Source organism: Nerophis lumbriciformis, linkage group LG20 (genome assembly GCF_033978685.3).
Source record: "Nerophis lumbriciformis linkage group LG20, RoL_Nlum_v2.1, whole genome shotgun sequence".
Lineage (NCBI taxonomy): Eukaryota > Metazoa > Chordata > Actinopteri > Syngnathiformes > Syngnathidae > Nerophis > Nerophis lumbriciformis.
Window position 1 is genome coordinate 1,341,070 of NC_084567.2, and position 72,089 is coordinate 1,413,158.

At 41.8% G+C, this 72,089-nt stretch overlaps 5 protein-coding genes across 8 annotated transcripts in view; 2 read left to right on the forward strand and 3 right to left on the reverse strand.

Moving 5' to 3' along the window:
• The window catches only part of cfap77 (cilia and flagella associated protein 77), a 16,357-nt gene extending 12,520 nt beyond the window's left edge, over positions 1-3,837 (forward strand). Inside the window, exons 7-8 of the mRNA XM_061980024.2 lie at positions 227-319; positions 3,749-3,837. Coding sequence (XP_061836008.2) covers positions 227-319; positions 3,749-3,781 — 126 coding nt within the window. The 3' untranslated portion in view covers positions 3,782-3,837. The remainder of the gene's footprint in view (positions 1-226; positions 320-3,748) is intronic.
• An 8,455-nt stretch (positions 3,838-12,292) lies between these two features.
• Positions 12,293-12,973, forward strand: barhl1a (BarH-like homeobox 1a). The gene is made up of 3 exons (XM_072915499.1): positions 12,293-12,428; positions 12,489-12,672; positions 12,753-12,973. Exons 1-3 carry the CDS (start codon positions 12,293-12,295, stop codon positions 12,856-12,858), a joined length of 426 nt encoding a protein of 141 aa, XP_072771600.1. The 3' UTR covers positions 12,859-12,973.
• Positions 12,974-15,986: 3,013 nt separating this feature from the next.
• Positions 15,987-50,740, reverse strand: ddx31 (DEAD (Asp-Glu-Ala-Asp) box polypeptide 31). The gene is made up of 21 exons (XM_061980033.2): positions 50,659-50,740; positions 38,468-38,533; positions 32,785-32,907; positions 32,646-32,728; positions 32,508-32,583; positions 32,398-32,441; positions 32,269-32,339; positions 32,094-32,203; positions 28,208-28,249; positions 28,078-28,142; positions 27,882-28,001; positions 23,330-23,436; positions 22,777-22,997; positions 22,551-22,694; positions 22,427-22,486; positions 22,311-22,361; positions 22,076-22,215; positions 17,868-17,952; positions 16,763-16,874; positions 16,493-16,697; positions 15,987-16,396 (listed from the first exon to the last, which is right to left on the reverse strand). The coding sequence occupies exons 2-21, from the start codon at positions 38,531-38,533 to the stop codon at positions 16,291-16,293; spliced, it is 2,031 nt and encodes a 676-aa protein (XP_061836017.2). The 5' UTR covers positions 50,659-50,740; the 3' UTR covers positions 15,987-16,290.
• A 5,473-nt stretch (positions 50,741-56,213) lies between these two features.
• Positions 56,214-65,763, reverse strand: ak8 (adenylate kinase 8). 4 transcript variants are annotated; one of them, XM_072915471.1, is made up of 15 exons: positions 65,689-65,763; positions 62,909-62,996; positions 62,756-62,840; positions 62,612-62,661; positions 62,424-62,534; positions 62,188-62,256; positions 60,449-60,530; positions 60,303-60,374; positions 60,038-60,238; positions 59,402-59,524; positions 57,398-57,487; positions 57,055-57,196; positions 56,909-56,989; positions 56,716-56,845; positions 56,214-56,629 (listed from the first exon to the last, which is right to left on the reverse strand). In XM_072915471.1, the coding sequence occupies exons 2-15, from the start codon at positions 62,981-62,983 to the stop codon at positions 56,540-56,542; spliced, it is 1,401 nt and encodes a 466-aa protein (XP_072771572.1). In that variant the 5' UTR covers positions 62,984-62,996; positions 65,689-65,763; the 3' UTR covers positions 56,214-56,539. The 4 variants fall into 4 exon arrangements, with proteins under 4 accessions (XP_072771572.1, XP_072771573.1, XP_072771571.1 ...); XM_072915472.1 differs by lacking the exon at positions 65,689-65,763 and adding an exon at positions 63,331-63,353 and having other exon boundaries at positions 56,214-56,387; XM_072915470.1 differs by lacking the exon at positions 65,689-65,763 and adding an exon at positions 63,331-63,353.
• Positions 65,764-68,129: 2,366 nt separating this feature from the next.
• The window catches only part of tsc1a (TSC complex subunit 1a), a 37,845-nt gene continuing 33,885 nt past the window's right edge, over positions 68,130-72,089 (reverse strand). The window contains exons 18-22 of the mRNA XM_061980035.2: positions 72,043-72,089; positions 71,855-71,977; positions 68,878-69,065; positions 68,709-68,816; positions 68,130-68,619 (exon numbers count right to left, since the gene is read on the reverse strand). The exon at positions 72,043-72,089 is cut by the window's right edge and continues 64 nt beyond it. Coding sequence (XP_061836019.2) covers positions 68,172-68,619; positions 68,709-68,816; positions 68,878-69,065; positions 71,855-71,977; positions 72,043-72,089 — 914 coding nt within the window. The 3' untranslated portion in view covers positions 68,130-68,171. The remainder of the gene's footprint in view (positions 68,620-68,708; positions 68,817-68,877; positions 69,066-71,854; positions 71,978-72,042) is intronic.

A 72,089-nucleotide genomic window follows, 5' to 3' on the forward strand; every position in this document is an offset into this window, starting at 1 on the left:
TGTAAGTATCTAGTCAACGACGGCTGCGGTTTCTACTTCTGGAGACACTGCCCTTTAGTGTTTTGGAAGAGAATTACAAGTCTGGGACCACCCACCACGGAAGAACTAGAAATCAAAGCAGACGCCGTCAGAAAGGAGTTACGTAACACGAGAGTATATGAACACACACACACACGTACTGAAGACACAGATAGTTCCTCATGTGCGCCTTTGCGTGTGTTTGTAGGTGCAATGTGGTTCCTTTGAAGACTCGAGGACTACTTCAGTACGAAGGAGCACACGTCTTCCTCATAGCAACAAACAAAGTGTCTACACTCAGGTAACACACACAAATTACGATAGCTTTGCCTTCTATCACTGCTCTGTGCTCCAGCTTCTCTCACTCATAAACAAAATCCATAGATACTAGAACTCGCCGACTCCCCCAAGGGTACAATCCACTCTTTCCCGGCTGAGAACCACAGCCTCAGCAAATTCTTCCTCCACCCGTGTTTTCGCTTCAAAAACCCGCCAAAACCTGACACTGCTTTGCCTGCTGAGATCCAGCAGCTTCTTCAGCCTGATGGCTTCCCTAACCTCTGGTGTCCTCCATTGGGCTTGGGATCCGATGCCATGCAGAAAAAGCTTTGCTGGAGGTGTGAGTTGAAGACTCAACAGACGGGAGACTCTGCCAAACGTTCCCGGCACACCCTCGATATATGTTTGGGTCTGCCAGGCTTGTCCGCCATCTAAACCAACTCATTACCAGATGCTGATCAGCCGACAGCTCAGTCCCTTGCTTTCCGCTTTAGTCCAAAACATTCAGACGCAGGTTTGATGATGAGACTACAAAGTCGATGATAGACCTGCTGCCTAAGGGGAACTTATGGACATCGTTATGTAAGAACATGGTATTTGTTATGTACACACAGAAGTCCAATACCATAACAATGCACAGGTTTGGATTGGGTAGGATGTTCCTACCAATCATGACCCTGAGAAACCAATGAGGGTGAACCACTTTGTGGCAGAGAAACATTGCGCAGGAAGAAAGTATACTCGGCTCAGCACTTTGCAGCACCAAAGATTTCAAATCTCAATGCACAGGTTTGGATTGGGTAGGATGTTCCTCCCAATCATGACCCTGAGAAACCAATGAGGGTGAACCACTTTGTGGCAGAGAAACATTACGCAGGAAGAAAGTATACTCGGCTCAGCACTTTGCAGCACCAAAGATTTCAAATCTCAATGCACACAGGGAAACAAAGCTTTCGAGTCCTACTGGAAGATGTGGAACTGTCGGACTAGGATCCCCCTCAAGACAGCCTCCAGAACTCCACAACTCCACATGCATGTCAGTGATGCTCTACAACTGCAGCAGCTGGGCTGTCCCACAAGTTCAACTTGACAAGTTAGATGCCTGTCACCTGAACCATCACCGTACTATTACTGGTCACAAGTGGCCCAACAGTCTCATCTCCAATGGTGCGCACAACCGTCAGTGCAATGAAGAACCACTATCCTTAAAAGTCCAGAGTCCAGATGGAACATGTTTGGTCACGTTTTCCAGATGGACACTAAAAGCCCTGCCCCAAAATCCCTGGAGTTTGCTATCAAGCTCAAGGTACCAAGCTCTCCTGGGAAGACACTGCTCAACCTCCTCGAGTAACTGAGAGCAGATTTGAGAAGCCGACAACAAGGTCAACTGAAGACACAAAGCCATCTGACTTCCTTGAGAGTGGCAGCACAAAACCAAGCAACCTGGGAACTTCTGGAGGACTAATTGCCTCCCCAGGATTCACTGAGGAGACAGAACCAATGTGACGATGATTCTCCTCTGGTTCACACTCGTTACCAACATGTCCGTTGAAGTCTCTCAGTAGAACTAGAAAGTCTCCATTGGGGATCCTCTCCTGCACACCTTGACAGACTCTAAGGTGACTGGGTAGTCTGCATTTGCATGGGTGACAGTAAAGACTCAACCCAGACGCTTAGGAAAAAACCCTCTTGTTCACCAGGGATGACCCCAACACACCTAGCTGGGGGGCTTTGAATAAGCCCACCTCAGCTAGCCCCCTCTCCCTTAGAGCAAATTCAGGATAGAACAAGGTGCAGCCCCTCTCAAGGAGTTTGGCTCCAGAACCTGAACTTGAGGTGAGTCTGACTTTATCTCCTTTCCCACCGGGGAGGTGACATTCCATGACCCAATAACCGGATTTGGCTACTGAAGACCAGGCCACCCAACACACAATGCACCGGACCTTTATGTTCATGTGAAGGTCCGACCTCCTGTTGCTTACCCTTTTGTCTCCAGTGTTAGACCCTGGTAGACAAAGTGTAGTCTCCGTCACACCCACCACAGGAATACATCAACTACACACATATCTCTTAAAAGTCTTCTTCAACAAACAAGAAAAATATCCATCCATCCATCCATCTTCTTCCGCTTATCCGAGGTCGGGTCGCGGGGGCAGCAGCCTAAGCAGGGAAGCCCAGACTTCCCTCTCCCCAGCCACTTCGTCCAGCTCTTCCTGTGGGACCCTGAGGCGTTCCCAGGCCAGCCGGGAGACATAGTCTTCCCAACGTGTCCTGGGTCTTCCCCGCGGCCTCCTACCGGTCGGACGTGCCCTAAACACCTCCCTAGGGAGGCGTTTGGGTGGCATCCTGACCAGATGCCCGAACCACCTCATCTGGCTCCTCTCGATGTGGAGGAGCAGCGGCTTTACTTAGAGCTCCTCCCGGATGGCAGAGCTTCTCACCCTATCTCTAAGGGAGAGCCCTGCCACCCGGCGGAGGAAACTCATTTCGGCCGCTTCTACCCGTGATCTTGTCCTTTCGGTCATAACCCAAAGCTCATGACCATAGGTGAGGATGGGAACGTAGATCGACCGGTAAATTGAGAGCTTTGCCTTCCGGCTTAGCTCCTTCTTCACCACAACGGATCGATACAGCGTCCGCATTACTGAAGACGCCGCACCGATCTGCCTGTCGATCTCACGATCCACTCTTCCCTCACTCGTGAACAAGACTCCCAGGTACTTGAACTCCTCCACTTCGGGCAAGATCTCCTCCCCAACCCGGAGATGGCACTCCACCCTTTTCCGGGCGAGAACCATGGACTCGGACTTGGAGGTGCTGATTCTCATCCCAGTCGCTTCACACTCAGCTGCGAACCGATCCAGTGAGAGCTGAAGATCCTGGCCAGATGAAGCCATCAGGACCACATCATCTGCAAAAAACAGAGACCTAATCCTGCAGCCACCAAACCAGATCCCCTCAACGCCTTGACTGCGCCTAGAAATTCTGTCCATAAAAGTTATGAACAGAATGGGTGACAAAGGGCAGCCTTGGCAGAGTCCAACCCTCACTGGAAACGTGTCCGACTTACTGCCGGCAATGCGGACCAAGCTCTGGCACTGATCATACAGGGAGCGGACTGCCACAATCAGACAGTCCGATACCCCATACTCTCTGAGCACTCCCCACAGGACTTCCCGAGGGACACGGTCGAATGCCTTCTCCAAGTCCACAAAACACATGTAGACTGGTTGGGCAAACTCCCATGCACCCTCAAGGACCCTGCCCAGAGTATAGAGCTGGTCCACAGTTCCACGACCAGGACGAAAACCACACTGTTCCTCCTGAATCCGAGGTTGGACTATCCGGCGTAGCCTCCTCTCCAGTACACCTGAATAGACCTTACCGGGAAGGCTGAATGAAAATATTGTTTATTCCATTCAACCTTTACTGATCGTGTGTTTTTGTTTAGGTGTCTCCTGGGCTGGACACGTTCAGGAGGTAGAACAGGTGTGTTCAAGTCAACAGGTGAAGACATCCAATAAAAGTCCATTTCAGTCACGGTGTCTACTTCATTGTATTGAACTCTAAGGGGTCCACAAATCTAGTTTAAGCAGTACATGAATGACGCGTGTTCTCCGTTTACTCTTAAGGTTTATACTAATCCAAACACCAGGGGGCCGGCAGCCCATTTTCAGATTCACCGTCTTTATTTACAGACCCCAGGAAGAATAGTCTCCACTGCGGTGTAGACTAATGGGGATCCTTAATAAACTAAACTAAACGACAATGGGGTTGTTTAAATCAAGTAAGATTCCAGTGTCACCTCACGGCTCCTCTCAAAATGTTTATTCTGCTTCTTTCCAAGAGCGGGTGTACTGACCTCAAGAAGAAGGTCTGGCCTTTGAGCTCGCATTTGAATCAGGTTTCCATGGCAACAAGTCCTGTGCTGGCCTATCTTAAAGAGATTCCGTGGGGTTGCCACTCGCAAATACCTCGCTACCTAAAGTCATGGACTGTATTGTGTGGGGTTGCCACTCATAAATACCTTGCCATCTCATGTCATGGACTGTATTGTGTGGGGTTGCCACTCGCAAATACCTCAATAACCTAATGTCATTGACTGTACTGATGGGCGTTGCCGCTCGCAAATACCACGCTACCTATATTGTGTGGGATTGCCTCTCACAAATACCTCACTACCTCATGTCATGGACTGTACTGTCTGGGGTTGTTGCTCGTTAATACTTCGCCACCTATTGTCATACAGGTAAAAGCCAGTAAATTAGAATATTTTGAAAAACTTGATTTATTTCAGTAATTGCATTCAAAAGGTGTAACTTGTACATTATATTTATTCATTGCACACAGACTGATGCATTCAAATGTTTATTTCATTTAATTTTGATGATTTGAAGTGGCAACAAATGAAAATCCAAAACTCCGTGTGTCACAAAATTAGAATATTACTTAAGGCTAATACAAAAAAGGGATTTTTAGAAATGTTGGCCAACTGAAAAGTATGAAAATGAAAAATATGAGCATGTACAATACTCAATACTTGGTTGGAGCTCCTTTTGCCTCAATTACTGCGTTAATGCGGCGTGGCATGGAGTCGATGAGTTTCTGCCACTGCTCAGGTGTTATGAGAGCCCAGGTTGCTCTGATAGTGGCCTTCAACTCTTCTGCGTTTTGGGTCTGGCATTCTGCATCTTCCTTTCCACAATATCCCACAGATTTTCTATGGGGCTAAGGTCAGGGGAGTTGGCGGGCCAATTTAGAACAGAAATACCATGGTCCGTAAACCAGGCACGGGTAGATTTTGCGCTGTGTGCAGGCGCCAAGTCCTGTTGGAACTTGAAATCTCCATCTCCATAGAGCAGGTCAGCAGCAGGAAGCATGAAGTGCTCTAAAACTTGCTGGTAGACGGCTGCGTTGACCCTGGATCTCAGGAAACAGAGTGGACCGACACCAGCAGATGACATGGCACCCCAAACCATCACCCAACCATGCAAATTTTGCATTTCCTTTGGAAATCGAGGTCCCAGAGTCTAGAGGAAGACAGGAGAGGCACAGGATCCACGTTGCCTGAAGTCTAGTGTAAAGTTTCCACCATCAGTGATGGTTTGAGGTGCCATGTCATCTGCTGGTGTCGGTCCACTCTGTTTCCTGAGATCCAGGGTCAACGCAGCCGTCTACCAGCAAGTTTTAGAGCACTTCATGCTTCCTGCTGCTGACCTGCTCTATGGAGATGGAGATTTCAAGTTCCAACAGGACTTGGCGCCTGCACACAGCGCAAAATCTACCCGTGCCTGGTTTACGGACCATGGTATTTCTGTTCTAAATTGGCCCGCCAACTCCCCTGACCTTAGCCCCATAGAAAATCTGTGGGGTATTGTGAAAAGGAAGATGCAGAATGCCAGACCCAAAAACGCAGAAGAGTTGAAGGCCACTATCAGAGCAACCTGGGCTCTCATAACACCTGAGCAGTGCCAGAAACTCATCGACTCCATGCCACGCCGCATTAACGCAGTAATTGAGGCAAAAGGAGCTCCAAGCAAGTATTGAGTATTGTACATGCTCATATTTTTCATTTTCATACTTTTCAGTTGGCCAACATTTCTAAAAATCCCTTTTTTGTATTAGCCTTAAGTAATATTCTAATTTTGTGACACACGGAATTTTGGATTTTCATTTGTTGCCACTTCAAATCATCCAAATTAAATGAAATAAACATTTGAATGCATCAGTCTGTGTGCAATGAATAAATATAATGTACAAGTTACACCTTTTGAATGCAATTACTGAAATAAATCAAGTTTTTCAAAATATTCTAATTTACTGGCTTTTACCTGTATAATGTATTGTGTGGGGTTGCCACTCGCAAATACCTCAATAACCTACTGTCATTAACTGTATTGATGGGTGTTGCCTCTCACAAATACCTCACTACCTCATGTCATGGACTGTACTGTGTGGGGTTGTTGCTCGCTAATACTTCGCCATCTAATGTCATGGACTGTATTGTGTGGGGTTGCCGCTCGCAAATACCTCGCTGCCCTGACGTTGTGAGGTGCTGAGTCTCATCCCAGAAGCTTCACACTCAGCTGCAAGTGACCCATCAGGGCCACATCATCCCAGACCGGACGCCTTCAATGTGTTGACTGCGCCCACAAAGTCCGTGCATAATAATAACGAACAAACATGCGGACCAAGCTCCTGTTCCACATGTACAAAGACCCAAACACGCTTAGAAGTGCCATCAGTCCAAAATTGCTGCAAAATAGTAAATGTTTGTTTAAAAATAAGAAAAGAAGGTGTAGTTTTTAATGTTGATCATCATTCGTGTGATGTGTCTCAGTGTGTTAGCATGAAGGAAAATGCCTGCAGGCTAGCATTCTCTGCTGTCAATCACACACACACACTTCCTTTAAAGCGTCCTTAGACACGTCACTCAAACTGTGTGCTTCTGATTGGTTTGGTGTCGGATCAGTTCTGTCAAAGTCCAAGTTCCAGTCGTTCGTGGCCTGAAGGAGAACATGGTGGTGCAAAGGGGAGACGAGAAAATGATTTAAAATATTACTAACAATATTTCTAACATTTTTATCAATGTTAATACAATTAACATCATTTGTTTTCTTACACTTTTACAATATTATTACTAAAATGAACATAAGTATAACATTATAAAAATGATTAACATTACTGTTAACATTACATGTTATTACAAACATTTCACTTTATTATTGCTAAAATGATTATTACTGACATTATTTCCGATACCATTAATATTATCACTAATACTAATTCAATTAATATTAATATTGCTGACATAATTAACATTACGTCAAGCATTAACATCATTATACCATTAATTATTATAACCACATCATTACATTTTATTACTAACATTAATACAATTTGTCACGACTTGATCTTGGGAGTTTGCTTTTCCGGGATGCAACGGAAAGTTGGCACGGGCGAGACGGGAATGAAGGTACATGATTTATTGAAACACTAGAACTACAAAAAAAAGATCAAACCAAAGCGCGCACAGTGGCGGAAACTATGAACAATTAAACAAAACATAAACTGTGGCTTGATAAACAAAAACTTACTTGGCATGGAACCGGCATGAAAAAAGAGCAGCAAGGATCATAAGGGTGTGCAGAAGCATATATGGGGTGAGGTCGTCAGGCCGAACAACAGAAAATGAATGAACTTAAATGATTAGTGAAAGCAGGTGCGTGACTCAAAACGTGAAACAGGTGCGTGACGTGACAGGTGAAAACTAATGGTTGCTATGGTGACCAGACAAGGGAGTGAAAAGACAAACTAAACAAAACATGACTTAAAACAAAACATGATAATACAGACATGACACAATTAACATTACATTTCATTGCAAACGTCAACAATATTGCTAAAATTATTACTACCATTGTCTAACATTTTATCTTATAACATTTATTACTAACATTTTTACACTTAACATTGCTAAATTACTCAAATTAAAACATTACTGAAAGGATTAACATTACCATTAACATCAATATTACTAACGTTAATACAATTAAAGCTAAAATTATTTTTGCTGACATTATTTTTACAAACAATAATTCAGCAAATAATATTGCTAAAATAATGATTAACATGATTTGTAATATTATCATTATAAATATGATTATTAATATTACCACTAACATAACTATTATATTTTATTACAAACATTAATACTTTTAAAATGATTTTTGCTCAATCAAAAAAATTATGGATATTATCATAATAATTGACATTGTTAATTTTAGAGATATCCGATATTCCGATATTGTCCAACTCTTAATTACCGATTCCGATATCAAGCGATACCGATATATACAGTGGTGGAATGAACACATTATTATGCCTAATTTTGTTGTGATGCCCCGCTGGATGCATTAAACAATGTGACAAGGTTTTCCAAAAATAAATCAACTCAAGTTATGGAAAAAAATGCCAACATGGCACTGCCATATTTATTATTGAAGTCACAAAGTGCATTCTTTTTTTTAACATGCCTCAAAACAATAACAATGCAATACTTTTTCATAACATTGTCACTACTGCCTAGTTTCTCTTGTTATATTATTATTTTAGGGGGGGGGGTGTATATTGTAGCGTCCCGGAAGAGTTAGCACTGCAGGGGATTCTGGGTATTTGTTCTGTTGTGTTTATGTTGTGTTACGGTGCGGATGTTCTCCCGAAATGTGTTTGTCATTCTTGTTTGGTGTGGGTTCACAGTGTGGCGCATATTTGTAACAGTGTTAAAAGTTGTTTATACGGCCACCCTCAGTGTGACCTGTATGGCTGTTGACCAAGTATGTCTTGCATCAATTTGTGATGTGAACAGCCGGTAGATATTATGTGACTGGGATGTCATGCACGTAAAGGAAATGTCTTAAAGGCTTATTGGCACTCTGTCGTCCGTGTACAAGGCGGCGTTTAAAAACGTCATACATTTTACTTTTAAATAGTTACTAACATTGTATAACATTTTAACTAAACATTATAACATTGTTCAAATGATTATTACCATTATTATTATGTTTTATTTCTAAAATACAACAAAAATTACTGCTAAAATGATTACTAATGTCACGTTCAAACACTGAGGACATCTATTAAACAAGACAAAAGGCAAGGAATCAAACAGAGACAGAATTCAATTTGGACTCAATATTGAGGAGAGACATGGCCACTGCACTCTCTGTACAGTCCTGCACCACGCTCTGACGAAGAAGGTTTTCGTCTCCTCATTTATTCAGATGTTCAATGTTCACGCACCAACACATGTCACAGCAGGAATGGGAAGTATGTAAAACAGTCATTGTTTTCGGTCGCTTTGAAGACCAAGAAGAGGATTTCTCGGGCTTGGGCTCTTCCTGGATCCAGCTGGGGCAGGTGTTGGAGGACAATGGATAACCCCTCCCGTCTCCTGACCACAGCAACTTCAAGAGGGCAGCGGGTCGTAAATAGCGTTGACCTCGGTTACCAAATAGTTGGAAGAGAGTTTGTGAAATACTTCAGAGAGAGTTCGTTTAACACTTCAAAGAGAGTTCCTCTGGAAGTTGAGCAGATCCTGCCATCTGTCCGTGTTGAAATCACAGTGGCGTTTCACGAGCCTTCTTCCTCTTGTTAGGCCTCGAAAGACAGCCTTCATCTTCTCATCAGGAACATAATGTAATATAATGTTTCTTTTGTGATAACTTACAAACAATTATTCCAACAACTAACATTAAGAATATCAACATAATCATAACGTTAAAATAATAACGTTTAATATTGCTAAAATGATTATTACAGACTCACCATATTTTACCCACCTATCAGGACCTGCGAAAATTGTCTTTTAATAAAAAAAACTGAACCGCAAAAATCAAAATTGCGCTCTAGCGCCCCCTAGGGAAAAAAAAAACTAGACTGCCTGTAACTCCCACTATGTAGGTCTGACTCAGACCTAACTTTCATAATGGTACATTCTCGGGCTAAAATCAACAGGAAGTTGGCAATTCCCCCTTCAAGACAAAAAAGTACTAAAAACAGTCACTTTTGCCTCTTTGAGCTGTAATTTGACCCCCTTAACACGCTTCAAAACTCACCAAACTGAACACACACATCAGGACTGGCTAAAACTGTGATCTAATGAAAAAACCTAACCCCAAATCTAAAAATTGTGCTCTACAGCAATTCTTTAATAAAACGCACAAAAAACTGCTCCTCGGATGAAAAATCTGACAAAACTGCCTGTAACTCCCACTGGGAGATGAAACAAAAACCTCTATGTAGGTCTTTTTTGGGTAAAAACCGGTCACCTTCCTTCAAAAACGAACTCCTCTGAGCGCGTTTGTCGTTTCGCCTTCAAACTAACACAGGAGAGAGATTGAACCCTTGTGATTACAATGACAGAAGCGCTTTTTTTCTAACTGCTCCGGTTTTGATTTTATGACCCTTCAAAGACCCGCTGCGCTGATGTTTTTTTAAGATGGCTGCTTAAAAGCAGGAAGCACCAGCGTGGCCACACAATGCAGACAAGGTAGGTACACTAGACAAAAGTCTTGGGACACTTCAGACTAAAAGTAGACAAAAGTATTGGGACACTTAGGACTAGCACCTGCCAAATACGCGGGCCCGAACAACGCTGCTTGCAGCTTTAATTAAAATCATTATTGCTAAAATTGTTAACATTGTGCCTAACATTGCTATCATCATAACATTAAAATGATGTAATATTACCATCCACATCATTATTACAATTTATTACAAACATTAATACAAGTACCTTAAATTTTGCCAAAATTATCAATATTATAATGATTAAACTATTATAAGGCTGAAACGACGCGTCGCATATTTACGTCACTCTACTTTACTGTCATGGCGGAGCGCAAAGCAGACGATGCGAGCGAGGGGAAAAAAGCACGCCAAAAGTCGTCAAAAGTGTGGGAGTATTTCAATAAACGGCCTAATAATGTTGTTGTATGCACACTGTGTCGAGCGGAAATGGCCTATCATAGCAGCACAACGGCTATGAACGAATATTTGAAAAGAAAACCCCCGACAGCGTTCTTGCCATCACCATCAACAAGTCAATCGTCCGCGTGCGTATACGTTGTCATCATTACACAAAAACATGAATGTGTCATTTGTATCTGCGTTGTAAATTCATAAACTAAAGCACCATTTCGCTCTGAGAGGTGCGTTTGGCGTGCCTGTTCAGTGTTTACAAAGACGCGCTCCTCTTTAACGCTGTGGAGAGGCGGCGGCGGCGGCGGCGGCGGCGGCGAGCGAGCGGCGAGGCGGGGCGCGCCGGGAGCGACGCCGCAATCGTGCCCAGATGCGCGATCCGCGCAGTTGGAAGAGAAAAGACTTTGTGTAAAATTAAAAGATTGTAAACCTGGCAAAGCCGTCTGGCGTTCAGTCTGTCGGTCCTGAAAGAACCCCACGGCACAAGACGTGTCACAAACGCTAACGTTAATTAGTTGTGCAAATACCTTTTACAACATTAACAGTTACATATACTATGTACAAACCAACAATTAACTTTCACTTTAATCATACTATCATTGTTGTGTTATTAAGCAAAATAAGCAATACTTTTACTTTTGTTGAAATGTTTACACTGTACACTTTTTTGTATTGGATGTTTAGCTTTATTTTTGCACATTTTAGCAAACAAGCAATACTTTTACTTTTGTTGAAATGTTTACACTTGTTACAGAATATTTCCGTTTTGCACTTTTTTGTATTGGATGTTTATCTTTATTTTTGCACATTTTAAAGCAAAATAAGCAATACTTTTACTTTTGAAATGCTTATACTATTCCAGAATATTAAGATTTGCACTGGATGTTTACTTTTATATTTGCACATTGAAAAGCAAATAAGCTACTTTTAATTTTGTTAAATGTTAAAAGTTTTAAATGTTTACATTGTTACAGAATATTTTGTCATGTTGTTGTCAATGTTGACTGAGTGGCCATACCTTTTTTTTTTTTTTGTAAATAAAAGCCATGCCTTTTGAAAAAACTGGCCTACATTTATTTTTTCCTCTTCATTTTAAATTTAAAAAAAAATCGGTAAAAGGAAAAATAATCTATAGATTAATCGAAAAAATAATCTATAGATTAACCGATTAATCGAAAAAAATAATCTATAGATTAATCGATAGAAAAATAATCGTTAGCTGCAGCCCTAAACTATTAACGTTAGTATTATAACAGAGAAAGAGAGAGAGGAAGAGAGAGCGAGAGGGAGAGAGAGAGAGAGAGAAAGAGAGAGAGAGAGAAGTTAGTGTTGATTGGCAACATTCTATTCCTCACTTTGACTTGGCTCCTGCAGCGGATGGATCACTAATCATTGATGATCAATAATCATTGATGATCACTAATCATTGATGATCAATAATCATTGATGATCACTAATCATTGATGATCAATAATCATTGTGAGGTGTCAGGGGTGAAAGGTGGTTGATGGACATGGAGACCCCAGCAGGACTTTTGGTGCATGCTGGTTCCCGCGTGAAGGCACCTGTCCGCAGCTTCCTTATCCGGGACATCCTGGCGGAGGAAGGAGCACAGGTGGAGCGTGAGCCCCCACAGCCAGAGCCAGCAGGTGAGTCCAAGAGGTCAAGTTGACAGAAAGTTTAGAAGGTGACAAGTGTCAATCATGCAGAAAGGGGCGGGGCCTGCCTGAAGAAAGCCCGCAAGGCTCGCACAGCGTTCAGCCAGCAGCAGCTGGCGTGTCTGGAGAGAAGCTTCCGGAAGCACAAGTACATCAGCGTGCATCAGCGGGCGGCGCTGGCGGCCACGCTGCAGCTCAGCCACGCGCAGGTGAAGACCTGGTACCAGAACCGCAGGTGTGACACCGGGACTGGGGGAGGGGGGAGGGGAAGGAGGACTTGGTCTGACGCTCCAATTGTCAAACTTGCTCCCACAGAACCAAGTGGAAACGCCAGGCCGCGCTCGCTTTGGACCTGCCGGCGCCCACGCCCTACCTGTACACGCCCATTTACCTGTGCAACATCCCGCTCATCGTCCAATGAAAAGACAGCACAATGTTTACTTTTTATTCCTATAATGTTGTTTGCACGTCTCTTTCATTTCAATGTCACATGACTGTAGCTCCTCCTCCTTTCATTTCAATGTCACATGACTGTAGCTCCTCCTCCTTTCATTTCAATGTCACATGACATAGCTCCTCCTCCTTTCATTTCAATGTCACATGACTGTAGCTCCTCCTCCTTTCATTTCAATGTCACATGACTGTAGCTCCTCCTCCTTTCATTTCAATGTCACATGACTGTAGCTCCTCCTCCTTTCATTTCAATGTCACATGACTGTAGCTCCTCCTCCTTTCATTTCAACGTCACATGACTGTAGCTCCTCCTCCTTTCATTTCAATGTCACATGACTGTAGCTCCTCCTCCTGCCATTTCAATGTCACATGACTGTAGCTCCTCCTCCTTTCATTTCAATGTCACATGACTGTAGCTCCTCCTTTCATTTCAATGTCACATGACTGTAGCTCCTCCTTTCATTTCAATGTCACATGACTGTAGCTCCTCCTCCTTTCATTTCAATGTCACATGACTGTAGCTCCTCCTCCTTTCATTTCAATGTCACATGACTGTAGCTCCTCCTCCTTTCATTTCAATGTCACATGACTGTAGCTCCTCCTCCTTTCATTTCAATGTCACATGACTGTAGCTCCTCCTCCTTTCATTTCAATGTCACATGACTGTAGCTCCTCCTCCTTTCATTTCAATGTCACATGACTGTAGCTCCTCCTCCTTTCATTTCAATGTCACATGACTGTAGCTCCTCCTCCTTTCATTTCAATGTCACATGACTGTAGCTCCTCCTCCTTTCATTTCAATGTCACATGACTGTAGCTCCTCCTCCTTTCATTTCAATGTCACATGACTGTAGCTCCTCCTCCTTTCATTTCAATGTCACATGACTGTAGCTCCTCCTCCTTCCATGTCAATGTCACATGACTGTAGCTCCTCCTTTCATTTCAATGTCACATGACTGTAGCTCCTCCTCCTTTCATTTCAATGTCACATGACTGTAGCTCCTCCTCCTTTCATTTCAATGTCACATGACTGTAGCTCCTCCTCCTTTCATTTCAATGTCACATGACTGTAGCTCCTCCTCCTTTCATTTCAACGTCACATGACTGTAGCTCCTCCTCCTTTCATTTCAATGTCACATGACTGTAGCTCCTCCTCCTTTCATTTCAATGTCACATGACTGTAGCTCCTCCTCCTTTCATTTCAATGTCACATGACTGTAGCCCCTCCTCTTTTCATTTCAATGTCACATGACTGTAGCTCCTCCTCTTTTCATTTCAATGTCACATGACTGAAGACTACAGTGACTGTAGCTCCTCCTCCTTTCATTTCAATGTCACATGACTGTAGCTCCTCCTTTCATTTCAATGTCACATGACTGTAGCTCCTCCTCTTTTCATTTCAATGTCACATGACTGTAGCTCCTCCTTTCATTTCAATGTCACATGACTGTAGCTCCTCCTCCTTTCATTTCAATGTCACATGACTGTAGCCCCTCCTCCTTTTATTTCAATGTCACATGACTGTAGCCCCTCCTCTTTTCATTTCAATGTCACATGACTGTAGCTCCTCCTCCTTTCATTTCAATGTCACATGACCCCAAAACAGACAAGTGGTAGAAAATGGATGGATGGATGACTGAAGAATACACAGGTGGTGACTGTAGCTCCTCCTCCTCCTTTAATTTCAATGTCACATGACTGAAGAATACAATGATTGTAGCTCCTCCTCATTTAATTTCAATGTCACATGACTAAAGAATACACAGGTGGTGACTGTAGCTCCTCCTCCTTCGTCTTCTTTAATTTGAATGTCACCTGACTGAAGAATACACAGGTGGTGACTGTAGCTCCTCCTCATTTAATTTCAATGTCACATGACTAAAGAATACACAGGTGGTGACTGTAGCTCCTCCTCCTCCTTTAATTTCAATGTCACATGACTGAAGAATACAATGATTGTAGCTCCTCCTCATTTAATTTCAATGTCACATGACTAAAGAATACACAGATGGTGACTGTAGCTCCTCCTCCGTCTTCTTTAATTTGAATGTCACCTGACTGAAGAATACACAGGTGGTGACTGTAGCTCCTCCTCCTCTAATTTCAATGTCACATGACTGAAGAATACACAGGTGGTGACTGTAGCTCCTCCTCTGTCTTCTTTAATTTGAATGTCACCTGACTGAAGAATACACAGATGGTGACTGTAGCTCCTCCTCCTCTAATTTCAATGTCACATGACTAAAGAATACACAGGTGGTGACTGTAGCTCCTCCTCCGTCTTCTTTAATTTGAATGTCACCTGACTGAAGAATACGCAGGTGGTGACTGTAGCTCCTCCTCCTTTCATTTCAATATCACGACTGTAGCTCCTCCTCCTTTCATTTCAATGTCACATGACTGTAGCTCCTCCTTTCATTTCAATGTCACATGACTGTAGCTCCTCCTCCTTTCATATCAATGTCACATGACTGTAGCTCCTCCTCCTTTCATTTCAATGTCACATGACTGTAGCTCCTCCTCCTTTAATTTCAATGTCACATGACTGTAGCTCCTCCTCTTTTCATTTCAATCTGACATGACTGAAGACTACAGTGACTGTAGCTCCTCCTCCTTTCATTTCAATGTCACATGACCCCAAAACAGACAAGCGGTAGAAAATGAATGGATGGATGACTGAAGAATACACAGGTGGTGACTGTAGCTCCTCCTCCTCCTTTAATTTCAATATCACATGACTGAAGAATACGGTGATTGTAGCTCCTCCTGCTTTAATTTGAATGTCACATGACTAAAGAATACACAGGTGGTGACTGTAGCTCCTCCTCCTTTCATTTCAACGTCACATGACTGTAGCTCCTACTCCTTTCATTTCAACGTCACATGACTGTAGCTCCTCCTCTTTTCATTTCAATGTCACATGACTGAAGACTACAGTGACTGTAGCTCCTCCTCCTTTCATTTCAATGTCACATGACCCCAAAACAGACAAGTGGTAGAAAATGGATGGATGGATGACTGAAGAATACACAGGTGGTGACTGTAGCTCCTCCTCCTCCTTTAATTTCAATGTCACATGACTGAAGAATACAATGATTGTAGCTCCTCCTCATTTAATTTCAATGTCACATGACTAAAGAATACACAGATGGTGACTGTAGCTCCTCCTCCGTCTTCTTTAATTTGAATGTCACCTGACTGAAGAATACACAGGTGGTGACTGTAGCTCCTCCTCCTCTAATTTCAATGTCACATGACTGAAGAATACACAGGTGGTGACTGTAGCTCCTCCTCTGTCTTCTTTAATTTGAATGTCACCTGACTGAAGAATACGCAGGTGGTGACTGTAGCTCCTCCTCCTCTAATTTCAATGTCACATGACTGAAGAATAGGCAGGTGGTCACTGTAGCTCCTCCTCCTCCTTCTTCGTCTTCTTCTTGGGCGCGTCCAAGCCGCTGGAGAACTCTGCGCGAAGCAAGGCAAGGTTCTTGTGACCTGAAAAGAACCTGAACACAAACACGTGGCAAAGATGTCATAAAGGGGCGGAGTTAACCCATCCAATTCTATGCGAGGTGGGAGGGGCAGGGAAGGTCTGCACTCACTTCTTCGGCACGCCGGTCTTTTTGACGCCTCGCCTGGCGTTCGCCTTCCCCTCCTTCCTGGGCCGGCCGGCGGCGCTGAGGCCACGTGGAGCGTCTCGCAGGCCGAAGCTCTTGGCGGCGTGTCCCAGGTGGAGGGCGCGGATGTGGAAGACGTGCTTGAGGTGGGCGGGGTAGCTGGTGTACGCCCTCAGGTAGGACTGCAGCGCTGGCGACGTCACAGCACGTGGGTCACATGGCCCGCCTGGCGTAGAGCCGGAGCGCACTCCTTACCTTTCTTGGCGTTCTGCAGAGACGTGGCGTTGGCGTGGACGAAGTTCTCGAAGTGCGTCTGCAGGACCGTCGCTCGCTCACGCATGTCCTGGTCGCGAGCTTTGGTGGAGGTCTGAAGGACATCCAATCAAAGCTGTCAATCCTAAGCCCCGCCCCCAAAGAACCTCTGACCTCTAAAAGCAGCGACCCTCAACCACTGTGCCGTGACAAATGACCCAATTTCACTGAATTGATGCAAAATAATCCTTAATCGTATTTTCCAAACTACAGAGCGCATCGGTATATAAGCCACACCCACTACATTTTTCAAGAAAATAATAGTTTTCCATATATTAACCACACCGGACTATAAGCCGCAGTACAAAATATTTAGTAAATGTTTATTGACATACCTTAGTTGTGTTTGTAATTCGGCAGTAAAACGGCTGATCAAACAAAACAGAAGTGGACACACTAGCTGCGCAAGCTAGCTCTCCAATCAGCTAAACAGACTCAATCCCTTCCATGTGAAGTTTTGGTGAATTTACGAAACTGAAACAATACTAAATAAATGCAATTGTAAGTTAATAATACTAACACGGACACATGTTAGCTAATGCTAACGACGCTAGCTGCATTACATTATGACACTCCTACAGTCATCACACATGGAGCAGTTTAGTAAGTAGGAATTGTTTTAGTTATATTGTAAAACTTACAACCGTGGCTTGGAGTGATGAATGAAGAATCCAAACAAGTAGAAACGCTATGGATGGCGAAAGGACGTAAGGGCACTTGTACTTGCGGTTGAAGAGCAAATTTGTCCAAAAAACGGCGCCCTGCCGCCATAGCACAAACAATAACACACCTTCTAAGTGTCTTTGCTTATTTAAATTTGACCAATTTTCCTTATGGCCGTCAGCGAAGGACAATCCATGAATTAGGCCGCAGGGCTCAAAGCGTAGCGGCTTATAGTCCGGAATTTACGGTAGTTGCATCATCAAGGTGTGAACAATTCCATAATTTGCCCACTAGATGGCAGAAGATGTGTCCTTTTAAGTCCTGACATTAGAAAGGCTCAAAGACGTACTTTGGATGAATAAAAAAATAGGAGAAGGGGCCCTACCTTGCTGTGGTACTTGCCCCGCCCCTTGTAGGTGTTGTCCCTCATGAGGCTGGACAGGATGTCCAACAGCTGCATCTCTGCCAGGCTGGAAGACACCAGGAGATGGATGGAAGACACCAGGAGAGGGATGGAAGACACCAGGAGATGGATGGAAGACACCAGGAGATGGATGGAAGACACCAGGAGATGGATGGAAGACACCAGGAGATGGATGGAAGACACCAGGAGAGGGATGGGACGACCAGGTTAAGCTAGTAGGGGCGAGGCTAAGCTAGTAGGGGCCAAGTGCTGCCTTCCATTTGTACTAGGAAGTCGGGAGTTCAGGCCCCCACCACCCGAGGTCAGCGAGTCGTCACTTTTAAAAGTGGCTGCTTGGAGTGTAAACAATAATGTTACTTCCTGTCGGACGTATAGTTTGTTATGTTTAAACAATTGAATCGATACCAGGACTCAACAGTGCCAATTTTCACTACTTTTGTGTTCATTGTTTGATCAAATCTGATTTTTTATGTAACAATTAAAAATGATAACTGTGCTGTCCTGTTACATCTTTTCTTGAATCATTTCAGTCCATTTGCAATGCAGTCGCACTTCCAAGACAGTAGATGGCAGTACTCTATAGGCTATCTATGTTCCTAAGGTTTGGACCCCGGGGCCCAACTTATCCACTAACAGAGGGCCCATTCAAATATAAACACTGAATTAGTAATCTTACTCCTGATTTGAATCATATTCAATAATTATACCTTAACTACTAAGAGAATATAAAGCATGTGTTCATCACAATGATTATTATCAAGACTAAATGTACTGCAAATTCTAACAAAATGAATAAAATGTGTTTCTTAAACTGTAAACATACATTTTTAGTGAAAATGAAAACACAAATTCACCACTTTAGTCATCATTTTTGCGCTTAAGAAACTTCCCAATGACTTGTTGCAGACTTCTTCTGTTAGTTTGGTGTTGTCATTACTGCCACAAGTGGTGTAAAAGTGTATTACACCTGAGTACTTGTGTGATGTTGTCATTACTGCCACAAGTGGTGTAAAAGTGTATTACACCTGAGTACTTGTGTGATGTTGTCATTACTGCCACAAGTGGTGTAAAAGTGTATTACACCTGAGTACTTGTGTGATGATGTCATTACTGCCACAAGTGGTGTAAAAGTGTATTACACCTGAGTACTTGTGTGATGTTGTCATTACTGCCACAAGTGGTGTAAAAGTGTATTACACCTGAGTACTTGTGTGATGATGTCATTACTGCCACAAGTGGTGTAAAAGTGTATTACACCTGAGTACTTGTGTGATGTTGTCATTACTGCCACAAGTGGTGTAAAAGTGTATTACACCTGAGTACTTGTGTGATGTTGTCATTACTGCCACAAGTGGTGTAAAAGTGTATTACACCTGAGTACTTGTGTGATGTTGTCATTACTGCCACAAGTGGTGTAAAAGTGTATTACACCTGAGTACTTGTGTGATGTTGTCATTACTGCCACAAGTGGTGTAAAAGTGTATTACACCTGAGTACTTGTGTGATGTTGTCATTACTGCCACAAGTGGTGTAAAAGTGTACTACACCTGAGTACTTGTGTGACGTTGTCATTACTGCCACAAGTGGTGTAAAAGTGTACTACACCTGAGTACTTGTGTGATGTTATCATTACTGCCACAAGTGGTGTAAAAGTGTATTACACCTGAGTACTTGTGTGATGTTGTCATTACTGCCACAAGTGGTGTAAAAGTGTATTACACCTGAGTACTTGTGTGATGTTATCATTACTGCCACAAGTGGTGTAAAAGTGTATTACACCTGAGTACTTGTGTGATGATGTCATTACTGCCACAAGTGGTGTGAAAGTGTATTACACCTGAGTACTTGATGGCATGTAGGGCTGAAACGACATCATCGGTTACGTAAATACGTCGAGGACGTTTTTGTTTGTCGACGCGTCGCATATTTACGTCACACTACCGTCATGGCGGAGCGCAAAGCAGACGATGCGAGCGGTGCGAGCAAGGGGAAAAAAACACGCCAAAAGTCGTCAAAAGTGTGGGAGTATTTCAATAAACGGCCTAAGAAGAAACGCTACTTTTACTCCGCTACTTTTATCTACATTCAGCTCGCTACTAATTTTTATCGATCTGTTAATGCACGCTTTGTTTGTTTTGGTCTGTCAGACAGACCTTCAAAGTGCCTGCCTTACTGGTGACGTTTCACTTCGTTCCACCAATCAGATGCAGTCACTGGTGACGTTGGACCAATCAAACAGAGCCAGGCGGTCACATGACCTGACTTAAACAAGTTGAAACAAGTTATTGGGGTGTTACCATTTAGTGGTCAATTGTACGGAATATGTACTGTACTGTGCAATCTACTAATAAAAGTTCCAATCAATCAATCAATCAAAAGTGTGAAGGAAAAAAGACCGTATTTCAACCGTACTTCCCGTCAAAAGCCTAAAGACTGACTGCACAGTTCCTGTCTTCACAATAAAAGTGCCGCTCCATCGCGCCTGCGCTTTCAAAATAAGAGTCTCCGAAAGCCAGCGCAAACAAGCTAGCAAGCTACGGAGTTTGCCGCCAATGTATTTCTTGTAAAGTGTATAAAAACGAATATGGAAGCTGGACAAATAAGATGCCAAAAAACAACCACTTTCATGTGGTATTAGACAGAAAGGAGGAACTTTTTTTCTCCTCCATTTGAAAACGTGGACGTTATCATCACTACTGTCTGATTACAATCAATGCAAGTCATCAGAATCAGGTAATACACCAACTTATATTCTTGTCTTCATGAAAGAAAGGAATCTATATGTGTTAAACATGCATGTATAATTATTAAAACACCTTTAACATGTAAACAAAAACGGCAAAATAAATAAATATAAATTATATACTGTATATATCAATGTATGTATATATATATATATATATATATATATATATATATATATATATATATATGTGTATGTTACTCATCAGTTACTCAGTACTTGAGTAGTTTTTTCACAATATACTTTTTACTTTTACTCAAGTAAATATTTGGGTGACTACTCCTTACTTTTACTTGAGTAATAAATCTCTAAAGTAACAGTACTCTTACTTGAGTACAATTTCTGGCTACTCTACCCACCTCGGCTAATAATGTTGTTGTATGCACAACGGCTATAAACGAACATTTGAAAAGAAAACACCCGACAGCGTTCTTGCCATCACCATCAACTAGTCAATCGTCCGCGTGAGTATACGTTGTCATCATTACACAAAAACATGAATGTGTCATTTGTATCTGCGTTGTAAATTCATAAACTAAAGCACCGTTTCGCTCTGAGAGGAGAGTTTGGCGTGCCTGTTCAGTGTTTACAAAGACGCGCTCCTCTTTAACGCTAACGTTAATTAGTTGTGCAAATACCTTTTACAACATTAACAGTTACATATACTATGTACAAACCAACAATTAACTTTCACTTTAATCATACTATCATTGTTGTGTTATTAAGCAAAATAAGCAAAAGTTTTACTTTTGTTGAAATGTTTACACTGTTGTTACAGAATATTTAGTTTTGCACTTTTTTGTATTGGATGTTTATCTTTATTTTTGCACATTTTAGCAAATAAGCAATACTTTTACTTTTGTTGAAATGTTTACACTGTTACAGAATATTTCCGTTTTGCACTTTTTTGAATTGGATGTTTATCTTTATTTTTGCACATTTTAAAGCAAAATAAGCAATACTTTTACTTTAGAAATGCTTATACTATTGCAGAATATTAAGATTTGCACTGGATGTTTACTTTTATATTTGCACATTAAAAAGCAAATAAGCTACTTTTAATTTTGTTAAATGTTAAAAGTTTTAAATGTTTACATTGTTACAGAATATTTTGTCATGTTGTTGTCAATGTTGACTGAGTGGCCATACTTTTTTTTTTGTAAATAAAAGCCATGCCTTTTGAAAAAACTGGCCTACATTTATTTTTTCATCTTCATTTTAAATAAAAAAAATAATCGGTAAAAGGAAAAATAATCTATAGATTAATCGAAAAAAATAATCCATAGATTAACCGATTAATCGAAAAAAATAATCTATAGATTAATCGATAGAAAAATAATCGTTAGCTGCAGCCTTAATGGCATGACAGCGTGCTGGCGTTTCTAATCTGCGCGGAACCAGGAAGTAGAAGCACCCCTGCACACACCTGATGTTGTGATTGGCCAGCTCCGAGATGAAGGCGGACTCTGCCGGAGTGAGGAGGAGGAGGCTGCTTCCTCCCGCTCCGATTCGAGCCGTGCGGCCGACCCGGTGGACGTACTCTACCGCGGTGCTGGGCGGGGTGTACTGCACACAAGAACCCTGGTTTGGACCACGCCACAACATCCTGAAGACTGTGTGTGTGTGTGTGTGTGTGTGTGTGTGTGTGTGTGTGGGCGCACCTGAAGGATCCAGGTGACCTGAGGGAGGTCCAGACCTCGAGCGGCGACGTCCTGCAAAGCGACAGAAGCGTTGAAGGTGGGCGGCGCCCCCGGTGGTCAACATGTGAACTACTGACCGTGCACAGCAGAACCCCGCGTGCATCAGAGGAGAACTTCCGCCAGACTTCGGAGCGCTCCTGGTGGACACAACAAGCGCACGTCAGCTCAGCCGTGCAGTGCGCCCGCCGCACGCCGCCTCACCTCCTGCTGCATGTTGCCGTGGAGACGCAGGAAGCTCGGCGGGGGTTTCCGATTGGCCGCCAGCACGCCGACAAGGATCGAGTGCAGGAAGTCCACCTCCTCGCAGCTGGACACGAACACCATCACCTTGTGGTCCTCCGAGAGCTGGAGCCGCAACAGGCGCACGCGTTAGAACCCGTCGGGACTCCGCCCACAAGCCGAAGACACGCCCCCCCAAACAGCTGACCTGGCATTTGTCCAGGACGAAGGCGGCCAGACACACCAGGCGGACTTTGCTCGGGACCACCGCCACAAACTGCTTCAGCGCCGACGGGACGGCAAAACTCTCCGACTGGTCGCCCGCACAGGGTTCGGGGGTCATGGCGGCAAGGTCGTCGGAGGGGGCGGGCTCAGAAAGATGGATGCTGATTGGCTCGTTCAAACAAACGTCTGTTAGACAGGTCACGCCTGAAACACACACAGGAAGTGCCTGTTAGCACACACACACACACACAAGTCTTGCCTACTTTGTGTGGACCAACGTTTGGTTAGTAGGTTGTGAGGGCCCCCCTTTCTACTATAGCTAGAATGATGAAAAAAATATATCTAGCACTAGATGGGAGTAGAGTTGCAACCTCACGTCAGAATGCAAATGTCCTCACAAGTCAAAAGGTCCTCACAGAAAGGGTGGTTTGTCAAGTGTATGTTTACACACACACACACACACACACACACACACACACACACACACACACACACACACACACACACACACACACACACACACACACACACATTACCGTGTGTTAGTGTGGCTGACAAGAGAACATTTTGTCTGCTTGGTCCCATGGAGTTCAAGGAATTTAAAATGATTGACAGGTCCTTCTCGAAGCCCATGTCCAGGATCCTACACACACAGGGACAGTAAGAGCGTCAGTAGATCTGGTAGTGTCTCGGATGGAGAACCAAAGTCCACATGAGGGGGGGTCCAAACCAATCAAAGCATGTGGGGGCCATTTTCATATGTTTCTATTTCAAAACCAATACAATATATTTTTCTTTTTAAATCAAATCAAATCAAATCAACTTTATTTATAAAGCACATTTAAAATTTACCACAGGGGTAGCCAAAGTGCTGTACAATGAGCAGGTTAAAAGATAAAACGAGTATCGAGCAAACACAACGCAACACAAACAGAACATGATAAAAAACTTTAGGGCATACTTGCCAACCTTGAGACCTCCGATTTCGGGAGGTGGGGGGCGTGGTCAGGGGTGGGGCGTGGTTAAGAGGGGAGGAGTATATTGACAGCTAGAATTCACCAAGTCAAGTATTTCATACATACAGGTAAAAGCCAGTAAATTAGAATATTTTGAAAAACTTGATTTATTTCAGTAATTGCATTCAAAAGGTGTAACTTGTACATTATATTTATTCATTGCACACAGACTGATGCATTCAAATGTTTATTTCATTTAATTTTGATGATTTGAAGTGGCAACAAATGAAAATCCAAAATGCCGTGTGTCACAAAATTAGAATATTACTTAAGGCTAATACAAAAAAGGGATTTTTAGAAATGTTGGCCAACTGAAAAGTATGAAAATGAAAAATATGAGCATGTACAATACTCAATACTTGGTTGGAGCTCCTTTTGCCTCAATTACTGCGTTAATGCGGCGTGGCATGGAGTCCATGAGTTTCTGGCACTGCTCAGGTGTTATGAGAGCCCAGGTTGCTCTGATAGTGGCCTTCAACTCTTCTGCGTTTTTGGGTCTGGCATTCTGCATCTTCCTTTTCACAATACCCCACAGATTTTCTACGGGGCTAAGGTCAGGGGAGTTGGCGGGCCAATTTAGAACAGAAATACCATGGTCCGTAAACCAGGCACGGGTAGATTTTGCGCTGTGTGCAGGCGCCAAGTCCTGTTGGAACTTGAAATCTCCATCTCCATAGAGCAGGTCAGCAGCAGGAAGCATGAAGTGCTCTAAAACTTGCTGGTAGACGGCTGCGTTGACCCTGGATCTCAGGAAACAGAGTGGACCGACACCAGCAGATGACATGGCACCCCAAACCATCACTGATGGTGGAAACTTTACACTAGACTTCAGGCAACGTGGATCCTGTGCCTCTCCTGTCTTCCTCCAGACTCTGGGACCTCGATTTCCAAAGGAAATGCAAAATTTGCTTTCGTCAGAAAACATGACTTTGGACCACTCAGCAGCAGTCCAGCTCTTTTTTTCCTTAGCCCAGGTGAGACGCATTTCGCGCTGTTTCTTGGTCAACAGTGGCTTGACACGAGGTATGCGGCAGTTGAAACCCATGTCTTTCAAGCGTCTCTTGGTGGTGGATCTTGAAGCACTGACTCCAGCAGCTGTCCACTCCTTCTGAATCTCCCCCACATTTTTGAATGGGTTTTTTTTCACAATCTTGACCAGGGCGCGGTGATCCCTATCGCTTGTACACTTTTTCTGACCACAGTTTTTCCTTCCCTTTGCCTCTCCATTAATGTGTTTGGACACAGAGCTCTGAGAACAGCCAGCCTCTTCAGCAATAACCTTTTGTGTCTTTCCCTCCTTGTGCAATGTGTCGATGGTTGCCTTTTGGACAGCTGTCAAATCTGAAGTCTTCCCCATGTTTGTGTAGGCTTCAGAACTGGACTGAGAGACCATTTAAAGCCCTTTGCAGGTGTTTTGAGTTAATCAGCTGATTAGTTTGTGGCACCAGGTGTCTTCAAAATTTAACCCTTACACAATATTCTAATTTTGTGACACACGGAATTTTGGATTTTCATTTGTTGCCACTTCAAATCATCAAAATTAAATGAAATAAACATTTGAATGCATCAGTCTGTGTGCAATGAATAAATATAATGTACAAGTTACACCTTTTGAATGCAATTACTGAAATAAATCAAGTTTTTCAAAATATTCTAATTTACTGGCTTTTACCTGTATATATCTACATCCTGAAAATATGCAAACAAAACTGTGTTTAGATAATTGATACTTCAAACTTGCATAAATAAATCTTAAGGAATATAACATAACTTGGCTTCTGAGAGCTTCAAAATGTAATGAATAAAATGCTAAAGTTGTTGATAAACAAGCAATTATTTTAATAATTAAATATGGTCATTTTAAATGAAATATGATCATTTAAAATTAATTATTTCAAACATGTTTATTTTAATGTTATAATTCTATGGCTGGATGTAATAAGGAGTCAGAAAAAATACAAATAAAAATACAATTAATTTTGATGTTTTTAGCAAAATATAGTAAAAATGTATTTCGTTTTTTTTTTTAATTAATAAATATATTTATTATTAGGTAAGATAAACATAATAATACAATGTATCTCTAGTCTGGATGATTTAGTTCTTGTCACCCTGTTGTCCTCCCGTCATGAAAAAAGGCTGTCCTCACTCAGGTCCGCATGGAGCTGGAGGGGGCGTGGCCTCCAGCTCCGGCTGAAAATCGGGAGATTTTCGGGAGAATATTTGTCCCGGGAGGTTTTCGGGAGAGGCGCTGAATTTCGGGAGTCTCCCGGAAAATTCGGGAGGGTTGGCAAGTATGCTTTAGGGCTCCCCTCAAGTTGGGTCTCTGTCGTAATTAAATTATTATTTTTTTTTTTTGAATAAGTCATCCATTCATCTGTCTTCTTCCACTTATCCGAGGTGGGGTCGCGGGGGCAGCAGCCTAAGCAGAGAAGCCCAGACTTCCCTCTCCCCAGCTACTTAATAAGCAACATAAATACGGTAATACGGATACGGTGGACGAGGGGTTAGTGCGTCTGCCTCACAATACAAAGGTCCTGAGTTCAATCCCGGGCTCGTGAACTTTCTGTGTGGAGTTTGCATGTTCTCCCCGTGACTGCGTGGGTTCCCTCCGGGTACTCTGGCTTCCTCCCACCTCCAAAGACATGCACCTGAGGATAGGCCCCTCCCACCTCCAAAGACATGCACCTGGGGATAGGCCCCTCCCACCTTCAAAGACATGCACCTGGGGATAGGCCCCTCCCACCTCCAAAGACATGCACCTGGGGATAGGCCCCTCCCACCTCCAAAGACATGCACCTGGGGATAGGCCCCTCCCACCTCCAAAGACATGCACCTGGGGATAGGTTGATTGGCAACACTAAATGGTCCCTAGTGTGTGAATGTTGTCTGTCTATCTGTGTTGGTCCTGTGATGAGGGGGCGACTTGTCCAGGGTGTACCCCGCCTTCCACACGATTGTAGCTGAGATAGGCTCCAGCGCCCCCCGCCACCCCGAAGGAAATAAGCGGTAGAAAATGGATGGATGGAAATAAGTATATATATTTATTTTATTTTATCTCTAGATGAACTTCAGGTCTATCTGTGAATATAAAATGAAAACCTTTTTCCTTTCTTCGTTCTGTCCAAGAAAACTGTCAGAATAATTGAGTCTAAGTTATCACAAAACTTTGTGTTTCAATTAGTTCCCGGCGAGAGGACAAAAGCGGTCTCTGATCCTACCAAGCAAAAGGCTTGTAAACTCCACTGTGTACGATGGGCGACATGAGGGTGTCGGTTTCTTTGATGTATTGTAATCCACAGGAAGAGATTGTCTTTACCCGAGATCTACAAAGCGGAGAGGAAGCAGGACCTGCCCAAGCTCCAGGCACCTTTTCTTTGAACTCTTTACAACCTTTTTTTTTAACTGTTTTGTAACCAAAGGCGACGGCTGTTTACGACCCCTATCCCTTAGAAACAGCTGTTGCCATGTAATCAGGGAAAGTCCAAATAAAAGAGGAGGCGCACAATCGTTCGTCAGAGCGTGGGATGACACTGAACAAGGATACAGTGTCTACGCGTTTCTCCTCATTGAGCCAAATTGAATGGTCTCTGCTTAATTCCTTGCTCCTTGTCTTGTTTAATAGATGTCATCAGTGAATCTGACAAAAACCCTTTTTTTTAACGGCAAATCAAAATATGCTATATTTAAAGTATGAGAGTCCAGTCCATAGTGGATCTAAAATAATAGTGAGAGTCAATTACATTAAGTGACGAGATCAACTTCAAGTCTAAATGTTCATATAAAGTCAAAACCTTTTTCTTTCTTTCCTGCTATTTTTGTCAAAGACAAGCATGTTTTCTTACAGTGGAAACAGAACATCCAATAGTTTCCCCAAAAGATAAATCCAATATTATTTAGCCTTAAATAGGTCTGATTTTGATTCATTATTATATTTTGCGCAATGACGATGAAGCCAGCCTGCATGCTAGCTTGGTGTTATTAGTCTCTCTGTTCACCTCTTTGCTTTTTTATCTTTTTTTTTTTTTAATAGCATGTTGGACACCCCTGTTCTAGAAGGTTCTACAGGTACCGGTCAGCCTCGTCCAGAACCAGCCATCGGACCGCACTGAAGGCGATGCTGAGGGTGTTTTGGATGTGATCCACCAGGCGTCCAGGAGTGGAGACCAGGATGTTGATTCCCTTTCGCAGTCTGAAGACAAAAAGCAGAGTCTGGTGAGGCTCCTCCCATCAAACGCCTTTTGGCTCCGCCCACAGGAAGCACCGACCTGGCCTTCTCGGACTTCCGCTTCTCGCCGCCCATTAGGACGCCGGGAACGATCCACATGAAGGGCTGTGTGCGCGACAAGGGTGACGAGTCAGGCACTTCCTGCGGCTCTTTCACAATAAGAGGGTTACCTTGAGAAGCTTCTGGAAGGTGTGGAAGGTCTGCAGGGCCAGCTGGAGAAGAAGCAGAAGGGCGGCCAATCAGAAGCAGGGCTCCAGTCCCGCGTCAACAACGCAAAGGACCACATCACATTGGTTCTCAAATCCCTTCACTGGCTTCCTGGTCCACTCAGGGTGAATACAAAGTCCCCCTCTACCTCAAATAACTACTCACCCACTAATCCTCCACACGACACCAGGCTAACCTCCTCCAACCTCCGAGGACAAAGCTACGAACAACGGGAGACTGGGCTTTCTGGTCCGCCGCTCCCAGTCTGTGGAACGCTCTCCCTGACCACCTGAGGGCACCACAGACTGTGGATGCTTTTAAAAAAAGGCTTAAAAACTAGAGATGTCCGATAATATCGGACTGCCGATATTATCGGCCGATAAATGCTTTAAAATGTAATATTGGAAATTATCGGTGCCAGTTTCAAAAAGTAAAATGTAAGACTTTTTAAAAGGCCGCTGTGTACACGGACGTAGGGAGAAGTACAGAGCGCCAATAAACCTTAAAAGGCACTGCCTTTGCGTGCCGGCCCAGTCACATAATATCTACGGCTTTTCACACACACACAAGTGAATGCAAGGCATACTTGGTCAACAGCCATACAGGTCACACTGAGGGTGGCCGTATAAACAAGTTTAACACTGTTACAAATATGCGCCACACTGTGAACCCACACCAAACAAGAATGACAAACACATTTCGGGAGAACATCCGCACCGAAACACAACATAAACGCAACAGAACAAATACCCAGAAACCCTTGCAGCACTAACTCTTCCGGGACACTACAATATACACCCCCTGCTACCCCCCCCCCCCCCAACCTCCTCATGCATGTCCCAAATTCCAAGCTGCTGTTTTGAGGCATGTTAAAAAAAGAATGCACTTTGTGACTTCAATAATAAATATGGCAGTGCCATTTTGGCATTTTTTCCATAACTTGAGATGATTTATTTTGGAAAACCTTGTTACATTGTTTAATGCAGGGGTGCTCACACTTTTTCTGCAGGCGAGCTACTTTTCAATTGATCAAGTCGTGGGGATCTACCTCATTCATATATATAATTTACATTTACTTATTTATGAAATATATGTTTTTGTTAATAAGTTAAAGGTGTTTAATGATAATGCAAGCATGTTTAACACATATAGTTAATATTGTTAATACATTAAAGGTGTTTAATGATAATACAAGTATGTTTAATACATATAGTTAATATTGTTAACAAGTTAAAGGTGTTTAAAGATAATGCAAGCATGTTTAACACATATAGTTAATATTGTTAACAACCTAAAGGTGTTTAATGATAATACAAGCATGTTTAACACATATAGTTAATATTGTTAACAACTTAAAGGTGGTTAAAGATAATACAAGCATGTTTAACACATATAGTTAATATTGTTAACAAGTTAAAGGTGGTTAAAGATAATACAAGCATGTTAAACACATATAGTTAATATTGTTAATAAGTTAAAGGTGGTTAAAGATAATACAAGCATGTTTAATACATATACCGGTAGATTCCTTTCTTTCATGAAGACAAGAATATAAGTTGGTATATTACCTGATTGTGATGACTTGCATTGATAGGAATCAGACAGTAGTGATGATAACGTCTGCATTTTCGAATGGAGGAGAAAAAAAGTCCTCCTTTCTGTCCAATACCACATGAAAGTGGTTGGTTTTTGGCATCTTATTTGTCCAGCTTCCGTACTCCTTTGTATACACTTTACAAGAAGTACATTGTCGGCAAACTCCGTAGCTTGCTAGCTTGTGCACGCCAGCTTTCTGAGACTCTTATTTTGGTAGCGCAGGCAGGATGAAGAAGCGCTTTTATTGTGCAACTGGGCAGTCGGTCTTTGGAGTTTTGACGACAGGTACGGCGCCAGAGTCTGTTGAAATAAAGTGTTTCTCGCCTTCCAGTCGGTAATTTTAATGAGCTGGCAGCAGCCAGCGTCATCTCAGAAGACCCTCGGGTGCCGTGAATGTCAATCAAGTGACGAAAGTGACGTCACAGTGAAGATTGATGATCGCTCATTTTTAGGACTATTTTTTTAATGCCTGGCTGGTGATCGACTGACACACCCTCCGAGATCGACCGGTAGCTCGCGATCGATGTAATGAGCACCCCTGGTTTAATGCATCCAGCTGGGCATCGCAACAAATTTAGACATAATATTGTGTTAATTCCACCACTGTATATGTCGGTATCGCTTGATATCAGTATCGGTAATTAAGAGTTGGACAATATCAGAATATCAGATATCGGCAAAAAAGCCATTATCGCACATCTCTATTAAAAACCCTTCTTTTAAAAAAAGCCTTTTTTGTAGATACTGTATATGTGTGCTAGTTCTAGCTATTAGGCTGTTCTAGTTTTTATTTATTTTACTTGTTGGGGGCAGCTATTTGTGGTTCTAGCGTTGTTGTTTTGTTTTATTTTTAAATGCACTGTAGCACTTTGAGGTTGTTTGCTCAATGTAAAGTGCTTTTTAGAGATGCGCGGATAGTAGAGATGCGCGGATAGGCAATTATTTCATCCGCAACCGCATCAGAAAGTCGTCAACCATCCGCAATCCACCCGATCTAACATTTGATCAGAACCGCATCCGCCCGCCATCCGCCCGTTGTTATATATCTAATATAGACGATGCAAGGCATTAGTGAGGTTATAAAGCTTTTGCCTGTTAAAGAAAGGAGACTGATCCAATGCAGCACAGACATTCGCGTGCCACGCTGTCACGACCCAGACGCACACCAGTGCGCAATCATATGGGAGCCGCGCTGAGCGCACCTCCAAGCGCGTCTCGCGGCCGGCGACGGCCGGGTATATGGGCCCGACGCTCCAGCGCCATCCATTTTCAGGGCTAGTTGATTCGGCAGGTGGGTTGTTACACACTCCTTAGCGGGTTCCAACTTCCATGGCCACCGTCCTAGCTGCTCTCTATATCAACCAGGGTGAGCCCCACCCCTTTCGTGAGCGCACTGCGCGCGGAGTGACCCCTGTTACGCGACCCCGGCAACAGGGGTGGCGGGCAGGTAAGCTGTGCGGGCGGAGCGCGCGGAGTGACCCCTGTTACGAGCCCCCGGCCACGGGGGTGGCGGGCAGGTAAGCTGCTTACCTGCTGCGCGTGACGCCGGCCGCGGCGAAGGCGGACGAGGCGGGGTGTCGGTGCGGTGGGCGCGGTGGTGACCCTGGACGTGCGTCGGGCCCTTCTCGCGGATCGCCTCAGCTACGGCTCCAGGTGGGGCCCTCTCGGGGGAAGGGGCCTCGGTCCCGGACCCCGGCGAGGCGTCACTTCTCCGCTCCGTAAAAGTGTCCATCTCTTTTTTTTTTCTTCTGTTGTGGCATATGCTGCAGGTGCCTGCTCGTTTTTCGTATGTGGGTAGCAACATTTAACTATGTATATATATTTACCAATTGGTTTAACTGCCACCCGCCTGAATCTATTTAAAATCTAATTTTTTTAAATTTCATCTGCCCGATCCGCGGAAAATCCGCGGACTCCGCGGTTGTGCCCGCAAACCGCGCATCTCTAGTGGATAGGCAATTATTTAATCCGCAACCGCATCACAAAAGTCGTCAACCATCCGCCATCCACCCGAACTAACATTTAATCAAAACCGCACCCGCCCGTTGTTACATATCTAATATAGACGATGCAAGGCATTAGTGAGGTTATAAAGCTTTTGCCTGTTAAAGAAAGGAGACTGATCCAATGCAGCAGAGACATTCAATGCGTGCCACGCTGTCACGGCCCAGACGCATACCAGTGCGCAATCATCTGGGAGCCGTGCTGAGCGCACCTGCAAGCGTGCTCGCGCCACTTATTAAAGTAACGAACCTCTCTGGTGGGCACGATGACCACGGCCAGCGGACCGTCCGAGCGGCACACCTTCTGTTCCAGCGCCTGCAGCGACTGGACGAGCGGGACGGCGAAGGACAGCGTCTTACCTGCAGGACGCCACACGCACGTCAACAATCACGTACGCCGCGCCACCCGGGAGCGGCCGTCTCACCTGAGCCGGTCTGAGAGCGAACCACGGCGTCTCGCCCCGACAGGAGAGCGGGAATGGTCTGCTTCTGAACGCTGAAGAAGGCCAAACGCTGCGTGACCGCATCACCACATTATGTGCTCCCAACCTTACCTGGTCAGCGTGGAGACGTTCAGGACTTTGTTCAGCGTCGCCACCTGGTGGGTGAAAGCGAGGAATGACGCCACCCACCATGCACACGGACGAGTGTGTGTGTGTGTTACCAAGTGGGGGTGCAGGTTCAAGTCCGAGAAGGAGTCCGAAGTAAAGATCTTCTCCGTTAACTGCGACACGTCTGCTCTGTGGTCAGGAAGAAAAACATGATGTCATCACCGCGCAGCCAATGAGGCGGCGAGCCGCACCTGTCGATCCGAGGGATGTCCGGGTTGTGTTTGAATAGAGACGAGGTCTTAATGCCGGTCCTCGCGTCCAATTTCCTGTGGGTCTGCAGACAAGATCAGTCAGCTGACCACACGGCGACGATGCGGGAAGGCTGCGTACCTGAGGAGGAGGGGCCTCTGCCTCGTGCCTTGCCTCTTGCAGCCTGGCGCGCTTGCCGCCGCGTCGTTGCTCGTCAGCGGAAGTCAACTTCCTCTTGGCGCCGTGGTTGCGCGCCGCAGTTTTCTTGGCGTCACATGGAAAAAGAACAGGATTAAGAGTTGTAAACGGGAGGTCATCATGCTAATGAGCGGGGACAGGAAGCAAGTGTTTGATTGATTGATTGAGACTTTTATTAGTAGGATGCACAGTGAAGTACATATTCCCTACAATTGACCGCTACCATATTTTCCGCACTATTAGCCGCACCTAAAAACCACAAATTTACTCAAAAGCTGACAGTGCGGCTTATAACCCGGTGCGCTTTATATATGGATTAATATTAAGATTCATTTTCATAAAGTTTCGATCTCGCAACTTCGGTAAACAGCCGCCATCTTTTTTCCCGGTAGAACAGGAAGCGCTTCTTCTTCTACGCAAGCAACCGCCAAGGTAAGCACCCGCCCCCATAGAACAGGAAGCGCTTCTTCTTCTACTGTAAGCAACCACCCGCCCGCGTAGAAGAAGAAAAAGCGCGCAGATATTACGTACGTTTCATTTCCTTTGTGTGTTTACATCTGTAAAGACCACAAAATGGCTCCTACTAAACGACAGGGATCCGGTTCATGAAAAGACGCAATCTCTCCATCCGCACACGGATTACTATTTCACAGCAACTGATATTCCTGTGAACCGCACTGTGGATACAACGGGAGCACGTACGGTGAATATTCGCACCACAGGGAATGAGAAGTCATCCTTCACTGTGGTTCTAGCTTGCCATGCTAATGGCCAGAAACTTCCACCCATGGTGATATTCAAAAGGAAGACCTTGCCAAAAGAGACCTTTCCAGCCGGCGTCATCATAAAAGCTAACTCGAAGGGATGGATGGATGAAGAAAAGATGAGCGAGTGGTTAAGGTAAGTTTACGCGAAGAGGCCGGGTGGCTTTTTTCACGCAGCTCCGTCCATGTTGATATACGACTCCATGCGCCCACATCACGCTGGTTTTTAATATATTATTAAAGTTTGACTGACCTATCTGACTGTTTTTTTGACATTCCTTTAGCGCAGTTAGATGCGGCTTATAACACGGGGCGGCTTATAGGTGGACAAAGTTTTGAAATATGCCGTTCATTGAAGGCGCGGCTTATAACCCAGGGCGGCTTATGGTGCGGAAAATACGGTAAATGGTAACACCCCAATAAGTTTCTACACTTGTTTAAGTTGGGGTCCACTTAAATTGATTCATGATACAGATATATACTATCATCATAATACAGTCATCACTTGGGAAGAAGAGCTAGGCAGATCTATAGATGATGGAGATTGGGATTCTGCCTTAACCCAAATTAATAACAGTACATCCTGTTCAAGGCTTAATTTAATACAATTTAATATTGTCCATCGTATTTATTTTACTAATTCCAAACTCTCCAAAATATACCCCAATATCTTGGATACTTGTAACAGATGTTACATGTCACCTGCAAACATGACGCACATGTTTTGGTCTTGTCCCCATTTGCTGGATTATTGGACAACTATTTTCAAACACCTTGCTAAGGCATTGGATTTAAATCTGACACCATGTGCAGAAATGGCTATTTTTGGGACGGTATCAGATCCCCAAATAAGGAGAAAATGTAAGGATAGTATCGCCTTTGCATCCTTATTAGCACGTAGGAGAATTTTGCTGGAGTGGAAGTCACCAGTCTGCCCCAAAGCCTCCTTATGGCTTAAAGACCTTATGGTGTATTTAGATCTGGAGAAAATAAAGTTCAATCTTAGGGGGGCACCTGGGAAGTTTGATTCTGTTTGGGGCTGTGTGGTTGACTACATAGCTAAATTAAAGACGCTACAGGACACATGAAAAGTTCACCTTTCATAAAGCAGCTTCCTTTTTGTTTGTTATTTATATTTAGTCTGGGTGTATATTTACTATCTGCCTATGTTGATAAGAAAGTGATGTACTAATTATTTTCCATTTGTGACTGTACCTTTAACTTATTGTATGTAGGACCTGGGGGGGGGGGGTATGTGTGTATGGGGTATGTGTCGGGTTGTTGCTCTTGGAAGTGGGTGGGAAAAAAAGGGGAAAATGTGACTACTGTTCTATTGTATATTGTAATACCTGTCAAATTTAATAAAAACATTTATTAAAAAAAAAAATAATAATACAGTCATCACACAAGATCATCAGGTTTGGTTGTTTTCATCAGTCATCAACAATTGAGAACAGAGAAATGGATATTGGAACAGTGTAGGTCTGACTTGGTAGGATGTGGACAGCAAGTAGTGGGCAGAGAGAGAGAGAGAGAGAGAGAGAGAGAGAGAGAGAGAGAGAGAGAGAGAGAGAGAGAGAGAGAGAGAGAGAGTGAGAGAGAGAGCAAGAAAGAGAGAGAGAGAGAGCATTTAAAAATAAAACAAAATAGCTGCCCCCAACAAGTAAAATAAATAAAAACTAGTACAGCCTAATAGCTAGAACTAGCACACATATATCTACAAAAAAGGCTTTTTTAAAAAGAAGAGAGAGAGAGAGAGAGAGAGAGAGAGAGTGAGAGAGAGAGCAAGAAAGAGAGAGAGAGAGAGCATTTAAAAATAAAACAAAATAGCTGCCCCCAACAAGTAAAATAAATAAAAACTAGTACAGCCTAATAGCTAGAACTAGCACACATATATCTACAAAAAAGGCTTTTTTAAAAAGAAGAGAGGGAGAGAGAGAGAGAGAGAGAGAGAGAGAGAGAGAGCATTTAAAAATAAAACAAAATAGCTGCCCCCAACAAGTAAAATAAATAAAAACTAGAACAGCCTAATAGCTAGAACTAGTACACATATATCTACAAAAAAGGCTTTTTTAAAAAGAAGAGAGAGAGAGAGCATTTAAAAATAAAACAAAATAGCTGCCCCCAACAAGTAAAATAAATAAAAACTAGAACAGCCTAATAGCTAGAACTAGCACACATATATCTACAAAAAAGGCTTTTTTAAAAAGGAGAGAGAGAGAGAGAGAGAGAGAGAGAGAGAGAGAGAGAGAGAGCATTTAAAAATAAAACAAAATAGCTGCCCCCAACAAGTAAAATAAATAAAAACTAGTACAGCCTAATAGCTAGAACTAGCACACATATATCTACAAAAAAGGCTTTTTTTAAAAGAGAGAGAGAGAGAGAGAGAGAGAGAGAGAGAGAGAGAGAGAGAGAGAGAGAGAGAGAGAGAGAGAGAGAGAGAGAGAGAGAGAGAGAGAGAGAGAAAGATCAGAAGGCATAAGAAAAGTATCTACATTTGATTGTTTACATTTGATTATTAGCAATCCGGGGAGGGTGTTAGTTTAGGGTTGAAGTTGCCTGGAGGTGTACTTTTATTGCGGTTTTGAAGGAGGATAGAGATGCCCTTTCTTTTACACCTGTTGGGAGCGCATTCCACATTGATGTGGCATAGAAAGAGAATGAGTTAAGACCTTTGTTAGTTCGGAATCTGGGTTTAACGTGGTTAGTGGAGCTCCCCCTGGCATACTTGCCAACCTTGAGACCTCCGATTTCAGGAGGTGGGGGGGGTGGGGGCGTGGTCGGGGGGGGGGGCGGGGCGTGGTTGGGGGCGTGGTTAAGAGGGGAGGAGTATATTGACAGCTAGAATTCACCAAGTCAAGTATTTCATATATATATATATATATACACTAGAGATGCGCGGTTTGCGGACACAACCGCCCGACCCGCGGATTATCCACGGGTCGGGTCGGGCGGTTGAAAAAAAAAAATTAGATTTTATCCGCTGGTCGGGTCGGGCGGTTGAAATAAAAATAAAAATTAGATTTTAAATAGATTCAGGCGGGTGGCAGTTAAACCAATTGGTAAATATATATACATAGTTAAATGTTGTTACCCACATACGAAAAACGAGCAGGCACCTGCAGCATATGCCACAACAGAAGAAAAAGAAAAAGAGATGGACACTTTTACGGAGCGGAGAAGGGACGCCTCGCCGGGGTCCGGGACCGAGGCCCCTTCCCCCGAGAGGGCCCCACCGGGAGCCGTAGCTGAGGTGATCCGCGAGAAGGGCCCGACGCACGTCCAGGGTCACCACCGCGCCCACCGCACCGACACCCCGCCTCGTCCGCCTTCGCCGCGGCCGGCGTCACGCGCAGCAGGTAAGCAGCTTACCTGCCCGCCACCCCCGTGGCCGGGGGCTCGTAACAGGGCTCACTCCGCGCGCAGTGCGCTCACGAAAGGGGTGGGGCTCACCCTGGTGAGCCGAGTGGGCCACTTTTGGTAAGCAGAACTGGCGCTGCGGGATGAACCGAACGCCGGGTTAAGGCACCCGATGCCGACGCTCATCAGACCCCAGAAAAGGTGTTGGTTGATATAGACAGCAGGACGGTGGCCATGGAAGTCGGAACCCGCTAAGGAGTGTGTAACAACCCACCTGCCGAATCAACTAGCCCTGAAAATGGATGGCGCTGGAGCGTCGCGCCCATACCCGGCCGTCGCCGGCAGCGAGAGCCGCGAGGGCTAGGCCGCGACGAGTAGGATGTCCGCCGTGGTGCGCGCTGAAGCCTCGGGCGTGAGCCCGGGTGGAGCCGCCGCGGGTGCGAGGGACATCGCACCTCCACGCGCTTGGAGGTGCGCTCAGCGCGGCTCCCAGATGATTGTGCACTGGTGTGCGTCTGGGCCGTGACAGCGTGGCACACATGTCTCTGCTGCATTGGATCAGTCTCCTTTCTTTAACAGGCAAAAGCTTTATAACCTCACTAATGCCTTGCATCGTCTATATTAGATATATAACAACGGGCGGGTGGCGGGCGGGTGCGGTTTTGATTAAATGTTAGTTCGGGTGGATGCGGATGGTTGACGACTTTTGTGATGCGGTTGCGGATGAAATAATTGCCTATCCGCGCATCTCTAATATACACACATATATATATATATACATATATATATATATATATATATGTATATATATATCTACATCCTGAAAATATGCAAACAAAACTGTGTTTGGATAATTGATACTTCAAACTTGCATAAATAAATATTAAGGAATATAACATAACTTGGCTTCTGAGAGCTTCAAAATGTAATGAATAAAATGCTAAAGTTGTTGATAAACAAGCAATTATTTTAATAATTAAATATGGTCATTTTAAATGAATTATTATGATAATTTAAAATTAATTATTTCAAATATGTTTATTTGAATGTATAATTCTATGGCTGGATGTAATAAGGAGTCAGAAAAAATAAAAATAAAAATACAATTAATTTTGATGTTTTTAGCAAAATATAGTAAAAATGTATTTATTTTTTTTAATTTTTTTTTATTAATAAATATATTTATTTTTAGGTAAGATAAACATAATAATATCTCTAGTCTGGATGATTTAGTTCTTGTCCTCCCGTAGTGAAAAAAGGCTGTCCTCACTCAGGTCCGCATGGAGCTGGAGGGGGCGTGGCCTCCAGCTCCGGCTGAAAATCGGGAGATTTTCGGGAGAATATTTGTCCCGGGAGGTTTTCGGGAGAGGCGCTGAATTTCGGGAGTCTCCCGGAAAATTGGGGAGGGTTGGCAAGTATGCCCCCTGGTGTTGTGGTTATGGCGCTCATTTGACATGTACTTGGGTATCAGGGAGGTGGAGCGGATTTTAACGGGTACTCACTGAGATCCTCTTGGGAAATGACGACGGAGGTGATCGACCGCCAATGTTGATGCTGATGTCATCCATCTGGCACACACAAACATCGCACATGTTGTAACAATTGTGAATGATCCACTTCACACTCCTCAAAGGGAACTTTGCTTTCATCAGAAAAATCCGCAGCTTATTCCAAAATGATTGTGTGTCTGTCTCCTATGGAATTGTGCTCTGGAATAATGTTGTGAGTGACATCTGCTGGGTCAAAACCTGATCTCTTCCGAACAGATATTTACTTACCAACAAAGTCAAAGAGATATCTTTTAAAATGATTACCCTGTAAAGACTCTGATGGTTAGATACAAGAAGGACATTGATGTTACCTGCACATTATGTAACATGCATGTTGAACTCTCACACTATTATGTTAGATCCACTATGGACTGGACTCTCACTATTATGTTAGATCCACTATGGACTGGACTCTCACTATTATGTTAGATCCACTATGGACTGGACTCTCACACTATTATGTTAGATCCACTATGGACTGGACTCTCACACTATTATGTTAGATCCACTATGGACTGGACTCTCACACTATTATGTTAGATCCACTATGGACTGGACTCTCACACTATTATGTTAGATCCACTATGGACTGGACTCTCACACTATTATGTTAGATCCACTATGGACTGGACTCTCACACTATTATGTTAGATCCACTATGGACTGGACTCTCACTATTATGTTAGATCCACTATGGACTGGACTCTCACTATTATGTTAGATCCACTATGGACTGGACTCTCACTATTATGTTAGATCCACTATGGACTGGACTCTCACTATTATGTTAGATCCACTATGGACTGGACTCTCACACGATTATGTTAGATCCACTATGGACTGGACTCTCACACTATTATGTTCGATCCACTATGGACTGGACTCTCACATTATTATGTTTGATCCACTATGGACTGGACTCTCACTATTATGTTAGATCCACTATGGACTGGACTCTCACTATTATGTTAGATCCACTATGGACTGGACTCTCACTATTATGTTAGATCCACTATGGACTGGACTCTCACACTATTATGTTAGATCCACTATGGACTGGACTCTCACACTATTATGTTAGATCCACTATGGACTGGACTCTCACACTATTATGTTAGATCCACTGTGGACTGGACTCTCACACTATTATGTTAGATCCACTATGGACTGGACTCTCACACTATTATGTTAGATCCACTATGGACTGGACTCTCACTATTATGTTAGATCCACTATGTACTGGACTCTCACTATTATGTTAGATCCACTATGGACTGGACTCTCACACTATTATGTTAGATCCACTATGGACTGGACTCTCACACTATTATGTTAGATCCACTATGGACTGGACTCTCACACTATTATGTTAGATCCACTATGGACTGGACTCTCACACTATTATGTTAGATCCACTATGGACTGGACTCTCACTATTATGTTAGATCCACTATGGACTGGACTCTCACTATTATGTTAGATCCACTATGGACTGGACTCTCACTATTATGTTAGATCCACTATGGACTGGACTCTCACTATTATGTTAGATCCACTATGGACTGGACTCTCACACGATTATGTTAGATCCACTATGGACTGGACTCTCACACTATTATGTTCGATCCACTATGGACTGGACTCTCACATTATTATGTTTGATCCACTATGGACTGGACTCTCACTATTATGTTAGATCCACTATGGACTGGACTCTCACTATTATGTTAGATCCACTATGGACTGGACTCTCACTATTATGTTAGATCCACTATGGACTGGACTCTCACACTATTATGTTAGATCCACTATGGACTGGACTCTCACACTATTATGTTAGATCCACTATGGACTGGACTCTCACACTATTATGTTAGATCCACTGTGGACTGGACTCTCACACTATTATGTTAGATCCACTATGGACTGGACTCTCACACTATTATGTTAGATCCACTATGGACTGGACTCTCACTATTATGTTAGATCCACTATGTACTGGACTCTCACTATTATGTTAGATCCACTATGGACTGGACTCTCACACTATTATGTTAGATCCACTATGGACTGGACTCTCACTATTATGTTAGATCCACTATGGACTGGACTCTCTCACTATTATGTTAGATCCACTATGGACTGGACTCTCACACTATTATGTTAGATCCACTATGGACTGGACTCTCACACTATTATGTTAGATCCACTATGGACTGGACTCTCACTATTATGTTAGATCCACTATGGACTGGACTCTCACACTATTATGTTAGATCCACTATGGACTGGACTTTCACACTATTATGTTAGATCCACTATGGACTGGACTCTCACTATTATGTTAGATCCACTATGGACTGGACTCTCACTATTATGTTAGATCCACTATGGACTGAACTCTCACTATTATGTTAGATCCACTATGGACTGGACTCTCACTATCATGTTAGATCCACTATGGACTGGACTCTCACACTATTATGTTAGATCCACTATGGACTGGACTCTCACTATTATGTTAGATCCACTATGAACTGGACTCTCACACTATTATGTTAGATCCACTATGGACTGGACTCTCACTATCATGCTAGATCCACTATGGACTGGACTCTCACACTATTATGTTAGATCCACTATGGACTGGACTCTCACTATTATGTTAGATCCACTATGGACTGAACTCTCACTATTATGTTAGATCCACTATGGACTGGACTCTCACTATCATGTTAGATCCACTATGGACTGGACTCTCACACTATTATGTTAGATCCACTATGGACTGGACTCTCACTATTATGTTAGATCCACTATGGACTGGACTCTCACTATCATGTTAGATCCACTATGGACTGGACTCTCACACTATTATGTTAGATCCACTATGGACTGGACTCTCACACTAGTATGTTAGATCCACTATGGACTGGACTCGCACACTATTATGTTAGATCCACTATGGACTGGACTCTCACTATTATGTTAGATCCACTATGGACTAGACTCTCACAATATTATGTGAGATCCACTATGGACTGGACTCTCACACTATCATGTTAGATCCACTATGGACTGGACTCTCACACTATTATGTTAGATCCACTATGGACTGGACTCTCACTAGTATGTTAGATCCACTATGGACTGGACTCGCACACTATTATGTTAGATCCACTATGGACTGGACTCTCACTATTATGTTAGATCCACTATGGACTAGACTCTCACAATATTATGTGAGATCCACTATGGACTGGACTCTCACACTATTATGTTAGATCCACTATGGACTGGACTCTCACACTATTATGTTAGATCCACTATGGACTGGACTCTCACACTATTATGTTAGATCCACTATGGACTGGACTCTCACACTATTATGTTAGATCCACTATGGACTGGACTCTCACACTATTATGTTAGATCCACTATGGACTGGACTCTCACTATTATGTTAGATCCACTATGGACTGGACTCTCACTATTATGTTAGATCCACTATGGACTGGACTCTCACTATTATGTTAGATCCACTATGGACTGGACTCTCACTATTATGTTAGATCCACTATGGACTGGACTCTCACACGATTATGTTAGATCCACTATGGACTGGACTCTCACACTATTATGTTCGATCCACTATGGACTGGACTCTCACATTATTATGTTTGATCCACTATGGACTGGACTCTCACTATTATGTTAGATCCACTATGGACTGGACTCTCACTATTATGTTAGATCCACTATGGACTGGACTCTCACTATTATGTTAGATCCACTATGGACTGGACTCTCACACTATTATGTTAGATCCACTATGGACTGGACTCTCACACTATTATGTTAGATCCACTATGGACTGGACTCTCACACTATTATGTTAGATCCACTGTGGACTGGACTCTCACACTATTATGTTAGATCCACTATGGACTGGACTCTCACACTATTATGTTAGATCCACTATGGACTGGACTCTCACTATTATGTTAGATCCACTATGTACTGGACTCTCACTATTATGTTAGATCCACTATGGACTGGACTCTCACACTATTATGTTAGATCCACTATGGACTGGACTCTCACACTATTATGTTAGATCCACTATGGACTGGACTCTCACACTATTATGTTAGATCCACTATGGACTGGACTCTCACACTATTATGTTAGATCCACTATGGACTGGACTCTCACTATTATGTTAGATCCACTATGGACTGGACTCTCACTATTATGTTAGATCCACTATGGACTGGACTCTCACTATTATGTTAGATCCACTATGGACTGGACTCTCACTATTATGTTAGATCCACTATGGACTGGACTCTCACACGATTATGTTAGATCCACTATGGACTGGACTCTCACACTATTATGTTCGATCCACTATGGACTGGACTCTCACATTATTATGTTTGATCCACTATGGACTGGACTCTCACTATTATGTTAGATCCACTATGGACTGGACTCTCACTATTATGTTAGATCCACTATGGACTGGACTCTCACTATTATGTTAGATCCACTATGGACTGGACTCTCACACTATTATGTTAGATCCACTATGGACTGGACTCTCACACTATTATGTTAGATCCACTATGGACTGGACTCTCACACTATTATGTTAGATCCACTGTGGACTGGACTCTCACACTATTATGTTAGATCCACTATGGACTGGACTCTCACACTATTATGTTAGATCCACTATGGACTGGACTCTCACTATTATGTTAGATCCACTATGTACTGGACTCTCACTATTATGTTAGATCCACTATGGACTGGACTCTCACACTATTATGTTAGATCCACTATGGACTGGACTCTCACTATTATGTTAGATCCACTATGGACTGGACTCTCTCACTATTATGTTAGATCCACTATGGACTGGACTCTCACACTATTATGTTAGATCCACTATGGACTGGACTCTCACACTATTATGTTAGATCCACTATGGACTGGACTCTCACTATTATGTTAGATCCACTATGGACTGGACTCTCACACTATTATGTTAGATCCACTATGGACTGGACTTTCACACTATTATGTTAGATCCACTATGGACTGGACTCTCACTATTATGTTAGATCCACTATGGACTGGACTCTCACTATTATGTTAGATCCACTATGGACTGAACTCTCACTATTATGTTAGATCCACTATGGACTGGACTCTCACTATCATGTTAGATCCACTATGGACTGGACTCTCACACTATTATGTTAGATCCACTATGGACTGGACTCTCACTATTATGTTAGATCCACTATGAACTGGACTCTCACACTATTATGTTAGATCCACTATGGACTGGACTCTCACTATCATGCTAGATCCACTATGGACTGGACTCTCACACTATTATGTTAGATCCACTATGGACTGGACTCTCACTATTATGTTAGATCCACTATGGACTGAACTCTCACTATTATGTTAGATCCACTATGGACTGGACTCTCACTATCATGTTAGATCCACTATGGACTGGACTCTCACACTATTATGTTAGATCCACTATGGACTGGACTCTCACTATTATGTTAGATCCACTATGGACTGGACTCTCACTATCATGTTAGATCCACTATGGACTGGACTCTCACACTATTATGTTAGATCCACTATGGACTGGACTCTCACACTAGTATGTTAGATCCACTATGGACTGGACTCGCACACTATTATGTTAGATCCACTATGGACTGGACTCTCACTATTATGTTAGATCCACTATGGACTAGACTCTCACAATATTATGTGAGATCCACTATGGACTGGACTCTCACACTATCATGTTAGATCCACTATGGACTGGACTCTCACACTATTATGTTAGATCCACTATGGACTGGACTCTCACTAGTATGTTAGATCCACTATGGACTGGACTCGCACACTATTATGTTAGATCCACTATGGACTGGACTCTCACTATTATGTTAGATCCACTATGGACTAGACTCTCACAATATTATGTGAGATCCACTATGGACTGGACTCTCACACTATTATGTTAGATCCACTATGAACTGGACTCTCACTATTATGTTAGATCCACTATGGACTGGACTCTCACTATTATGTTAGATCCACTATGGACTGGACTCTCACTATTATGTTAGATCCACTATGGACTGGACTCTCACTATTATGTTAGATCCACTATGAACTGGACTCTCACTATTATGTTAGATCCACTATGGACTGGACTCTCACTATTATGTTAGATCCACTATGGACTGGACTCTCACTATTATGTTAGATCCACTATGGACTGGACTCTCACTATTATGTTAGATCCACTATGGACTGAACTCTCACTATTATGTTAGATCCACTATGGACTGGACTCTCACTAGCATGTTAGATCCACTATGGACTGGACTCTCACACTATTATGTTAGATCCACTATGGACTGGACTCTCACACTAGTATGTTAGATCCACTATGGACTGGACTCTCACACTATTATGTTAGATCCACTATGGACTGGACTCTCACACTATTATGTTAGATCCACTATGGACTGGACTCTCACTATTATGTTAGATCCACTATGTACTGGACTCTCACTATTATGTTAGATCCACTATGGACTGGACTCTCACACTATTATGTTAGATCCACTATGGACTGGACTCTCACTATTATGTTAGATCCACTATGGACTGGACTCTCTCACTATTATGTTAGATCCACTATGGACTGGACTCTCACACTATTATGTTAGATCCACTATGGACTGGACTCTCACACTATTATGTTAGATCCACTATGGACTGGACTCTCACTATTATGTTAGATCCACTATGGACTGGACTCTCACACTATTATGTTAGATCCACTATGGACTGGACTTTCACACTATTATGTTAGATCCACTATGGACTGGACTCTCACTATTATGTTAGATCCACTATGGACTGGACTCTCACTATTATGTTAGATCCACTATGGACTGAACTCTCACTATTATGTTAGATCCACTATGGACTGGACTCTCACTATCATGTTAGATCCACTATGGACTGGACTCTCACACTATTATGTTAGATCCACTATGGACTGGACTCTCACTATTATGTTAGATCCACTATGAACTGGACTCTCACACTATTATGTTAGATCCACTATGGACTGGACTCTCACTATCATGCTAGATCCACTATGGACTGGACTCTCACACTATTATGTTAGATCCACTATGGACTGGACTCTCACTATTATGTTAGATCCACTATGGACTGAACTCTCACTATTATGTTAGATCCACTATGGACTGGACTCTCACTATCATGTTAGATCCACTATGGACTGGACTCTCACACTATTATGTTAGATCCACTATGGACTGGACTCTCACTATTATGTTAGATCCACTATGGACTGGACTCTCACTATCATGTTAGATCCACTATGGACTGGACTCTCACACTATTATGTTAGATCCACTATGGACTGGACTCTCACACTAGTATGTTAGATCCACTATGGACTGGACTCGCACACTATTATGTTAGATCCACTATGGACTGGACTCTCACTATTATGTTAGATCCACTATGGACTAGACTCTCACAATATTATGTGAGATCCACTATGGACTGGACTCTCACACTATCATGTTAGATCCACTATGGACTGGACTCTCACACTATTATGTTAGATCCACTATGGACTGGACTCTCACTAGTATGTTAGATCCACTATGGACTGGACTCGCACACTATTATGTTAGATCCACTATGGACTGGACTCTCACTATTATGTTAGATCCACTATGGACTAGACTCTCACAATATTATGTGAGATCCACTATGGACTGGACTCTCACACTATTATGTTAGATCCACTATGAACTGGACTCTCACTATTATGTTAGATCCACTATGGACTGGACTCTCACTATTATGTTAGATCCACTATGGACTGGACTCTCACTATTATGTTAGATCCACTATGGACTGGACTCTCACTATTATGTTAGATCCACTATGAACTGGACTCTCACTATTATGTTAGATCCACTATGGACTGGACTCTCACTATTATGTTAGATCCACTATGGACTGGACTCTCACTATTATGTTAGATCCACTATGGACTGGACTCTCACTATTATGTTAGATCCACTATGGACTGAACTCTCACTATTATGTTAGATCCACTATGGACTGGACTCTCACTATCATGTTAGATCCACTATGGACTGGACTCTCACACTATTATGTTAGATCCACTATGGACTGGACTCTCACACTAGTATGTTAGATCCACTATGGACTGGACTCTCACACTATTATGTTAGATCCACTATGGACTGGACTCTCACACTATTATGTTAGATCCACTATGGACTGGACTCTCACTATTATGTTAGATCCACTATGTACTGGACTCTCACTATTATGTTAGATCCACTATGGACTGGACTCTCACACTATTATGTTAGATCCACTATGGACTGGACTCTCACTATTATGTTAGATCCACTATGGACTGGACTCTCTCACTATTATGTTAGATCCACTATGGACTGGACTCTCACACTATTATGTTAGATCCACTATGGACTGGACTCTCACACTATTATGTTAGATCCACTATGGACTGGACTCTCACTATTATGTTAGATCCACTATGGACTGGACTCTCACACTATTATGTTAGATCCACTATGGACTGGACTTTCACACTATTATGTTAGATCCACTATGGACTGGACTCTCACTATTATGTTAGATCCACTATGGACTGGACTCTCACTATTATGTTAGATCCACTATGGACTGAACTCTCACTATTATGTTAGATCCACTATGGACTGGACTCTCACTATCATGTTAGATCCACTATGGACTGGACTCTCACACTATTATGTTAGATCCACTATGGACTGGACTCTCACTATTATGTTAGATCCACTATGAACTGGACTCTCACACTATTATGTTAGATCCACTATGGACTGGACTCTCACTATCATGCTAGATCCACTATGGACTGGACTCTCACACTATTATGTTAGATCCACTATGGACTGGACTCTCACTATTATGTTAGATCCACTATGGACTGAACTCTCACTATTATGTTAGATCCACTATGGACTGGACTCTCACTATCATGTTAGATCCACTATGGACTGGACTCTCACACTATTATGTTAGATCCACTATGGACTGGACTCTCACTATTATGTTAGATCCACTATGGACTGGACTCTCACTATCATGTTAGATCCACTATGGACTGGACTCTCACACTATTATGTTAGATCCACTATGGACTGGACTCTCACACTAGTATGTTAGATCCACTATGGACTGGACTCGCACACTATTATGTTAGATCCACTATGGACTGGACTCTCACTATTATGTTAGATCCACTATGGACTAGACTCTCACAATATTATGTGAGATCCACTATGGACTGGACTCTCACACTATCATGTTAGATCCACTATGGACTGGACTCTCACACTATTATGTTAGATCCACTATGGACTGGACTCTCACTAGTATGTTAGATCCACTATGGACTGGACTCGCACACTATTATGTTAGATCCACTATGGACTGGACTCTCACTATTATGTTAGATCCACTATGGACTAGACTCTCACAATATTATGTGAGATCCACTATGGACTGGACTCTCACACTATTATGTTAGATCCACTATGAACTGGACTCTCACTATTATGTTAGATCCACTATGGACTGGACTCTCACTATTATGTTAGATCCACTATGGACTGGACTCTCACTATTATGTTAGATCCACTATGGACTGGACTCTCACTATTATGTTAGATCCACTATGAACTGGACTCTCACTATTATGTTAGATCCACTATGGACTGGACTCTCACTATTATGTTAGATCCACTATGGACTGGACTCTCACTATTATGTTAGATCCACTATGGACTGGACTCTCACTATTATGTTAGATCCACTATGGACTGAACTCTCACTATTATGTTAGATCCACTATGGACTGGACTCTCACTATCATGCTAGATCCACTATGGACTGGACTCTCACACTATTATGTTAGATCCACTATGGACTGGACTCTCACACTAGTATGTTAGATCCACTATGGACTGGACTCTCACACTATTATGTTAGATCCACTATGGACTGGACTCTCACACTATTATGTTAGATCCACTATGGACTGGACTCTCACACTATTATGTTAGATCCACTATGGACTGGACTCTCACACTATTATGTTAGATCCACTATGGACTGGACTCTCACACTATTATGTTAGATCCACTATGGACTGGACTCTCACACTATTATGTTAGATCCACTATGAACTGGACTCTCACACTATTATGTTAGATCCACTATGAACTGGACTCTCACACTATTATGTTAGATCCACTATGGACTGGACTCTCACACTATTATGTTAGAGCCACTATGGACTGGACTCTCACACTATTATGTTAGATCCACTATGGACTGGACTCTCAACACTATTATGTTAGATCCACTATGGACTGGACCCTCACACTATTATGTTAGATCCACTATGGACTGGACTCTCACTATTATGTTAGATCCACTATGGACTGGACTCTCACTATTATGTTAGATACACTATGGACTGGACTCTCACACTATTATGTTAGATCCACTATGGACTGGACTCTCACACTATTATGTTAGATCCACTATGGACTGGACTCTCACACTATTATGTTAGATCCACTATGGACTGGACTCTCACACTATTATGTTAGATCCACTATGGACTGGACTCTCACACTATTATGTTAGATCCACTATGGACTGGACTCTCACTATTATGTTAGATCCACTATGGACTGGACTCTCACACTATTATGTTAGATCCACTATGGACTGGACTCTTACTATTATGTTAGATCCACTATGGACTGGACTCTCACACTATTATGTTAGATCCACCATGGACTGGACTCTCACTATTATGTTAGATCCACTAGGGACTGGACTCACACTATTATGTTAGATCCACTATGGACTGGACTCTTACTATTATGTTAGATCCACTATGGACTGGACTCTCTCACTATTATGTTAGATCCACTATGGACTGGACTCTTACTCTTATGTTAGATCCACTATGGACTGAACTCTCACTATTATGTTAGATCCACTATGGACTGGACTCTCACTATTATGTTAGATCCACTATGGACTTGACTCTCACACTATTATGTTAGATCCACTATGGACTGGACTCTCACTATTATGTTAGATCCACTATGGACTGGACTCTCTCACTATTATGTTAGATCCACTATGGACTGGACTCTCACACCATTATGTTAGATCCACCAGTTTTTCCTTGCCCTGATGTGGGATGTGGTTGTGCAGCCCTTTGAGACACTCGTGATTTAGGGCTATATAAATAAACATTGATTGATTGATTGAAATTATTTACTGAAATTGTGTGAGCCTATGGCTTTGCACTTTGTTTATATATATATATATATATATATATATATATATATATATATATACATATATATATATATTGCATTCTATTTTAGCTACTTTGTTGAGTTTACAACCCCCTGGCGCTGTTTTGTACTGTTTTTGTACTTATTTTGATTATTATTTCTCAAATGTTTGTAAATGTTGCAATTGATAAATAAAGGTTAATAAAATAAATAGAAAAACATCGTGCATGTTTACATAATGCTGATGATGCGTTCAAGTGCCTTAAGAAGCCTCGGACACTTTTTGCATGGAGCTGAAGCCTAACACAGATCAGACTTTCAGATGTCACATTTCTGAAGCGAGTCGGGATCAAATGAACTCAGTCCGAGTTTTGAAACTCGGACTGAGTTCATTTGATGGTGTCCGAGTTTTGAAACTCGGACACCATCGCTCAGCCAACACGTGGGTGCGTGTTTTGGTTACAGCAGCTAATGCTAAAGGTAGCTTCATGCCGGCAGCCTCTTCCGTCACTTAACGAATTGACGGTATTGAAAACCACCCAAACATATTTTCTGTTAAGTTTTTTAGGTTGGCGATAAAAAAAAAAGTCCTCAAAAACTTGCAAAAGTCAGGAAAACACTCACCGTGAAACTCGTGTTCCGGCGACACCAGCGAAAGAAGTCGCTTCCTGTGACGTCACTGTTGGCACGCCTCTTTCCCGGCTTTTGGGGACATGCGCAGTAGATTCACTTGGCAGTGCACCGCTTCATCCGTGTCAAGTGGACGCTTTAGTCGTTTCCATAGCAACAGTCGTTACTTTTCTACGCTTTGAACTCACTGTCCGCCAACAATAATATTAAATATATTAAATATGGATGAAATAATATAATAATTGAATATTATATTAAATATACTGCAGCTTGGTCAGTTAGCATCATAAACATAGATGAGTAGATCTCACGATAAAACACATTTGGTCAAATATCTCATAACTTGCTTATTTCTTAATGGATTATCATGCAGTTTATATAGAAACACGTGCTATTTATTAACAACATTTTATTATTTAAAAAAAAAAACCTAACCCTAACCCTGCAAACAAACGTATTCCTTTTTGCAAAATAACAATTTTAAGAAAATTGTAACAGACATTTAAAGAAATCGCGCAACAATATTTTCTGTGCAAAATAACTAATTTAACAAAATTAAAATGTGCAAAAATGGTTCCATGTTATTTTTTGTGCAACATTTTTTTTAAAAATAAACAGAAATGTACACAAATTGTTTGAAAAAAAATTGTGTAAAATAACATTTAACAAAAATAAAAACTGAAATTGTTCAATAATTAATTGTTTCTAGTGTAAAACAACACATTTGACAAAATTAAAACAGAAATGTACAGAAATTGCTCAATAATTATGTGTGTGCAAAATAAAAAATATTTAATAAAGAAATGTACTCACATTGTTAAATATGTTTAGGGCAAAGTAGCAAATTTAACACAATTTCAAACATAAAAGGTTAAATAATTATTTTTTTCAAATGACACATTTAACAACATCAAAACAGCCATTTACTGAAACATTTCAGTAATTTTAAAAAGTCAAACAAAAATGTACAGAAATTATTCAATATCTCATTTTTTTTCTACAAAAAAAACACACTTGACAACATTTAAAACCGAAATTTACAGAAATGTTTCAATATTTAAGTTATTTATAAATTAACTTCGTTATTAAAATAAGTTATTCGAATTTAAATCTTTAATTATATAATAAAATGTTAAATATTATTTTCGTGCAAAGTAACATGTAACAAAACTAAAACAGATATTTGTGGAAATTGTTCAATATTTTTAGTGCAAAATAGCACTCAACAAAATCAAAACAGCCACTTCCCGAAATTGTTTAATAATGTGTTTTTTGTGCAAAATAACTAATTTAACAAAATTAAAATGTGCAAAAATGGTTCAATGTTATTTTTTGTGCAACATTTAAAAAAAACTAAACAAAAATGTACACAAATTGTTTGAAGAAAAAAATTGTGTAAAATAACATTTAACAAAAATAAAAACTGAAATTGTTCAATAATTAATTGTTTCTAGTGTAAAACAACACATTTGACAAAATTAAAACAGAAATGTACAGAAATTGCTCGATAATTATTTGTGTGCAAAATAAAAAAATATTTAAAAAAGAAATGTACTCACATTGTTAAATATGTTTAGGGCAAAGTAACAAATGTAACACAATTTCAAACATAAATGGTTCAATAATAAATAAAAAAATTGGGTGCAAAATAACACATTTAACAACATCAAAACAGCCATTTACTGAAATTGTTCAGTAATTTATTTTAAAAATTCAAACAAAAATGTACAGAAATTATTCAATATCTAATTTTTTTCTACAAAGAAACACACTTGACAACATTTAAAACCGAAATTTACAGAAATTGTTCAATATTTAAGTTATTTATAAATTAACTTCGTTATTCAAATTTAAATCTTTAATTATATAATAAAATGTTATATATTATTTTCGTGCAAAGTAACATGTAACAAAACTAAAACAGATATTTGTGGAAATTGTTCAATATTTTTAGTGCAAAATAGCACTCAACAAAATCAAAACAGCCACTTCCCGAAATTGTTTAATAATGTGTTTTTTGTGCAAAATAACTAATTTAACAAAATTAAAATGTGCAAAAATGGTTCAATGTTATTTTTTGTGCAACATTTTTTTTTAAATAAACAGAAATGTACACAAATTGTTTGAAAAAAAAATTGTGTAAAATAACATTTAACAAAAATAAAAACTGAAATTGTTTAATAATTATAAATAAATTATGATAAATGGGTTATACTTGTATAGCGCTTTTCTACCTTAAAGGTACTCAAAGCGCTTTGACACTATTTCCACATTCACCCATTCACACACACATTCTAGTGTAAAACAACACATTTGACAAAATTAAAACAGAAATGTACAGAAATTGCTCAATAATTATTTGTGTGTGCAAAGTAAAAAAATATTTATTACTCACATTGTTAAATATGTTTTGGGCAAAGTAGCAAATTTAACACAATTTCAAACATTAATGGTTCAATAATTACATTTTTTTTTGGGTGCAAAATAACACATTTAACAACATCAAAACAGCCATTTACTGAAATTGTTCAGTAATTTATTTTAAAAGTTCAAACAAAAATGTACAGAAATTATTCAATATCTCATTTTTTTCTACACAGAAACCAGAGGTGGGTAGTAACGCGCTACATTTACTCCGTTACATCTACTTGAGTAACTTTTGGGATAAATTGTACTTCTAAGAGTAGTTTTAATGCAACATACTTTTACTTTTACTTGAGTATATTTATAGAGAAGAAACGCTACTTTTACTCCGCTACTTTTATCTACATTCAGCTCGCTACTCGCTACTAATTTTTATCGATCTGTTAATGCACACTTTGTTTGTTTTGGTCTGTCAGACAGACCTTCATAGTGCCTGCCTTACTGGTGACGTTTCACTCCGTTCCACCAATAAAATGCAGTCACTAGTGACGTATGACTCCATTCCACCAATCAGATGCAGTCACTGGTGACGTTGGACCAATCAAACAGAGCCAGGCGGTCACATGACCTGACTTAAACAAGTGTAAAAACTTATTGGGGTGTTACCATTTAGTGGTCAATTGTACGGAATATGTACTTCACTGTGCAATCTACTAATGAAAGTTTCAATCAATCAATCAAAAGTGTGAAGGAAAAAAAGACCCTTTTTTATTTCAACCGTACATCCCGTCAAAAGCCTAAAGACTGACTGCACAGTTCCTGTCTTCACAATAAAAGTGCCGCTCTATCGCGCCTGCGCTTTCAAAATAAGAGTCTCCGAAAGCCAGCGCAAACAAGCTAGCAAGCTACGGAATTTGCCGACAATGTATTTCTTGTAAAGTGTGTGAAAACGAATATGGAAGCTGGACAAATAAGATACCAAAAACCAACCACTTTCATGTGGTATTAGACAGAAAGGAGGAACTTTTTTTCTCCTGCATTTGAAAACGTGGACGTTATCATCACTACTGTCTGATTACAATCAATGCAAGTCATCAGAATCAGGTAATACACCAACTTATATTCTTGCCTTCATGAAAGAAAGGAATCTATATGTGTTAAACATGCATGTATATTCATTAAAACACCTTTAACATGTAAACAAAAACTGCAAAATAAATAAATATAAATGATATACTGTATATATCAATGTATGTGTATATATATATATATATATATATATATGTATATGAATATATATATATATATATATATATATATATATATATATATATATATATATATATATATATATATATATATATATATATATATATATGATATGAGTGTGTATGTTTCTCATCAGTTACTCAGTACTTGAGTAGTTTTTTCACAACATACTTTTTACTTTTACTCAAGTAAATATTTGGGTGACTACTCCTTACTTTTACTTGAGTAATAAATCTCTAAAGTAACAGTACTCTTACTTGAGTACAATTTCTGGCTACTCTACCCACCTCTGACAGAAACACACTTGACAACATTTAAAACCAAAATTTACAGAAATTGTTCAATATTCAAGCATACTTGCCAACCCTCCCGGATTTTCCGGGAGACTCCCGAAATTCAGCGCCTCTCCCGAAAACCTCCCGGGACAAATTTTCTCCCGAAAATCTCCCGAAATTCAGGCGTAGCTGGAGGCCACGCCCCCTCCAGCTCCAATAGTGACAGAGAATAGAACAAGGATGGACAATTCAGCCCTTAACTCAACAATGAGTAGATGAGTGTTATGTGTGTGTATATGTGTAAATAAATGAACACTGAAATTCAAGTATTTCTTTTATTTATATATATATATATATATATATATATATATATATATATATATATATATATATATATATATATATATATATATATAGCTAGAATTCACTGAAAGTCAATTATTTATTATATATATATATATATATATATACATATATATATATATCCTGAAAATATGCAAACAAAACTGTTTGGATAATTGATACTTCAAACTATATATATATATATATATATGTATATATACATATATATATATATCCATCCATCCATTCTTCCATTTACTACTGCTTATTCCCTTTGGGGTCGCGGGGATATATATATATATATATATATATATATATGAAATACTTGACTTGGTGAATTCTAGCTGTAAATATACTCCTCCCCTCTTAACCACGCCCCAACGACGCCCCCGCCCCAACCATGCCCCCCGCACCCACCCCCCACCTCCCGAAATTGGAGGTCTCAAGGTTGGAAAGTATGTATTTAAGTTATTTATAAATTAACTTTGTTATTAAAATAAGTTATTCAAATTTAAATCTTTAATTATATAATAAAATGTTAGATAATACAATAATACAATCACACCACATTATTTTCGTGCAAAGTAACACGTGTAACAAAACTAAAACAGATATTTGTGGAAATTGTTCAATATTTTTAGTGCAAAATAGCATTCAACAAAATCAAAACAGCCACTTCCTGAAATTGTTTAATAATGTATTTTTAGTGCAAAATAACTAATTTAACAAAATAAAAATAAAAAGTGTACAGCAATTATTCTTTTTTTGTGTGCAAAACAACAACTGTAACATACTTAAACAGAATTATACAGAAAGTGTTCGATTATCTATTGTTTTCTGCAACGAAACACACCCGAAATTGTTCAATGTTTGAGTTATTTAGATTGAAAATTGTAATTATATAGTAAAATGTTCTATATTATTTTAGTGCACATGCTTAGGCTGCTGCCCCCGCGACCCGACCTCGGATAAGCGGAAGAAGATGGATGGATGGATGGATTGAAACATTTAACACAACTAAAACAGATATCTGCGGAAATTGTTCAACATTTTAGTGCAAAATAAGAGATTTCAAAGAGAAATGTACATAATGTGCTGCACCTGACCGGCCAGGATTCGAACCAAGTACTTCAGTTTGCAAGCCAATTACTAACACAGCACACTTGATGAATGTGTGAATAGGAGGGAACGTGTGTTTGTGCCAGCCTGGCCAGAGAGCGAAGAAGAATGTGTGGTCAAGTTAACTTTCAGTTTCAGTATGAATGTATGAACGTTAATAAACCTGCAAAGATTGCAGAATTTATAGCAATCAACTTTATTGTCTGTAAAGAAAATCAATAAAAAACAGCACGAAACGTTGCGAAGTTGAAACATCTGACGTGACCGTGTGTCCGACATGTATCACGTCTCCGTCGCTCCACTTCCTGTCGCTGACAGGAAGTCTTAAAATAGAGCTGTCAATCACACATTGACCTAAAAGGAGGATTAATTATAGTCGTTTACCAAAATTGCCTGACAAAGACTTCAGTAAGACTTCAGTGAGCTGTCAATCATCACAAAGCTCCGCCTTTAAGTCAACAAGCATGGTAAGGAGATCTGGACACACACACACACACAAAGTGTTGTCACTCAATGGTGAGATGTTTCTCCAAAGCCTCAAACACACACTGAGGATCCTGATCAGCATCAACGTGCAAGCCTTCTGGGAAAACACACTACACACACACACACACACACACACACACACACAATAAATGAGACTTAATGATAACCGTGTGTGTGTGTGTGTGTGTGTGTGTACCTGCAGGCCTGCAGTGTGCGTCCTGTACACACCGAGCGTGTGTGTGACGATGTCCGGGCTGTCCTCGCTCCTGCTCTGCAGACGGTCCTGGACCTCAGGGTCCGGAGGGGGTCGAGTGACGGCGTGAAAGCTGAGGCAGGAAGTGACATCATGGAGGTGGTCTGAGACGGAGGCGGGGGGGGGGGACACTGACCTGAGGCCGGTGACGGGGTCCGTGCTTCTCAGCGTGAGTCTCTCCAAACAAAGGTCATCGGTCAACTCCAGGAAGAAAACCCTGCGGCACACACGGGGTCAAAGGTCGTGAAGTGTGTGTGTGTGTGTGCGTGTGTGTGCGTGCACCTGTTGGGTGAGTTGAGTGATTGCTGCAGGTGCTTGGTGTGCTGAGGTTCAGATGGAAGGTGGTGAAGGATCCAGCCTTTGGAGCTGCAGTCCACTCGGCTCAGACGTTCTTGGAGAACTTGGAGAGTCACGGACTCTGGAACTGGAGAACACTTCACTTGTGGACCACTAGGGGCAGTCATGTCACATCATTGACCAGTGTGTGTGTGTGTGTGTGTGTGTGTGTGTGTGTGTGTGTGTGTGTGTGTGTGTGTGGCCTACATCGTCTTCTACCAGACCTTCACAAAGTCAACAAAGAAATGGACATATGGTAGCTCCGCCCACCGCACTAAGCTCCACCCACCTGGCTGTGCAGCATGCAGGTGTGATCGCACTTCTTCTCCAATGGCTGACTGGTCAGCTTCAGCCCATCGCAGCAGGTCAGTCCAACATACTAACACACCACAAGTGTTACTCTTACACCACCTTACAGTCTTACCAAATTACAGTCTTACTATATTACAGTCTTACTGCATTACAGTCTTACCATATCACAGTGTTACTATATTACAGTCTTACTGTATTACAGTGTTACTATATTACAGTGTTACTACATTACAGTGTTACAGTATTGCCATACTACAGTGTTACAATATCACAGTGTTACAATATTACAGTGTTACAATGTTACTATATTACAGTGTTACTATATTACAGTCTTACTATATTACAGTATTACAGTATTGCCATATTACAGTGTTACTATATTACAGTGTTACAGTATTGCCATATTACAGTGTTACTATATTACAGTCTTACTGTATTACAGTCTTACTATATTACAGTCTTACTGTAATACAGTCTTACTATATTACAGTGTTACTATAATACAGTCTTACTATATCACAGTGTTACTATATTACAGTCTTACTGTATTACAGTCTTACTATATTACAGTGTTACTACATTACAGTGTTACAGTATTGCCATATTACAGTGTTACAATATCACAGTGTTACAATATTACAGTGTTACTATATTACAGTCTTACTATATTTCAGTCTTACTATATTTCAGTCTTACTATATTACAGTGTTACAGTATTGCCATATTACAGTGTTACTATATTACAGTCTTACTGTATTACAGTCTTACTATATTACAGTCTTACTGTATTACAGTCTTACTATATTACAGTCTTACTGTATTACAGTGTTACTATATTACAGTCTTACTGTATTAGTCTTACTATATTACAGTCCTACTGTATTACAGTCTTACTGTATTACAGTCTTACTATATCACAGTGTTACTATATTACAGTCTAACTGTATTACAGTCTTACTATATTACAGTGTTACTACATTACAGTGTTACAGTATTGCCATATTAGAGTGTTACAATATCAGTGTTACAATATTACAGTGTTACAGTATTGCCATATTACAGTGTTACTATATTACAGTGTTACAATGTTACAGTCTTACTATATTTCAGTCTTACTATATTACAGTATTACAGTCTTACTATATTACAGTGTTACTATATTACAGTGTTACAGTATTGCCATATTACAGTGTTACTATATTACAGTCTTACTGTATTACAGTCTTACTATATTACAGTGTTACTATAATACAGTCTTACTATATTACAGTCTTACTGTATTACAGTGTTACTATATTATAGTCTTACTGTATTACAGTGTTACTATATTACATTCTTACTGTATTACAGTCTTACTGTATTACAGTCTTACTATATTACAGTCTTACTGTACTACAGTCTTACTATATTACAGTCTTACTGTACTACAGTCTTACTATATTACAGTGTTACTATAATACAGTCTTACTGTATTACAGTGTTAATATATTACAGTGTTACTACATTACAGTCTTACTACATTACAGTGTTACAGTATTGCCATATTACAGTGTTACAATATCAGTGTTACAATATTACAGAGTTACAATGTTACTATATTACAGTGTTACAATATTAGTCTTACTATATTATAGTCTTACTATATTACAGTGTTACAGTATTGCCATATTACAGTGTAACTATATTATAGTGTAACTATATTACAGTGTTACTATATTACAGTGTTACTATAATACAGTGTTAAAGTATTGCCATATTACAGTGTTACTATAATACAGAGTTACAATATCACAGTGTTACAATGTTACTATATTACAGTGTTAGTGTTCCCCTATGACCGTGTTACAGTGTTACTATATGACAGTGTTACAGTGTTACTATATGACCGTGTTACAGTGTTACAATATGACCGTGTTACAGTGTTACTATATGACAGTGTTACAGTGTTACTATATGACCGTGTTACAGTGTTTGTGCTTACTGTCCACCATCTTGTACTTGTCAGTCAGCAGTTTGGCTTGATGAGTCTTCCCTGAGCCTGGTGGACCCAACAGGAGGACTCTGGGAGTCCGAGTGCAACGCTGAGTCCGGACAAAAGCCAGAACTGAAAAATACATACTGTATGTAAATGTGTCTATTGCAGAAATATATATACTATACAGTACATAAACATATACTATACATATATGTGTGTGTATATATACACATTATATGTACTGTGTATATATATATATATATAGTATATACAGTATATGTACTGTATATATACTTAGTATCTACAGTATATGTACTGGGTACTATACTATGTATATACAGTATATGTATTGGGTACTATACTTAGTATATACAGTATATGTACTGGGTATTATACATAGTATAGTATATATAGAGCATATGTAGTGTATATATATATATATAGTATATGTACTGGGTATTATACATAGTATAGTATATATAGAGCATATGTAGTGTATATATATATATATAGTATATGTACTGGGTATTATACATAGTATAGTATATATAGAGCATATGTAGTGTATATATATATATATAGTATATGTACTGGGTATTATACATAGTATAGTATATATGGTATATAGGTAGTATGTGAGACCTTGTTGGTAGATGTGTAGAGGAGGCTGGTCGCTGTTGACGGTCTTCAAGATGTGGCAGTAGGCGGAGCTTATCCCCGTGACCTCACAGCGATAACGCTGCAGGTCGGCCATCAGCTGACTCTGTGACGCGTCCACCTTGGCCTCCAAACGCTGCTGCACCTCGTCATCAGCCGGCCTGATGAAGGTCTGGTGGTACACGTCTGCACACAGGAAGTGATGTCACCTGCTTTCCTCTGCTCTCAAACAGGAAGTGGCGGTCCAGACCTCCTGTCAGCGGGTCCAGCAGCCGGCCTTGATGTCTCTCCATCAGGACGTCTTCAGGAGCCTCCAGGATCACTGTCAAACATCACGCCGTGACATCACTTCCTCCTCCACGCAAACAGGAAGTGTCTCCACAGAAGAAAACCTACCCACGTGTTTGGGAATGACGCCGCCCTGCTGGAGATTACGAGCCTGCAGGCGAGTCTGAGGAAGTCCATCCAACACCCAACCCTGGACACAACAAGGATCCTCACATGGCTCCTTTTCTCACATGGCTCCTTTCCTCACATCTTTTCCTTTCCTCACATGTCTCCTTTCCTCACGTCTCCTTTCCTCACATCTTTTCCTTTCCTCACATCTTTTCCTTTCCTCACATGTCTCCTTTCCTCACATGTCTCCTTTCCTCACAGTCCAAGTCTTGACACCTCACATGTCTCCTTTCCTCATCTTCCCTTTCCTCACATGTCTCATTTTCTCACATCTTTCCTTTCCTCACATGTCTCCTTTCCTCCTCTTTCCTTTCATGACATGTTTCCTTTCCTCACATGTCTCCTTTCCTCAAATGTCTCCTTTCCTCATCTTTCCTTTCCTCACATGCCTCCTTTCCTGACATGTCTCCTTTCCTCACGTCTCCTTTCCTCACATGTCTCATTTCCTCTCCTCACATGATTCCTTTCCTCACATGTTTTTTTTCCTCACATGTTTCCTTTCCTCATCTTTTCTTTCCTCACATGTTTCCTTTCCTCATCTTTCCTTTCCTCACATGTTTCCTTTCCTCACACGTTTCCTTTACTCATATTTCCTTTCCTCACATGTTTCCTTTCATCATATTTCCTTTCCTCATCTTTCCTTTCCTCACATGTCTCCTTTCCTCATCTTCCCTTTCCTCACATGTCTCATTTTCTCACATCTTTCCTTTCCTCACATGTCTCCTTTCCTCCTCTTTCCTTTCATGACATGTTTCCTTTCCTCACATGTCTCCTTTCCTCCTCTTTCCTTTCATGACATGTTTCCTTTCCTCACATGTCTCCTTTCCTCAAATGTCTCCTTTCCTCATCTTTCCTTTCCTCACATGCCTCCTTTCCTGACATGTCTCCTTTCCTCACATGTCTCCTTTCCTCACATGTCTGATTTCCTCATCTTTCCTTTCCTCACATGATTCCTTTCCTCACATGTTTTTTTTCCTCACGTTTCCTTTCCTCATCTTTTCTTTCCTCACGTTTCCTTTCCTCATCTTTCCTTTCCTCACATGTTTCTTTTCCTCACATGTTTCCTTTCCTCACACGTTTCCTTTACTCATATTTCCTTTCCTCACATGTTTCCTTTCATCATATTTCCTTTCCTCACATCTTGCCTTTCCTCATGTCTCCTTTCCTCATTTTTCCTTTCCTCACATGTTTCCTTTCCTCACATGTTTCCTTTACTCATATTTCCTTTCCTCACATGTTTCCTTTCATCATATTTCCTTTCCTCATCTTTCCTTTCCTCACATCTTGCCTTTCCTCATGTCTCCTTTCCTCATTTTTCCTTTCCTCACATGTTTCCTTTCATCATCTTTCCTTTCCTCACGTCTCCTTTCCTCATTTTTCCTTTCCTCTCATGTTTCCTTTCCTCATCTTTCCTTTCCTCACATATTTCCTTTCCTCACATCTTTCCTTTCCTCACATCTTTCCTTTCCTCATATTTCCTTTCCTCACATGTCTCCTTTCCTCATCTTTCTTTTTTTTTCCTCACATGTCTCCTTTCCTCAGACCAAGGCACACTACCTAGATCAGGACATGCTATGTAGACCAAGGTAGGACTTTCTATCCAAACAAGGAAGCGTGACTTAGACCAGGACAGTCTACCTAGACCAGGTGAGTCTATAGTCCAGCACTTGTGTGTTTACCTGGTTGAAGCAGTCAGTTTGTTTGAGTCTTTCTTGAATCAACTGGACCAGCAACTCATCAGGAACCTCCTAACACACACACACACACACACACACACACACACACACACACACACACACACACACACACACACACACACACACACACACACACACGCACACACACACACACACACACACACACACCTGAGTGTGTTGTTTGCGTCACACGAGTGTGTGTGTGTGTGTGTGTGTACCTGTTGTTTGAGTGTGTATTGGCGTGCTTGTTCGCTGGTCTCTGATTGGTCCTCCAGTAAACACTTCAAGGTCACGTGAACAGCTCTCAGATCAGCACACAACTTTTGGGCCTGATGGACCAGAACCAGATCCAAGACTTGAAGACCCAGGAGCAGGAGCAGGACTGAGTCACGTGGTGTCAACTCACCAGCGTGTGTTTCCCAGCTGCAGGTGGACCCAGCAGGAGCACCCTGGGAACTGACACAAGACAAGGAAGGGTGAGCGAGAGAGAGAGTGAGAGAGAGAGAGAGAAAAAGGCGGGAAGCAGCGCCATCTTGTGTGTCCTCCTCACCGTGCACACTGCTGTCCCTCAGCAGCAGCAGCAAGTAGGCGATGGGGTCGTCGGGCTGGTCCACCGCCAGGCTGGACACCATGCTCTGGACACAAGGCCACATGTAGCAGCCGGACGTGACGTCACGTGCTGGACAAAGAATGTGGGGCACACCTGCACCAGGTGGAGGATGTTGTGCTGGTCGGCGTAGATGGACATCTGAGGGGGGATTCTCAGGGGCTTCTCCATCACCAACACCTTCCTGCTTGGACGTCACATGGTGATAACTAGCTGGCTAGCATGATAACTAGCTGGCTAGCATGATAACTAGCTGACTAGCATGCTAACTAGGTGGCTAGCATGCTAACTAGCTGGCTAGCATGCTTACTAAGTGACTAGCATGCTAACTAGCTGGCTAGCATGCTAGCCACTTAGCTAGCATGCTAACTAGGTGGCTAGCATGATAACTAGGTGGCTAGCATGATAACTAGGTGGCTAGCATGATAACTAGGTGGCTAGCTTGATAACTAGCTGGGTAGCATGCGAACAACAGTCACGTTGTCCAATAAATCAAAGAATAGTGGCTAGCTTCTTACTTGGACATGAGAAGGTGCTAACTAGCTGGTTAGCATGCTAACTAGGTGGCTAGCATGATAACTAGGTGGCTAGCATGATAACTAGCTGGGTAGCATGCGAACAACAGTCACGTTGTCCAATAAATCAAAGAATAGTGGCTAGCCTCTTACTTGGACGTGAAAAGGTGCTGGGTAGCATGCTAACTAGCTGGCTATCATGCTAACTAGGTGGCTAGCATGCTAACAACAGTCATGTTGTTCAATAAAGCAAACAATACTTGGATGGGAGAAGGTGCTAACTAGCTGGCTATCATGCTAACTAGGGGGGTAGCATGCTAACTAGGTGGCTAGCATGCTAACTAGGTGGCTAGCATGCTAACAACAGTCATGTTGTCCAATAAATCAAACTTCCTACTTGGACGTGAGAAGGTGCTAACTAGGTGGCTAGCATGCTAACTAGCTGGCTATCATACTAACTAGGTGGCTAGCATGCTAACAACAGTCATGTTGTTCAATAAAGCAAACAATACTTGGACTGGAGAAGGTGCTAACTAGCTGGCTATCATGCTAACTTGCTGGCTAGCATGCTAACTAGCTGGCTATCATGCTAACTAGGTGGCTAGCATGCTAACAACAGTCATGTTGTTCAATAAAGCAAACAATACTTGGATGGGAGAAGATGCTAACTAGCTGGCTATCATGCTAACTAGGTGGCTAGCATGCTAACTAGGTGGCTAGCATGCTAACAACAGTCATGTTGTCCAATAAATCAAACTATAGCTTGGACGTGAGAAGGTGCTAACTAGGTGGCTAGCATGCTAACAACAGTCATGTTGTCCAATAAATCAAACTATAGCTTGGACGTGAGAAGGTGCTAACTAGGTGGCTAGCATGCTAACTAGGTGGCTAGCATGCTAACTAGGTGGCTAGCATGCTAACAACAGTCATGTTGTCCAATAAATCAAACTATAGCATGGACGTGAGAAGGTGCTAACTAGGTGGCTAGTATGCTAACTAGCTGGCTAGCATGCAAACTAGCTGGCTATTATGCTAACTAGGTGGCTAGCATGCTAACAACAGTCATGTTGTTCAATAAAGCAAACAATACTTGGATGGGAGAAGGTGCTAACTAGCTGGCTATCATGCTAACTAGGTGGCTAACATGCTAACTAGGTGGCTAGCATGCTAACTAGGTGGCTAGCATGCTAACAACAGTCATGTTGTCCAATAAATCAAACTATAGCTTGGATGTGAGAAGGTGCTAACTAGCTGGCTAGCATGCTAACTAGCTGGCTAGCATGCTAACAACAGTCATGTTGTTCAATAAAGCAAACAATACTTGGATGGGAGAAGGTGCTAACTAGCTGGCTATCATGCTAACTAGGTGGCTAACATGCTAACTAGGTGGCTAGCATGCTAACTAGGTGGCTAGCATGCTAAGTAGGTGGCTAGCATGCTAACAACAGTCATGTTGTCCAATAAATCAAACTATAGCTTGGATGTGAGAAGGTGCTAACTAGCTGGCTAGCATGCTAACTAGCTGGCTAGCATGCTAACAACAGTCATGTTGTTCAATAAAGCAAACAATACTTGGATGGGAGAAGGTGCTAACTAGCTGGCTATCATGCTAACTAGGTGGCTAGCATGCTAACTAGGTGGCTAGCATGCTAACAACAGTCATGTTGTCCAATAAATCAAACTATAGCATGGACGTGAGAAGGTGCTAACTAGGTGGCTAGTATGCTAACTAGCTGGCTAGCATGCAAACTAGCTGGCTATTATGCTAACTAGGTGGCTAGCATGCTAACAACAGTCATGTTGTTCAATAAAGCAAACAATACTTGGATGGGAGAAGGTGCTAACTAGCTGGCTATCATGCTAACTAGGTGGCTAACATGCTAACTAGGTGGCTAGCATGCTAACAACAGTCATGTTGTCCAATAAATCAAACTATAGCTTGGATGTGAGAAGGTGCTAACTAGCTGGCTAGCATGCTAACTAGCTGGCTAGCATGCTAACAACAGTCATGTTGTTCAATAAAGCAAACAATACTTGGATGGGAGAAGGTGCTAACTAGCTGGCTATCATGCTAACTAGGTGGCTAACATGCTAACTAGGTGGCTAGCATGCTAACTAGGTGGCTAGCATGCTAACAACAGTCATGTTGTCCAATAAATCAAACTATAGCTTGGATGTGAGAAGGTGCTAACTAGCTGGCTAGCATGCTAACTAGCTGGCTAGCATGCTAACAACAGTCATGTTGTTCAATAAAGCAAACAATACTTGGATGGGAGAAGGTGCTAACTAGCTGGCTATCATGCTAACTAGCTGGCTAGCATGCTAACAATAAGAAGACAGTGAATAATACAAGAATTGTACCTCAGAGATGTCTTCTGTCTGCTGCTGTTGCCAGGACGCAGTGGTCGTTGTCATGGCAACAACGCGCGCGCAGGGAGGGGGGGGGGCGGGGCTGACTAAATGACGCGCAGCCCACGTGGGGTTACCAACTCTATTTTTGTTTGGTCTTTTTTACATTTGTGTGCAAAATAACTCATAGAATAAATGATGTATTCATTTTTAGGACTTGAATAGAAATATTTTCTACTCAACATAATAAAAATAAACATTTTCTTTAACTGAAGTCTGTACTGCGTAACTTAAAAAAGTATAAACAAAGTGTAGTGTCACTGTCAATGTGTAGTGTCACTGTCATAAAGTGTAGTGTCATTCAAACTGTAGTGTCGCTGTCATAAAGTGTAGTATCACTATCATAAAGTGTAGTGTCACTGTCATAAAGTGTAGTGTCACTCAAACTGTAGTGTCGCTGTCATAAAGTGTAGTATCACTATCATAAAGTGTAGTGTCACTATCATAGTGTAGTGTCACTGTCAAAGTGTAGTATCACTATCATAAAGTGTAGTGTCACTGTCATAAAGGGTTGTGTCACTGTCATGAAGTGTAGTGTCACTGTCATAGTGTAGTGTCACTGTCATGAAGTGTAATGTCACTATCATAAAGTGTAGTCACTGTCATAAAGTGTAGTGTCACTCAAAATGTAGTATCACTATCATAAAGTGTAGTGTCACTGTCATAAAGTGTAATGTCATTCTCATAAAGTGTAGTGTCCCTCAAAATGTAGTATCACTATCATAAAGTGTAGTGTCAGTCATAAAGTGTAGTGTCACTGTCATGAAGTGTAGTGCCACTATCATAAAGTGTAGTGTCACTGTCATAAAGTGTAGTGTCATTGTCATAAAGTGTAGTGTCACTCAAAATGTAGTATCACTATCATAAAGTTTAGTGTCACTGTCATAAAGTGTAGTGTCACTGTCATGAAGTGTAGTGTCACTATCATAAAGTGCAGTGTCACTATCATAAAGTGTAGTCACTGTCATAAAGTGTAGTGTCACTCAAAATGTAGTATCACTATCATAAAGTGTAGTGTCACTGTCATAAAGTGTAGTGTCACTATCATAAAGTGTAATGTCATTCTCATAAAGTGTAGTGTCCCTCAAAATGTAGTATCACTATCATAAAGTGTAGTGTCAGTCATAAAGTGTAGTGTCACTGTCATGAAGTGTAGTGTCACTATCATAAAGTGTAGTGTCATTGTCATAAAGTGTAGTGTCACTCAAAATGTAGTATCACTATCATAAAGTTTAGTGTCACTGTCATAAAGTGTAGTGTCACTGTCATGAAGTGTAGTGTCACTATCATAAAGTGCAGTGTCACTATCATAAAGTGTAGTGTCACTATCATAAAGTGTAGTATCACTACCATAAAGTGTAGTATCACTATCATAAAGTGTAGTGTCACTGTCAAAGTGTAGTGTCATTATCATAAAGTGTAGTGTCACTGTCATAAAGTGCAGTGTCACTCAAAATGTGGTATCACTATCATAAAGTTTAGTGTCACTGTCATGAAGTGTAGTGTCACTATCATAAAGTGTAGTGTCACTGTCAAAGTGTAGTGTCATTATCATAAAGTGTAGTATCACTATCATAAAGTGTAGTGTCACTGTCAAAGTGTAGTGTCATTATCATAAAGTGTAGTATCACTATCATAAAGTGTAGTGTCACTGTCAAAGTGTAGTGTCATTATCATAAAGTGTAGTGTCACTACCATAAAGTGTAGTATCACTATCATAAAGTGTAGTGTCACTGTCAAAGTGTAGTGTCATTATCATAAAGTGTAGTGTCACTACCATAAAGTGTAGTATCACTATCATAAAGTGTAGTGTCACTGTCAAAGTGTAGTGTCATTATCATAAAGTGTAGTGTCACTACCATAAAGTGTAGTATCACTATCATAAAGTGTAGTGTCATTATCATAAAGTGTAGTGTCACTGTCATAATGCAGGACATGTGTATGCTGAACAAGTTAGATACACAACTGGTGTTTTGAGAAGATGATTACAGTGTTGCATGTATTGAGGTGTTTAGTGAGGTGAGTCATGTTGATGAAATATGTTTTACTGTCATCGTCATGGTAACACAAACCTGGAAGTCAAGTTGGCGACCTTTAAGCCCATGTGACCAGCAGGTGAGTGAAAGAGGAAAAGAAACATGTGACCAGCAGGTGAGTGAAAGAGGAAAAGAAACATGTGAGCAGCAGGTGAGTGAAAGAGGAAAAGAAACATGTGACCAGCAGGTGAGTGAAAGAGGAAAAGAAACATGTGAGCAGCAGGTGAGTGAAAGAGGAAAAGAAACATGTGACCAGCAGGTGAGTGAAAGAGGAAAAGAAACATGTGACCAGCAGGTGAGTGAAAGAGGAAAAGAAACATGTGACCAGCAGGTGAGTGAAAGAGGAAAAGAAGAGCGTGCAGCAAAATAAAAGTTTATTTGACACTTGCAGACAGGAAGTCACAACTGAGGCGCCATGTCGTCATAGTCCATGATGCTCAGCTCACGTCGTCTCTGGCGGACGGCGAGCGACAAGTCCGCGCCCTCGCTGGGAGGCGGAGCTTCACTTCCATGTGGCGGCAACATGCTGCCCTGCGTGGGGGGACTTCCTGCCAGGAGGATGGCCTCCGCCTCCTGTCCCAAGAGCGGACTTCCTGATTGGACCTCCTCTATCTCCTCCTCCACCTCCTCCTGGCTGGGAGGAGGCGGTCTGAAGCACTGCCACGCCCTCTGCTCCAGGAAGGAACCCACAGCCAGTGGTGATTGGATGGGGGACAGAGAGCAGGGGGAGGTGGACGCAGGGGGGAGGAGCCGTGTCACCACGCCATTCACAACCTCCACACTGGAGGAAGGGCGGGGCTTGTGGTGGCCCTGAGTAGCGGGCAGCGCGGGCGTGCCATGGTCTGGCCTGCAGGGGTTAGAAGAGACTGTGAATGCTGTCTTGTGATTGGTGGATGAGTGCGTGGTGGAGTGGAGTGGAGTGGAGTGGAGTGCCACCTGCTGAGAGCGTCCAGCTGACTGTACAGCTCAAGCATCTCGCTCTGCAGCGTCTGGACGATCCTCCTCAGAGCGCCGCCGCGACCCTCGCACGCCACCAGCTCCTCTCTGCCACACACACTAGTCATTAGCGCTCAGAGGGGCGGAGCCTGACTCACGCCACACCCACCTGCTCCGCCTCTTGGTGTCATCCAGGAGTTTCTTCTGATCTGCGATGAGCTGCTCCTTCTTGGCCAGATGGTTCTCTAGATCTGCTGCTCTGTGATTGGCCGCCTCTAACTTCTGTCGCTGCTGCAGCTCCGCCTCCTTCAGGCTCTGGTATTCTCTACCCAGAATGCCTTGCAGCAGTGACGTCTCCTGAGAGACAAACACAACAATCTTTTAACACTGGGAGTATGCACCTTCTCCAGGGACTGTGTGCCCTTGGTTCTACCTATGTTCCATGTGATAGGTTCCAGGTGTTCTATGTATGTTCCATGTGCTCTATGTGCTAGGTTCCAGGTGTTCTCTGAATGTTCCATGTGCTCTGTGTGGTAGGTTCCATGTGTACTATGTATGTTCCATGTGTTCTATGTATGTTCCATGTGTACTAAGTGGTATGTTCCATGTGTACTATGTATGTTCCATGTGTTCTATGTATGTTCCATGTGTACTATGTTCCATGTGTACTATGTATGTTCCATGTGTACTATGTATGTTCCATGTGTGCTATGTGGTATGTTCCATGTGTACTATGTATGTTCCATGTGTTCTATGTATGTTCCATGTGTACTATGTTCCATGTGTACTATGTATGTTCCATGTGTACTATGTATGTTCCTTGTGTGCTATGTGGTATGTTCCATGTGTACTATGTGGTATGTTCCATGTGTACTATGTATGTTCCATGTGTACTATGTATGTTCCATGTGTACTATGTATGTTCCATGTGTTCTATGTATGTTCCATGTGTTGTATGTGGTATGTTCCATGTGTACTATGTGGTATGTTTCATGTGTTCTATGTGGTATGTTCCATGTGTACTATGTGATATGTTTCATGTGTGCTATGTTCCATGTGTATTACGTATGTTCCATGTGTTCTATGTGGTATGTTCCATGTGGTAGGTTCCATGTTGTCTATGTATGTTCCATGTGATATGTTCCATGTGTTCTACATATGTTCCATCTGACTATGTGGTATGTTCCATGTGACTATGTGGTATGTTCCATGTGTTCTATGTGGTATGTTCCATGTGACTATGTGGTATGTTCCATGTGTTCTATGCGGTATGTTCCATGTGTTCTATGCGGTATGTTCCATGTGTCCTATGTGGTATGTTTCATGTGGTAGGTTCCATGTTGTCTATGTATGTTCCATGTGATATGTTCCATGTGTTCTACATATGTTCCATCTGACTATGTGGTATGTTCCATGTGACTATGTGGTATGTTCCATGTGTTCTATGTGGTATGTTCCATGTGACTATATGGTATGTTCCATGTGTTCTATGCGGTATGTTCCATGTGTTCTATGCGGTATGTTCCATGCGGTATGTTCCATGTGTTCTATGTGGTATGTTCCATGTGTTCTATGTGGTATGTTCCATGTGTCCTATGCGGTATGTTCCATGTGTCCTATGCGGTATGTTCCATGTGTTCTATGCGGTATGTTCCATGTGTTCTATGCGGTATGTTCCATGTGTTCTATGCGGTATGTTCCATGTGTTCCATGCGGTATGTTCCATGCGGTATGTTCCATGTGTTCTATGTGGTATGTTCCATGTGTTCTATGTGGTATGTTCCATGTGTTCTATGTGGTATGTTCCATGTGTCCTATGCGGTATGTTCCATGTGTTCTATGCGGTATGTTCCATGTGACTATGTGGTATGTTCCATGTGTTCTATGCGGTATGTTCCATGTGACTATGTGGTATGTTCAATGTGTTCTATGCGGTATGTTCCATGTGTCCTATGCGGAATGTTCCATGTGTTCTATGCGGTATGTTCCATGCGGTATGTTCCATGTGTTCTATGCGGTATGTTCCATGTGGTATGTTCCATGTGTCTATGTATATTCCTTGTGTACTACGTGGTATGTATATGATGTGTATTTTATGTCTGTTGTGTGTTCCATGTGTGTTGTGTGTGTTCCATGTGTGTTGTGTGTGTTCCATGTGTGTTGTGTGTGTTCCATGTGTGTTGTGTGTTTTCCTAGTGTGTCGTGTGTGTTCCATGTGTGTTGTGTGTGTTCCATGTCTGTTGTGTGTGTTTCATGTGTGTCGTGTGTGTTCCATGTGTGTCGTGTGTGTTCCATGTGTGTTGTGTGTGTTCCATGTGTGTTGTGTGTGTTCCATGTGTGTTGTGTGTGTTCCATGTGTGTCGTGTGTGTTTCATGTGTGTCGTGTGTGTTCCATGTGTGTCGTGTGTGTTCCATGTCTGTTGTGTGTGTTTCATGTGTGTCGTGTGTGTTCCATGTGTGTCGTGTGTGTTCCATGTCTGTTGTGTGTGTTTCATGTGTGTCGTGTGTGTTCCATGTGTGTCGTGTGTGTTCCATGTCTGTTGTGTGTGTTTCATGTGTGTCGTGTGTGTTCCATGTGTGTCGTGTGTGTTCCATGTGTGTTGTGTGTGTTCCATGTGTGTTGTGTGTGTTCCATGTGTGTTGTGTGTGTCGTGTGTGTTCCATGTGTGTCGTGTGTGTTCCATGTGTGTTCCATGTATGTTGTGTGTGTTCCATGTGTGTTGTGTGTGTTCCATGTATGTTGTGTGTGTTCCATGTGTGTTGTGTGTGTTCCATGTGTGTTGTGTGTGTTCCATGTATGTTGTGTGTTCCATGTGTGTTGTGTGTTCCATGTGTGTTGTGTGTGTTCCATGTCTGTTGTGTGTGTTCCATGTGTGTCGTGTGTGTTCCATGTGTGTCGTGTGTGTTCCATGTGTGTCGTGTGTGTTCCATGTGTGTTGTGTGTGTTCCATGTCTGTTGTGTGTGTTCCATGTGTGTTGTGTGTGTTCCATGTGTGTCGTGTGTGTTCCATGTGTGTCGTGTGTGTTCCATGTGAGTTGTGTGTGTTCCATGTGAGTTGTGTGTGTTCCATGTGTGTTGTGTGTGTTCCATGTGTGTTGTGTGTGTTCCATGTGTGTTGTGTGATGTGTGTTGTGTGTGTTCTCACAGTGAAGCTGCGTTGATGCGGAGCCTCCAGCTGCTCCATCAGAGTCTTGTTGGTTTGTCGGAGCAGAAGCAGTTGTTGGTTCTGCAAGAACATCTGCTGGTGTAACTTGTCAGTGCCGCTGAGCTGCACAAAAACATCTGGTCAGGCTTTGACGGACAGCGCTCTCGGCCAATGAGGGCCTTCCTCACCTTGAGTGACAGCTGGCTCAGCTGATGCTCTGCATTGCAAGCCTTGT

Excerpts from the sequence above, each read along its gene's own strand:
- ak8 (XM_072915470.1), bottom strand. Across the intron at positions 60,375-60,448 it reads CGTCATTCCCAAACACGTGG|TGATCCTGGAGGCTCCTGAA; the intron begins GTAGGTTTTCTT and ends GATGTTTGACAG. Across the intron at positions 57,488-59,401 it reads CAAGTACAAGATGGTGGACA|TATGTTGGACTGACCTGCTG; the intron begins GTAAGCACAAAC and ends GTGGTGTGTTAG.
- barhl1a (XM_072915499.1), top strand. The coding sequence starts at position 12,293 with ATGGAGACCCCAGCAGGACTTTTGGTGCATGCTGGTTCCCGCGTGAAG. Across the intron at positions 12,429-12,488 it reads CCCACAGCCAGAGCCAGCAG|AAAGGGGCGGGGCCTGCCTG; the intron begins GTGAGTCCAAGA and ends TCAATCATGCAG. Across the intron at positions 12,673-12,752 it reads ACCTGGTACCAGAACCGCAG|AACCAAGTGGAAACGCCAGG; the intron begins GTGTGACACCGG and ends TTGCTCCCACAG.
- ddx31 (XM_061980033.2), bottom strand. The coding sequence starts at position 38,533 with ATGGATGACATCAGCATCAACATTGGCGGTCGATCACCTCCGTCGTCA. Across the intron at positions 22,216-22,310 it reads AGGTCACCTGGATCCTTCAG|TACACCCCGCCCAGCACCGC; the intron begins GTGCGCCCACAC and ends TCTTGTGTGCAG. Across the intron at positions 17,953-22,075 it reads CTGGCCAATCACAACATCAG|CCTGGCAGAGATGCAGCTGT; the intron begins GTGTGTGCAGGG and ends GGTGTCTTCCAG.